Here is a 72,089-nt window from a genome sequence, read left to right on the forward strand (position 1 = left end):
CTGAGGTCACTCCTTGGGTAATTTCATCCCGTCTCGTGGCTTTAAGTGCTTGAGGTATTTGAATAAAATGCAGATTCTTTGCCATGACTCCAAGATTCAACCAGGTTGGGCACCCAGCTACCCCCAGGACTGTATCTATGTGCCTTCCTTTCCCCTGGTCCAGTGCGCTTACTGTTCCTTCAACATATCAGACATGCTCTCATATCAGGATCTTTATTTATTAAAGGATCTGCTCTTCCCTTTTCTTGGAATGTGTTTTTCCAGATCCTGTCATGGCCCACTCCCTAATTTTATTTGATTCTCAGCTCAAACACTTAAGACAAACCTTCGTCCACCCCTGAACTTCTCTCCCTAAAACAGCTCTTCCAGCCTGTGACACTGTCTGTCCCCTGACCCTACTTTTCCTATCACAGGCCTTCCTGTCCTGCATATTAAAGCCGGCCATGTGTCTCCATCATCTATCTCATGCACAGTGAAGCGACAGCAGGAAAGCAACGGTGCTGCTGTGTTTCCTTTTGACTCACTATGTACTCAAAAAACATTTGTTTGGTGAAGAAATAACAAATATTTTCTGACACTTTTGTATTAGGTTTTACAAATCATTTCTACTCGATGTATGGATTTTTTTCCCCCAGATATTTCTCTTGCAATTGTGTTACCTACACTTAGACGGCAGGGTTGTCTATTAATTTATTCACAAAGCTTAAACTTGCTTTTCTCAGGGATAGCAAACCCAAAAGAACAAGAATGTTATAAAATTTGGTTGCCTGTGTCTTGCACAAAATATTTATGCTTTCTAAATCTAATGAGATGAATTATTGATTAAATGCCATCTTTGCTTCTCAATTCTTAAAAATCCTTAATTTTTTTTTCAGTTTCTCTCTTTAGTTTGTGAGTGCATTAAAGTCATAGACTGTGAATTATTCATTCTTTTAGTCCCAGGGCCAGACTTAGAGCCTGGTGAATAGAGGGTTTATAATAGATGTTCGTTGAAAATGACAGAGGAATGATTCAGGGAAATACAAGAATTTAAGTACAGATTTATGTCTTTGTTCCGTAAAAATTGCCAAGGTTTTCATAAAAATTTTTGATTCCCTATCTTCTTAATTAGTTGTCTTTTGTGTCCCAAACTTGATCTTAATTTAATTTCTCAGGCAAACTCCCAACTTGCGTTTAAGTCTATTTCTAACCAACTCAGCGTCTCCATTACTCACCGCAGATGGAGCGATATCTTAGAATGAACGCACCTTCTGTAGGATCTGTAAGACAGAGGTGATAGAGGTCCAGGACAGGCCCACGGGGATGAGGCCCATTTCAATCCAAATGATCGAGGTCTGACCATCACGGTTCTTATTCCATCAAATATGGGCTCAATGAAATCACAATACAGAGAGAAAGTTACATCTCTGCCTAACTGATGTTATGCAACGTAGAAGATTCTGGCATGATGGTTTAGTAGGCAAGGCAGCCTTTATTCCTTAAAATTTAGGAAGTGCTTTTTGTTCTTCCTAGAGTGATAGTCACTGTAAAATGTTAAAACAATATTATCAGATACAGTACTAATCACTCTACTCCATGAAACAGAACCACCACTTTGGTTACATGCTGCTATATAACAAACCCCAAGTGTAAGAGGCTTAAAATAATAGTAGCCATTTGATTGTTGTGTCTCAGAATTCTAGGAGTTGACTGAAAGCAACCAGGCAATTTTCACTCAGAGCTGTGAAATGCAACGACATTTTTGCCATCAGAGCTGAGGCCGGGGTCAGCAGGAGTTTCACGCCCTCGCGTGGCGGGTGCCTGGCAGGGAGACTCAGAGCCGTGTTGGTTGGAACGCCTGGTCCACCCTGCGCATCTCACTCTGACTCTCCGGTCTCTCCAGCAGGGCGACCTCAGAGTAGAGGGGCTTCTCCCATGCTGATTCAGGCCCCAGAGTGCATTCTACAGGAGCGTGCACTGGGTTTTCTAAGAGCCTCGGGGATCACGCAGCACCACTCTGGGATCCTCTGTTGGTCAAAGCCACCCCCACAGTCCTGCAGCTTCAGGGGAGGGCCTCAGACTCCACCTCTTGATGAGGAAGTGGCCAGTCCTTCAAGAGCACATGGGACGGAAATGTTGTCGCGTCATTCTTGGAAAACATAGCCTGCCACGGCCCCTGTTAATGTCTTGCTGACTCTCCTCCCAGGTATCTCCTTCTGCATATTCTGTTTTACATAAGTGGATTTTAACAATACACACTTTATTTGTCCTTATTAGATCACTTGTCATTTTGCAGGTTAGTAACATGGCTTGTCACACAGTGAGCTAGCAGTGGACTTGGGTCAGATCCGAAGCCTCTCGAGGACAAATCTAGGTCTTAAGCTGGCCCACGTGGCATAAAGAAAGCAGAGGTCAAGTGACGGCTCCTGTTGGAGCTATGGGACAGGGTGGATTTTGAGGTACTCGAGGAAGGATGTTAAGAGGATGTTTGGTAACCCACAGAAAAGCAGGTGGACTTTACACCTGCTTTTTAGCAATGTAGTTTGAAGGAATTGGTAACAACTGTCCTCAAAGATGCAGTAGCTAAACTATAGGTCGTACATGCACTTCTTATTGTCTAAGTTATGAACAATTTTCACAGAACTCTCTAGTTGCATAGATGATAATCAATAATGTATGTTACTGTTGTGAGTCACCATGGGCATAAGGCACTTTGTTTCCAAGATCAGTGCTGTGTGGAAAAGCCCCAGTCCCACAGTGACTGGAATAGGAGACAGATTTCTGAAAGCTCATCAAAAGTTAAACCATCCTGTCTATGCTTCGGACTCTGAGCAGAATCATCCATTTTGCAGTGGGGACGAAAGGCATTCAGACGCTCAGGGCATCACAGGGAGAGCCCTTTTTCCCACAGAGGAGCCTCCTCAGGGCCCCGTTCATGTCCTTGTTCCTCAGGCTGTAGATGAAGGGGTTCATCATGGGGGTCACCACGGTGAACAGCAGCGCCCCGATCTTGTCTCTGTTGTCAGGGTCAGAGGGCGAGGGGAAGAAGTAGACCCCCACGATGGTCCCGTAGAAGAGGAACACGACTGTCAGGTGAGAGCCACAGGTGGAGAAGGCTTTCCACCGCCCCTCTGGGCGTGAGAGTCTCAGGACAGCCCGGGTGATGCAGGCGTAGGAGACGAGGATGAGGGCGAAGGGCAGGGTGATGACCGACGAGCCCACGACAAAGAGCACGAGCTCGTTGACCGTTGTGTCCGAGCAGGACAGCCTGAGCAGCGGGGCCAAGTCACAGAAGAAGTGCAGGAGAGCGTGGCCGTCACAGAAGACAGATCGGAGGAGCAGAAGGGTGTGTGTCAGGGCGACAGCGTTACTGAGGGCCCAGGGGATGGCGGCCAGCCAAAGGCAGAGCCTGGGTCCCATGATGGTCGTGTAGTTCAGAGGATGGCAGATAGCCACAAAGCGGTCACAGGCCATGACCCCCAAGAGGAAGTTGTCAGTGACAACAAAGACAATGGAGAAATACATCTGTGTGATGCAGCTCTCATAGGAGATGGATGGACTCTTGGTCTGAATATTCATCAGCATTTTGGGGACTGAGGTGGAAATGGAGGAAATATCAGCCAAGGATAGGTTGGCGAGGAAGAGGTACATGGGGGTGTGAAGGTAAGGGTCCAAGCTGATGGCCAGAACGATGAGCGTGTTCCCCACCACGGTGACCAGGTACATAGCCAGGAAAAGTGCAAAGAGGAGCTCCTGCTTCCCAGGTTGGCTGGAGAGTCCCAGGAGGAGAAATTCGGAGATGCTCGTTTGGTTTCCTTCATGCATATTTCTGCTGATCTGGAGAAAGGACCACAAAGTCTTCACCCCCACACGAAAACCCAGTGTGGTACCATTCAACTGGGGTCATGGCAGGGAGGTGGACACTCCCTCTAGGCTGAAGGGGAATAAAGGGTGGAGAAAGATTACTTAATAAGGAACTCCGTCAGCAGTGCAGAGACTCAAGAAATGCCTTAGAAAGAAAAGTTGGTGACATGACAGATATTTCTCGATGAATATGTTTTAAACTCTAACATGGTTCTGAAAGTGACTTTTACAGTTGGCTCCAGATTAGTGACAAGCCCTGAACTGAGGACAATATATAAGGTATGTTCCATTCTCTAAAGATGTTGGATAACTCTGAAGGAATTACTTAAAAATGAACTAACTGGTCCCAAGACCTTTCCCACTATTCACTTGCATCCTTTTGAAGAGTCATTAAAGTGACGAGTTTGGGGACTAGCCAACTGGGTGTTAGGTATGCTCGTGAGAATAATTCAGGGGCCAACCCCCAAAGAACTGTTTTTGGAGGAGGTGTACACGGAGGGGAGACCAGACTTTCACTTCGTTCGCGCTTAGGTGTCAGGTGGATGGAGAATCTCAGGGGACACCTAAGAACCTACAGTCTCGGCTTTCCTCTCTGTCGGAAGATGGGGGCTCCGTGCATCAGCTCACTGCTTATGTGGCAGGACCGTCCTGCATCTCTCCTCACACGGGACACAGCGTGAGTTGCCCGCAGGCCAAGTGGTAGCTGCGGGAAGTCGCTGAGCTCAAGCCTCCTTGCTAGGACTCCAACCAGGAAGGAGCCTTTTGGGGTAGAGGAGGTTATAGAATAAGGGGTCAGGGAGGGGCTGTCCTAGGAGACGGCAGTCATAGAGAGATCAGGGAGAAAACTCATCACCCTTGTCAAGGAAATGCTTCGTGGACCAGTCCTTGAAAGGCCCCTGAAGAATCCCAAGTGTTCTCATGATGGAGCCGGCCTGCCACCCACACCTCGCCACCCCCGAGTGCTCCACGGCAGCGGAGAGAAGACGCCCCCTTTCCACTGCCAGTCCTCCTTACGGCTCCCCGCGCCACACCCCACGCTGCAGCGCCGACTCGGCTCAGAAGGGAGGACGCAGGCTGCGAAGGACGTGAAACTGAAGTTTCTAATCGGGCTGGGCTTTTGGCCACCTGAAAGTGAGTCTTTAGTTCCAAGTTAAAACTTATTTTTACAAGCTAAAAGTGATCAGAAAATGACAAGAACCTCCCAAGGTGCTAACCGGGGCAGGGATGTGACTATTGGGAAGAAAATTGGCCTGAGAGCCGAGAGGCACGGGTCTCCCCTTTCTGCTCTCCGGTATTCTATCCCTCTCGGTTTTCTCTCTCTCCACTGTTATCTGCAAAATCTTTGTCCCTCAAAGATTAGAGAGAGCCAAGTCTCCATGTAGGTTTTCTTTCCACAAAGGATCCAGAAGAAAATCAATTCTTGACCCCAGGATTCTGGAAAACTGAAGGCAGTGAAGACTGGAGTAGGAGGTCTGGGGTCTCATTGCCCCCATGAAGCTTGACTTACAGACGAGAGAGAGACAGAGAGAGAAACTTAGAGTGGAGGTGCCGAGGCCACACTAAAGAGAGACAGAGGACCAGCAGGCATCTCTACCCAACCTCAGGGCCAGACACGGAGCAGCCTTCCAGGGTCCTGGGAGGGTGAAGCCCCGGGCTGGTTTGCGCTTGACTAGCATGAGCAAGTGTGTATTTTGAGCGACAGTCTCTAACCTCCCCTTCCTGCCCTACCTGTCCTGCCACCAGAAGTCCTGCAAAACCCGCCCCGAGTCCCCGGGGCCCCTGCCTAACTAGCTGAGAGCAGCAATGCTGCCGTCTAACCGGGCTCACCTCTGGAAGAGGCTCGGACCTCAGGATGCCACTGGGCTCTAGAGCCAGCAGCTTAGCTTGTTGGGGGCAGGGCTGCAGGAGAGACAGACAGCAGGTCCTGTGTTCTTCCCGCAACCAGGCTCTTTCCCCAAGCGCAGCGCTGATCAGTCACGGCGCCGGGCTCACGTGGGACAGTGAGCTCCTCCTAGGTCCCTGGGGACAGTGTCCCTGGAGGGTTTTCCTCAGGACAGAGGGCTGTTTTCAGCTCCCAGGCTCGGTGAGGTGCACGGGGAATAGGCCGGCCGCCCTGTTTTCTTGTTTGTCTTCAGGCGCCTCTTCCCACCTGTGATTACCTGTTTGTAACTTAGTCGCCTATTACCTTTGGTAGCAAGTGAATTATTTGCTGCATGTCTTATGTTCCTAGCGAGATAGATGGTAAGAATTTTGAGTGTTCCTTCTCTGCTTTCTTGCTAGTGACAAGTAGAGCGAAAACAGTAAATACTTCAAGAGCCAACTGTAATTCCTGCACTTGGGATTATGACTCCAAAGAGACACCATCTCTCATGGAAGGGGGTAGACTACAGTCTCCTTTCCACTTGAATGAATGTTAGTGTTGGAAGGGAATCGGGAGACCCAGTGATTTGGCTCTTGGAGCTCGTAGTTGTAAACTAAAGAAGTAAACTCTGGGTTTTTCATGTTGAAAGGAAACGTATTGCAGTGATATTCAGTTGTTCACAGATACACTGGGAAGGCTGGAAATATAGACCTTGAAATAGACAGGAAAAAGGAAGGCTGTGTATACAGTGAAAGTGAAAGTTGCTCAGTTGTGTCCGACTCTTTTGTAGCCCACCAGGCTCCTCCATCCATGGAATTCTCCAGGCAAGAATACTGGAGTGGGTTGCCATTCCCTTCTCCAGGGCATCTTCCTGACCCAGGGGTTGAACCTGGGTCTCCTGCATTCCAGGCAGGTTCTTCAGTGTCTGAGCCAGTGGGGAAGCTCATATAGCCAGAAAGAAACCAAGGTTAACAGATCCTACCTCTACTCGCTGCACATGCTTCAGAGCCTAGTACAGTCACTGCTCACCCAGCCCGAGAAGAGTCGCCGCCTCCTCAGCAGGAGTCGGTGTAACCTGTGGACTAACTGCATAGATCCTTGTGACTAATATTTAAAATAACTGGGTAATGGAGCAAAATGTTCTGTCTATCTATCTGTCTGCTCATGACTAGGAAAGAAATGTGTGTGGAGCCAGAATCCTTATTTCTATGACTTGTCCATGAGGCATAATTTTGAGTTCCTTCTCCTACTACTGCTATGGTCTGAATATTTGTGTCCCCTTAAAATTGGTATGCTGAAACATGACCCCAGGTGATGGTATTAGGAGGTATAGTCTTGGAAGTTGATTAGGTCATGCGGACAGGGCCCTCAGGAATGGGATTAGCATCCTTATAAATGAGGTCTGAAAAAGCTCCCTTTCCCCTTCCACTTTGGGATGATATAATCAAAAAATGGCAGTCCATGAACCAGGAGGCAGGCTCTCACCAGACATTGAATTGCTAGAGTCTTGGTCTTGGACTTCTAGCCTCCAGTGCTGTGAGCAATAAATTTCTGTTTTTATAAGCCACCCGATTTATGGTATTTTGTTATAGCAACCCAGAAGCACTATAATAACCACTACCTCATCGCAGGTCTTCTCAGTTCTAGAGCCTGAAGGAAGAATTTAAGTCTTGATATTTTATTGGGAAGATGAAATCCCAGGGATTTAAGGAGGAGGACAATAGAGGGTGCAGAGGCTAGGCTAGATGCAACACAGCGCAATGAAAGGCGCTGTTGCAAGGGTGATTGTTCACAAGAAGCATGGTCTCTTTAGATATATTCAGTCAACCTACTCTTCTGGAAGGAGAAATCCTAGCTAGGATCAGTTCAGGGAGAGAAGAAATGGATACTTACATGCCCTGTTCCTTTTCATCTCTTGCTTCCCATCAGCCAGCGTCCATCCCATGGGGACCTGACACTCTCAAACTTGCAAGTTGCATCATCTGTCCCCTTGGAGGCCACATAGGAAGTTAGGAAGCATATTCCACAAGAAGACTTTCTGAGTCCAGAAGCTGAGGGAAGCTCTGCATGGGCATGCTGGGCATATAGGTTTAATGCAGGTATCAGCCAGCTGAGAGAGCTTGCAAAGAGCTAGCAGAGTTCCAAAGGTGAACTATGTCATTAGAAAGAAGAAAGTAATATAAGACTTGTGTTCAGCACCACCCAACTCCTGTGCTACTCATATCTATTCACATCCTCTGATTATCTCCAGTTCTCTAGTATAATTTTTGCCAAACAATGAAAATACTCTGAGAAGGGAAGTTCAAGCCCAGTTAGCCTAGAGCAAGGCTTCTCACTGTTTTATCCATTATTGCCCAGGCACCCCCTTAAGGAGCCTTTACAGATCCTTTAGTCTCACTTCTCTCCATCTCCCATGAAATCAAACATGATGACATAAGGCTTTCTCAGACAGGGTTGAGTTTCAGAAAGGCACAAACCATTCGAAGTCTGATTTTGTTCACCCCTGACGGGCTAACTTTTACCCATTGAGGGTGAATATCATCCTTGTTGAGACCCTCCCAGAGTGCTGGCAAGTCTTGATCTCCTGCAAAACTAGGTCAAAAATGTCATCAGAAAGTACCACAGTCCTCCTGTCTGTAGCTGGTGCTCCCTCCCTCCACCAACGGTCTTCCCCTTCCGCCACCATCACTCCACAGATGCCCTCACTCGGGGCTCAGAGTGTGGCAGGTCTAGATGGTTTTCTGGGAAACCCAGAATTTTCCCCTAGCTCTGCCACAGTCTGAGCCATGAGTGAAGTAATTCACCAAAATAAAGGCTTTGTTCACACATACAAAAATTTAGCCAAACTTTAGGCCAGCTTTCTTTATAATCAATCACCACGCACTGGAAACAACACAAAGGTCCTCACATGAGGAAGGAAAAAACAACAACCAAAAAAACCACTGCCTAAAATTTACATTATGGAATGCTACTCTGCAATTTAAATATTCTACTATAGACATCAAGTAACAATACAGCTGGACCTCAAACTGAATTATTCTAAGTGGAAGAGGTCACAAAGACTGCATGTTCTATGATTCTAGTTAAGGACACACTCGCAAAGGCAAAATTATGTGGAAAAACTATGGGTTATAAGGGTCGGTGGGTTGGTGACTGAGTTAACTGCAAAGAAACTCAGGGAAGTTTATAGTGGTTGACTGTGGTAGTGGTTACCCGACTCTACATCTGACCAGATTCTTACAGTCATACAGTAAAAAGTATGCATCTCACTGTTTGAAAATTATGTGCTAATTAAAAATGAAAACAATATAAAGTAACAAAAAAAAAACCCCCATGTACACACTCAAAATATCCAACATGGTCCCCACAGATAGTCTAGTTACTTCTTCCTAGAAAAGTAGGAAGAAGCACCGCAGACGTTTTCATGCAGCCAGCCCCCGAGAGCACCGTGCCTCTGTAAGTCACTCCTGGTTCCCATGCATTAGCTTCTGAAATCCAACTTGACTCTTGATGACCTCCCTTTAGAGGAACCAGACGGTGGTGCTAGGCTCTGTGATCACCCTGTATTCATCTAAATGTTAACAGTTGTTTGTACATGCAGGTCTTCTTCTGGCTGTTAAGATTTCCTATGACCCTACAGCCATAGCCGAGGAAACACTCCAAGGTAAAAATGAAATTGAGCAAATATGCTAAGCTTTACTTATATTCTCTATAATTTAGTTATATTAAAACTACAAACCCTCCTCTCAAGTTATTTTATAGACATTTCTTTATTTGATATTTACAAACACAATTCTATGGGTTTGGGGGGAAAAGTAATTCTATTGCATTTATTTTGCAAATGAAGAGGTGAATGATTTCTCTAAGAGCATAGAAAGAATGCGTGGAGAATTCTGAACTTGAATCCATATTAACACAGTTGACACTTTACTCCCTGACTGAGAGACCTTGGAGTCTTTGACCACCACTGGAGAGAGCTCCCCTGGCAGTATTTACGCTTTATTCCGGGGCTGAGAGACCTTGGAGTCTTTGACCACCACTGGAGAGAGCTCCCCTGGCAGTGTTTACGCTTTATTCCGGGGCTGAATTCTTCATTCCAAACAGCTCTTCAGGATTGACTGCTGCTGGTTTTCCAGCAGCAAGGAAAGCGTCTACACTCAGCTGCTGTTGTTCAGTAACTAAGTTGTATCCAATCCTTTGCAACCTCAGGGACTGTAGCCCACCAGACTCCTCTGTCCATGGGATTTTTCCAGGCAAGAATACTGGAGCGGGTTGCCATTCCCTTCTCCAGGGGCCTTTCTGACCCAGGGATTGAACTGATGTCTCCTGCACTGTCAGGAAGATTCTTTACTGCATTATACACATTCAGTGAAAACTGTAATTCATGCAAGAGCAATGTGGCAGCTACACGCAATGATTTACTAAGCACAGATATACTAATAGATATTTTGAACAATTGTTTAAACATTCAGGAGTTTTCTTTTTAAAAGCTGCGTATTAAACATCAAAACTTCTATCAGTAAGAAGTTAGCTGATACTTAGAAACATTATCATGATGTTCCTCTAAAAAGATTATTGAAAAAAATAGTCTAGGTGATGCACTGATTAGGTACTAATTTTATCTTGTTCACTATATGTGAGCCTCTTATTAGAGGCAAAGGGAAAGAAAGGAGAGTTACATGACCCTTCTTTAAATTACAGAAGAGACCAAAGCAAATTAGTAAGATTCAAATTTCATCTTAATATTGTCTCAGAATTTTATTTTTAATATTTCTAGCATAGCTACCCATGTTGGCAGTGATGTGGATAAAAATATAGGCTTTTGATTAGGTTTTAAATGGGTTTAAATCTTGAATCATCCTCATATCAGCTGTGTAATTGTACAGCACCACATTCCTTCAGAAATTCTCCATTCTCTAACAGTAAAATAAGAATAAGAATGCTACCTACCTTGCACACATACACATTTTTATATATTAAGCTCTTAGCATTTGTTGCAGAACATAGTATATAATAACATGATTATGTATATTAAGTTTGGTGAGCATAAAGCCTTCATGGGCTAGGCTTGTAAAGTGAAGTTGCCAGAGGTTTAGGAGGAAAATGATAGAGAATAGGAGATAGCATTGAATGGCTGTCTTTCCAAAGGATTCTGATTCAAATAAAAGGAATTAAAATATTGTTCCTACACAAGAACAGATTCACATAAAATATTTAACAACTTGAGGTTTGCCGCTAAAACAGACCTGCAGGGTAAAGGCAAGCCACAAATAATTATTCACCTTCCATCTGTGATTCAAATATGGGATTAAAGTACTGAAAAAAAGAATGAGTTTAAGAAAAGGAGACTCTTTAAACACAAGTTAAAATATGTCTTTCAAGGAATAATTTTTTTTAAGAAACTGGCTACATGAAAGTACCAAACCAGGTAATTGTATGGTGGAGCAGGAACAGAGTGAGAAGTGCTGGAGGGTGTAGAGAGTCTCAGGGACTTTATGGTGTGACAAAAGGCAAATTGAGAAGCAGCTTCAAGATTTCACAACTCACACATAAAGCACCACATGCTGCACCCATCTTGCCAAATCAATGTAGAAACCATCATTCTATCCTAATAATGTTATAGCTGACACTAAGCAGGGATGATAAACAGGTTTACTCATTGGTTTTTAATGCAATGTCTCACTGATTTCTCAATAGCACCTTGAGTTAGATCTCACTGTGGGAAATAGATGGGGACATAGTGGAAACAGTGTCAGACTTTATTTTGGGGGGCTCCAAAATCACTGCAGATGGTGATTGCAGCCATGAAATTAAAAGATGATTACTCCTTGGAAGGAAAGTGATGACAAACCTAGATAGCATATTAAAAAGCAGACACATGACTTTACCAACAAAGGTCAGTCTGGTCAAGGCTATGGTTTTTCCAGTGGTCATGTATGGATGTGAGAGTTGGACTGTGAAGAAAGCTGAGCTCTGAAAAATTGATGCTTTTGAACTATGGTGTTGGAGAAGACTCTTGAGAGTCCCTTGGACTGCAAGGAGATCCAACCAGTCCATCCTAAAGGAAATCAGTCCTGGGTGTTCATTGGAAGGACTCATGCTGAAGCTGAAACTCCAGTACTTTGGCCACCTCATGCAAAGAGTTGACTCGTTGGAAAAGACCCTGATGCTGGGAGTGGTTGGGGGCAGGAGGAGAAGGGGACGACAGAGGATGAGATGGCTGGATGGCATCACCAACTCTATGGGCATGAGTTTGAGTAAACTCTGGGAGTTGGTGATGGACAGGGAGGCCTGGCGTGCTGAGGTTCATGGGGTCGCAAAGAGTTGGACATGACTGAGCAATTGAACTTGAACTTGAACTACTTTTATTTTGTAGATGGAAAATTTTAGGTTCAGGGGACTTACGTTAGGATTCATGATTTCTGGATAGCAAACAGTAAGGCTGACCTGCAAATCATCCCAGGGTCCAAGCTCTATATATGCTGCTATGCTTTCCCCACAGAATCACCTCTACTGGTTGTGTAAGTCCCTACTGGTCCAGTTATCCCACCACATACACTGTGTATATAAGTCTCAGTAACTAACACCATGAAAGTCCAAACACTGGATTTGAACCAATGGAACGAATGAGCAATTTTAAATTAGGTTAAATTTAATTTGATTTAAATTTAACTTAATTACAGTTAAATTTACTTATTTACAGTTAAATACTTTGGCCACCTGATGTGAAGAGCTGACTCCCTGGAAAGGACCTTGACGCTGGGAAAGATTGAAGGCAGGGGGAAAAGTGGATGACAGAAGATGAGATGGTTGGATGGTATCACTGACTCAATGGAATGAGTTTGAGCAGGCTCAGAGAGTTGGTGAAGGACAGGGAAACCTAGCACACTGCAGTCCATGGGGCCGCAAATAGTCGGACACGACCGAGGGACTGAACAACAATTTGATTTAAATTCAATTAAGATCATTTTGCTTAGAAATCACTCTATTTGGATCAGATACTTGGCTTGCCATCAATATTTATGTAATATGAATCAAACCAGTCAGTCCTAAAGGAAATCAACCCTGAATATTCATTGGAAGGACTGATGCTGAAACTGAAGCTCCAATAATTTGACCACCTGGTATGAAGAGTTAACTTATTGAAAAAGACCCTGATGCTGGGAAAGATTGAAGGTAGGAGGAGAAGAGGGTGGGAAAGGATGAAAATGTTAGATAATATCACAGATTCAAAGGAAATGAATCTGAGCAAATTCTGGGAGATAGTGGAGGACAGGGGAGCCTGGCATGCTGCAGTCCATGGGTTCACAAGGACTTGGATACAACTTAGCAAAACTGAACAACAACAACAAAATATAAATAAATTCTCACCATCTTGTTCCTCACTATTTAAATAAAAATAAAAACTAACCAACCTCTAGCAATTGCGAGATGAATCAATGGATATATATGCAAAGTGTCTAGAGCTGTTATGGTAGTTGAGTGATGTAACAGTGTAAGCTTTTGGTGGTGGTTTAGTCGCTAAGTCGTGTCCAACTCTTGTGCCCCCATGGACTGTAGCCTGCCAGTTTCTTCTGTCCATGGGAGTCTCCAGGCAAGAATACTGGAGTGGGTCACCATTCCCTTCTCCAGAGGATCTTCCCAATCCAGGTTTTGAAACCAGGTCTCCTGCACTGCAGGCAGACTTTTTACTGTCTGAGGCATCAGGGAAGCCCTCTTTACCCTTACAAGCTCATCTCCTGTAATGCTTGAGCTGCTCAGACGTTCCTTTCTGCAGCCGTTGCCACTCCGGAGAATGACTTTTTGACATTAGTGGCCTGCGATCACTACACAGCAGTGTGTAAACCCCTAAATTACACCACCACCATGACACTGTGTGTGTGTGCACATCTGATTATAGCTGCTATGTTTGTGGCTTCCTGAAAGCCTCCATCCATGTTGGGAATACATTCTGTCTCTCTATATGTAGATCCAATATGGTCCATCACTTTTTCTGTGATATTCCAGCCATCATGGCTCTGTCTTGTTCTGACAGGCATGTACGTGAGATGGTTCCTATTTATGTAGCCAGCTTCAACATCTTTGTGGCTCTCTTGGTTATCTTCAGTTCAGTTCAGTCGCTCAGTCATGTCCGACTCTTTGCTACCCCATGAAATGCAGCACACCAGGCCTTGCTGTCCATCACCAACTCCCAAAGTTTACTCAAACTCATGCCCATCAAGTCGGTGATGCCATCCAGCCATCTCATTCTCTGTTGTCCCCTCCTCCTCCTGACCCCAATCCCTCCCAGCATCAGGGTCTTTTCCAATGAGTCAGCTCTTTGCATCAGGTGGCCAATGTATTGGAGTTTCAGCTTCAGCATCAGTCCTTCCAATGAACACCCAGGGCTGATCTCCTTTAGGATGGACTAGTTGGATCTCCTTGCAGTCCAAGGGACTCTCAAGAGTCTTCTCCAACACCACAGTTCACAAGCATCAATTCTTCGGCACTCAGCTTTCTTCACAGTCCAACTCTCACATCCATACATGACTACGGGAAAAACCATAGCCTTGACCAGATGGACCTTTGTTGGCAAAGTAATGTCTCTGCTTTTTAATATGCTATCTAGGTTGGTCATAACTTTCCTTCCAAGGAGTAAGCATCTTGTAATTTGATGGCTGCAATCACCATCTGCAGTGATTTTGGAGCCCAGAAAAATAAAGTCAGCCACTATTTCCACTGTTTCCCCATCTATTTGGCATGAAGTGATGGGACCAGATGCCATGATCTTAGTTTTCTTAATGTTGAGCTTTAAGCCAACTTTTTCACTCTTCTCTTTCACTTTCATCAAGAGGCTTTTTAGTTCCTCTTTACTTTCTGCCATAAAGGTGGTGTCACCTGCATATCTGAGGTTATTGATATTTCTCCTGGCAATCTTGATTCCAGTTTGTGCTTCTTCCAGCCCAGCGTTTCTCATGATGTACTCTACATGTAAGTTAAATAAGTGACAATACACGGTGACAATACACAGCCTTGACATACTCCTTTTCCTATTTGGAACCAGTCTGTTGGTCCATGTCCAGTTCTAACTGTTGCTTCCTAATCTGCATATAGGTTTCTCAAGAGGCAGGTCACGTGGCCTGGTATTCCCATCTCTTTAAGAATTTTCCATAGTTTATTGTGATCCACACAGTCAAAGACTTTGGCATAGTCAATAAAGCAGAAATAGATGTTTTTCTGGAACTTTCTTGCTTTTTTGATGATCCAGAAGATGCTGGCAATTTGATCTCTGGTTTGTCTGCCTTTGCTAAATCCATCTTGAACATCTGGGAGTTCTCGGATCATGTACTGTTGAAGTCTAGTTTATAGAATTTTGAGCATTGTTTTGCTAGCCGGTGAAATGAGTGCAATTGTGTGGTAGTTTGAACATTCTTTGGCATTGCCTTTCTTTGGGATTGGAATGAAAACTGACCTTTTCCAGTTCTGTGGCCACTGCTGAGTTTTCCAGATTTGCTGGCATATTGAGTGCAGCACTTTCACAGCATCATATTTCAGGATTTGAAATAGCTCAACTGTAATTCCATCACCTCCACTAGCTTTGTTTGTAGTGATGCTTTCTAAAGCCCACTTGACTTCACATCCCAGGATGTCTGGCTTTAGGTGAGTGATCACACCGTTGTGATTATCTGGGTGGTAAAGATCTTAATACCCTCCATATTCATATTTACCACCATCCTAAAGATGCACTCCTCTGCAGGGTACCAGAAGGCTTTATCCACCAGTGCCTCCCACCTCACTGCAGCCTCCATCTTCTACGGGGCACTCATTTTCATGCACTTATAGCCCAGCTCCAGCCATCTGATGGACACTGACAATATGGCATGTGTGTCCTACAGTAGCGTCGTCCCCAAGATCAATTCTGTGGTCTCTAACCCAGGAACAAGGATGTGAAGAGTGCATTAAAGAAGGTTCTTTAGTAGGCAAAATTGTCTCTAGGTTTGTGATTTTTGATGTCATAGGATTCATGGAAACCTTGTTTTATTTTTCTCAGGTCTTCTCTATGTATGCAATCACATTTAAAGGCTACACTGAATTAAATTCCTGAAGGCATATCCTTCTCAAGGAAAATTTATGTCCAGAATTATAATACCTGAATTTAAATGGCTAAGATGAAGCACAACATATCTTGTGTCCAACTTGTCAAAAACTTTGTCAAGGAGATTTTTGACTAAATATCTCATTCTATATGCATGTCCTCTACCACATGCCACTCTAAGGATACATGTGAAACAGAGGCATAAATGAACCCATGAACAGAGGTCTCTGTATGTGCCTCACATGGATGCATATTTATGGGAGTGTGAAATTTGCCATATATGATGGAATGTGTCTGGTTTTTTTAATTTAAATAATTCAAGTAATTAATTAGAGCATTAAAACATCAATTTAAGTTGAATGTTACTTATTTCTTTTGTTGAATTTCATAAGTGTTATAACACTTATAAATGTTATAAGTGGCCTAGATTGAAAATAAAATGATAAATTTTAAATAAAAGTATTTGCTTTTTCACATTTTATCTATAGATTCATAAGTATAGCACATTAAGTTAATTTTTATGGTTGACTGAGTCATTTTATACAATCAACATGTTCACATTAAATTTTACAAAAGAATAGAAGAGCCAGAGTCCAATAAAAATGGAGGAAAAAAACATTTTTAATTAGAAAATCACTGCATATAAGTTATAATTGACTGAAATTATTCTGAATGTTCATATAAATATAAACATGACATATCTGTCAGTATGTTTCTCATCTTGGAGCCATTTCTAATTATTATTTTAAATGATTCTTTAAGAGCTATTTTAGTTTACATAAAATATCAAAAATAGAACCAAATGTTTCTATGTAATTTTGTGGCAGGCTGAAAATAGCCTGCTTAAAGATCCAAGGCTTAATTACTGGAATCTGTGAATACTAATTTATGTGGCAAAAAAAAATGACTATTTAGAATGACTATTAAGAATTTTAATTTGAGAGGTTATCCTGAATTATCTCTGTGTATCCTAAACCCTAAGGAAATCCCATGTATTATTACAGGAAGGAGTTAGAGAGGATAGGGTTCTGGGAAAATGCAGGAAGAGAATGCAGAAAGACTGGGAATATGGGTGTTTATCTAGACAACAACTGCACAGGAAGAATCTGTCTGGTGTAAAAATTTGGGAACTCTGGACTCTAAAGGCTTGCAACCTTCAGGGGAAGATTTGGATGATAAATTTTGATTGATTTCAGCTCTTACAGACCCATTTCTCACCCCTCGTGGTGTTACAGGCAGCTATGTTTGTGCTCCTAGAGCAGCTCTCAGCAACCAGGCTAGCAAAAAGGACTCTTATTTTCCCAATACTGGGAACTTGTGCCCTGCTTTCTGATTGTTGCTTCTAATCACAAAGTTGCAAACAAAGAGATAGGCAGCCATTGTTGCTGCAATAGAGATCTCAAGAAAATTAGAGATACCAAGGGAACATTTCATGCAAAGATGGGCACTATAAAGGACAGAAATGGTATGGATCTAACAGAAACAAAATAGATTAAGAAGAGGTGGCAAGAAAACACAGAACTGAAATGAAATGACAATTGCTCAGTCGTGTCCAACTCTTTTCAACCCCATGACTATACCGTCCATGGAATTCTCCAGGCCAGAACACTGGAGTGGGTAGCAGTTCCCTTCTCCAGGGCATCTTCCCAACCTAGAGATTGAACCCACGTCTCCCTCATTGCAGGCAGATTCTTTACTGTTTAAGCCACAAGGGAAACCCAAGAATACTGGAGTGGGTAGCCTATCCTTTCTCCAGCAGATCTTCCCGACCCAGGAATTGAACCAGGGACTCCTGCATTGCAGGTGGATTCTTTACCAGTTGAGCTACCAGTGAAGCCCTGAATACACAGAACTATACAGAAAAGACTTCAATGACCCAGATAAGCACAATGGTGTGATCAGTAACCTAGAGCCACTCATCTTGGAGTGCAAAGCCAAGGTGCCTTAGGAAGCATCACTATGGACAAGGCTAACAGAGGTGATGGAATTCCAGCTGGGCTATTAAAAATCCTAAAAGATGATGGTATGAAAGTGCTGCACTCAACATGCCAGCAAATCTGGAAAACTCAGCAGTGGCCACAAAACTGGAAAAAGTCAGTTTTCATTTCAATCCCATCCCAAAGAAAGGCAATGCCAAAGAATGTTCAAACTACCACACAATTGCACTCATTTCACCGGCTAGCAAAACAATGCTCAAAATTCTACAAGCTAGACTTCAACAGTACATGATCCGAGAACTCCCAGATGTTTAAGATGGATTTAGAAAAGGCAGACAAACCAGAGATCAAATTGCCAACATCCATTGGGTCATAGAAAAAGCAAGAGGAAAGAGTCCGGAAAAACACCTACTTCTGCTTCACCTACTTCACTACTTCATACTTGGCTATGCTAAAGGTTTTGACTGTGTGGATCTGAACAAACTAAAGAAAACTTTTCAAGAGATGGGAATACCACACCATCTGACCTGCCTCCTGAGAAATCTGTATGCAGGTCAAGAAGCAACAGTTAAAACAATGGACTGATTCCAAACTGGGAAAGGAATATGTCAAGGCTATATATTGTCATCCTGCTTATTTAACTTCTGTGCAGAGTACATCATGAGAAATGCTTGGCTGGATTAAGCACAAGCTGGAATAAAGCCTGCCAGGAGAAATATCAATAACCTCACATATGCAGGTGACACCACCCTTATGGCAGAAAGTGAAGAGGAACTAAAGAGCCTCTTGATGAAAGTGAAAGAGAAGAGTGAAAAACTTGGCTTAAAACTCAGCATTCAAAAAACTAAGATCATGGCAAGCAGTCTCATCACTTCAAGGCAAATAGGTGGGGAAACAATGACAGACTTTATTTTCTTGGGCTCCAAAATCACCACAAATTGTGATTGCAGCCATGAAGTTAAGACACTTGCTCCTTGGAAGACAAGTTATGACCAACCTAGAAAGCATATTAAAAAGTGGAGACATCACTTTGCTAACACAAGTCTATCTAGTCAAAGCTATGGTTTTTTTCCAGTACTCATGTATGGATACGGGAGTTGAACTATAAAGAAGGCTGAGTGCTGAAGAATTGATGCTTTTGAACTGTGGTGTTGGAGAAGACTCTAGAGAGTCCCTTGGACTGCAAGGAGATCCAACCAGTCCATCCTAAAGGAGGTCAGCCCTGGGTGTTCATTGGAAGGACTAATGATGAAGCTGAAACTCCAATATTTTGGCCACCTGATGAGAACTGACTCATTGGAAAAGACCCCAGGGCTGGGAAAGATTGAAGGCAGGAGGAGAAGGGAAGGCAGAGGATGAGATGGTAGAATGACAACACTGACTGGATGGACATGAGTTTGAGTAAACTCCAGAAGATGGTGAAGGACAGAGAAGACTGGCGTGCTGCAGGCCATGGGACCACAAAGAGTTAGACACGACTGAGTGACTGAGCAACAACCCCCTCAGCTGAAGTGATTTCCAGGGAATTTTGAAAGATGTGTGTGTGTGAGTCACTCAGTCATGTTCGACTCTCTGCGACCCCATGGACTGTAGCCCACCAGGATCCTCTGTCCATGGGATTCTCCAGGCAAGGTACTGGAGTGGGTTGCCATTATCTTTCCTGGGGGATCTTCCCACCCCAGGGATTGAACTTGGGTCTCCTGCACTGCAGGCAGACTCTACCATCTGAGCCACCAAGGAGCTGCATTAAAAAATACAGTGCTCTTTTTATTTGCTCACATTATTTTTCTCTTTTCCCCCTCTTTGGGAGCCCTAAATTAAAATCCAGGACATTCAAAAATGACTACATATATGGGGACATTGTAAAGTGACCACAGTTACCCAGGAAAGGGTCAGAAAAGAACTGAGAAGACCTTAAGTTTACATTCCAGGCTGATTCTTGGCATAGCAACATCCTACAACAATAAAAAATCAAAAACAAGAAACAAAAGCAATAGTAGAAAGCATCAAACCCTGGGGAAAGAAGAAAATCTTATGTCCAGAATTGGCAGATTAAATTGTTTAGTTTTAAACAGTAACAGCAGCAAATCACTAGGCAAACAAACAAACAAGAAAGTCTGTCCAATTCAAAGGGAAAAACTAAACAGAAACTGTCTCTGAAAAAGACCTGATTTTAGATTACTAAACAAAAACATTTTAAAAAGTTTTCTTTAAAATGCTCAAAGAACTAAAGGAAGATGTGCAAAAAGTCAAGGAAACAATATGTGAACAAAATGGAAATCTCAATAAAGAGATAGAAAACCTAACAGTAGAAGTTATCCCTGAGGAAAACCAGATGTTACTCTAACAAGGAAAAATTTAAATTAGATAACACAAATCTGGTCAAAGAACTACAGAATACCAAGCCTGAAAATGCAAAGGAAAATATGAGAACAATGTCTCACCAAATAGAGAATATCAGTGTATATATACATATTATTTCAAAAACCAAATAGAAATTTTAAGTTGAAATAAATGAAATATACAATTTACCAAAGTTGATTAGTAGCAAATTTAAGCTGACAGAATAAAAAAATTAAAGAGTTTTAAGATAGACAGTCTGAGGAACAAAAATTCAAAAGTAATAAAGAAAATTAAACAGTTCAGAGACACACAGGATGCTATCAAGAGTACAAATATATGTATAATGGGGAATCTCAAAAGAAGACAGAAACTGCAAAAAGAATATTTGAAGAAGTGATTCCTGAGGAAAGAATGAAATATATATAGATTCAGATATTTTAGCAAAGTGAGACTTAAACTATTAATGACAAAATTGTTAACATATTTTTAACATTACATATAATTTGTTGATGCTTAAAGAATCCACCTGCAATGCAGGAGACCCTGGTTCATTTTCTAAGTCAGGAAGATCCCCTGAAGAAGGGATAGGCTACCCACTGCAGTATTCTTGGGCTTCCCTGGTGTCTCAGTTGGTAAAGAATCCATCTGCAATGCAGGAGACCTGGGTTTGATCCCTGGGTTGGTAAGATTCCCTGGAGGAGGGCATGGCAATGCATTCCAGTATTCTTGCCTGGAGAATCCCCACGGACAGAGGAACTTGGAGGGCTGCAGTCCACAGGGTCACAAAGAGTTGGACATGACTGAGCAACTAAGCATAGCACATCACATTGTAACTCCTGGTACTTAAAAGTTTTAAATCAAACATTATATATTTAAGTTCATTAAAGTATGCCTTTAACTCTCCCTATCATGTTAATCATTCTTTTTTTTTTCTTCTTACAAGATTACATTGCTTTACACAGGCATTTATTTTCTTAACTAAATTTCCATCTGAAATTATCTAAAAGTAATACATTTTACATGATCATTTTAATTGATAAAACATGTAAAGCATGGAAAGAAATGTAATTTTAGGCCTGCCCACCCAGCGCTGTGGGAGCAAGCACACACAGTCTGGCCACATGCAGCAGCCGGACCCTTGGCTGACCCAGGGAGCCCCACAGAGATGTGGACTAGACATTTGTCTATTAAAAATAAAACTGCTCTAAGAGGAACAAGATGGCAGAGGAGCACGTGGACATGGAATACATCTGTCTCCATGGATACATCAGGAACACACCTTCAGACACAGAAGTGCATGCAGAATGCCAGCTAGAGCAGACAGGAGTACCTGACCAGCAGAAAAGAATATATAGACCCATGCAAAACTTGAGATCATTCCCTGAGCCTTTGGAGTAGGAGCACTGACTCCAAGACCCTAGACTACCAGAGAACTAACGCTAGGGTGTGTCAAATAGTGAGAACTCACACAAAGGAAACCACTGGAATACAAGACCCACCATCACCCAACCACTGATAGCAGACTGTGCAGGACGCCCCATCTAAACAACAAACAAAACAAAAATACAAAGCCAGTCATCAGCAGACAGGGTTACCACTTCACTCAGCCTTGCCCATCAGAGGAAAAACAAACAAACAAGTGAACAAAAACTCAGCACAAATCTCATCCTATAAGAAACTTACACAAACCACTGGACCAACCTTCGAGGGTAGAAACCAAAAGGAAGAAAGAATTCAACCTTGAAGCCTGGGAAAAGGAGACCTCAAACACAATAAGTTAAAAAAAAAAGAAAAGAAAAGAAAAAGCAGAGAAATACTACACAAATGAAGGAACAAACTAGAAACACAGAAGTCCAAATAAAGAAGAGGAAATAGGAAAACTACCTGAAAAATAATTCAAAATAATGATAGTAAAGATGGTCAAAAACCTTGAAAGTAAAATGGAGAAAATGCAAGAATCAACTAACAAAGACCTAGAAGAATTAAAGAATAAACCTGCAGAGACTAACAAACAACACAAATTACTGAAGTTAAAAATACTCTGGAAGGAATCAATAGCAGAATAACTGAAGCAGAAGAACAAATCAGTGAGCTGGAAGATAAAATGATGGAAATAACTTCTGAAGAGCAGAATAAAAAAAGAAAGGATATGAGAAAAATTTTGAAGAGATTATAGTTGAAAATTTCCCCAACACGGAAAAGGAAATAGTCAATCAAGTCCAAGAGGCACAAAGAGTCCCATACAAGATTAACCCAGGGAGAAATGTGCTAAGACACATACTACTCAAACTAACAAAGACTAAACACAAAGAAAGAATATTAAAAGCAGCAAGGGGGAAGCAACAAGTAACATACAAGGGGAACCTCACACTCTTAACAGATGACCTTTCAGCAGAAACTCTGTAGGCCAGAAGGGAATGGCAGGATATACTTAAAGTACTGAAAAGGAAAAATCTACAACCAAGATTACTGTACCCAGCAAGGATCTCATTCAAAATTGATGGAAAAATCAAAAGTTTTTCAGACAAGCAAAACTTAAGAGAATCCAGTACCACCAAACCAGATTTACAACAAATGTTAAATGGACTTATATAGTCAAGAAATACAAGAGAAGAAAAAAGATGTACAAAATACACCCCAAACAATTAAGAAAATGGCATTAGGAACTTATATATCAATAATTACTTTAAATGTAAATAGATTAAATGCTCCAACCAAAAGACACAGACTGGCTGAATGGATACAAAAACAAGACCCATATATATATATATATATATACTGTCTACAAGAAACCTACTTCAGACCTCAAGACACATATGACTGAAAGTGAGAGGATGGAAAAATATACTCCTCGCAAATGGGACACAAAAGAAAGCTGGAGTAGCAATCCTCATATCAGACAAAATAGACCTTAAAATAAAGATTACGAGAGATAAGGAAGGACACTACATAAAGATCAAGGGATCAATCCAAGAGAAACACATAACAATTGTAAATATCTAGGCATCCAACATAGGAGCACCTCAATACATAAGACAAACACTAACAAATAAAAAAGGAGAAATTGACAGCAACACAGTAATAGTAGAAGACTTTACACCCCACTCACACCAATGGACAGATCATCAAAACAGAAACTTAGTAAGGAAACACACTTTTTAAATGATACATTAGATAAGATGGATCTCATTGATATCTTCAGGACATTCCATCCAAATAAAGAAGAATACACCTTCTTCTCAAGTGCACATGGAACATTCTCCAGGATAGACCACATCTTGGGTCACAAATCAAACCTCAGTAAAGGTAAGAAAATTGAAATCCTATCAAGCATCTTCTCTGACCACAACACTATGAGACTAGAAATTAATTACAAGAAAAAAAACTAAGAAACACAAACACATGGAGATTAAACAACATGTATCTAAATAACCAACAGGTTACTGAAGAAGTCAAAAAATTTCTAGAAACAAATGACAATGAAAATACAACAACTCAAAACCTATGAGATGCAGTGAAAGCAGTCCTAAGAGGGAAGTTTATAGCAATTCAAGACTACCTCAAGAAACAAGAAAAACATCAAATAGACAGCCTAACATTACACCTAAAACAACTGGAAAAAGTAGAAGAACAACAACAAAAAAAAAATATTAGTAGAAGGAAAGAAATCATGAAAATTCAAGCAGAAATAAATGAAAAAGAAATGAAAGAAACAATAGTAAAGATTAACAAAACCAAAAGCTGATTCTTTTAGAAGATAAACAAAATTGGCAAACCTTTAGTCAGACTCATCAAGAAAAAAAAAGAATAATCAAATCAACAAAGTTATAAATGAAAAAAGGAGAGGTTACAACAGACAATGCAGAAATACAAAGAATTATAAGAGACTATTATGAACAACTATATGGCAATAAAATCGATAACCTGGAAGAAATGGACAGATTCTTAGAAAAGTTCAATCTTCCAAGACTGAATCAGGAAGAAATAGAAATTATGAACACCTCAAATATGAGCACTGAAATTGAGGCTGTGATCAAAAATTTCCCAAAAAACAAAAGCCCAGGACCAGATGACTTCACAGGAGAATTTTATCAATCATTTAGAGAAAGCTAATGCCTATCCTTCTAAAACTCTTTCAAAAAATTGCAGAGGAAGGAACACTTCCAAATTCATTCTACAAGGCCACCATCACCCTGGTAACAAAAACCAGACAAAGAAAACACAGAAAAAGAAAACTATAGACCAATATCACTGATGAACATAGATGCAAAAATCCTCAACAAAATTTTAGCAAACAGAATGCAGCAACACATCAAAAAGCTCATACACCATGATCAAGTTGGGTTTATTCCAGGAAGGCAAGGATTCTTCAATATATGCAAATCAATCAGTGTGATACACCACATTAACAAATTGAAATATAAAAACTATATGATAATCTCAATAGATGCAGAAAAAGCCTTTGACAAAATTCAGCACCCATTTATGATTAAAACTCTACAAAATATGGGCATAGAAAGAACCTACCTCAACATAGTACAGGCCATATATAATAAGCCTATAGCAAACACTATTCTCAATGATGAAAAACTGAAAGCATTCCCCCTAAGATCAGGAACAAGACAAGGGTGTCCACTTTCACCTCTGTTATTCAACATAGTTCTGGAAGTCCTAGCTATAGCAATCAGAGAAGAAAAAGAAATGAAAGGAATCCAGATCAGAAAAGAAGTGAAGCTTTCACTGTTCACAGATGACATGATACTGTACATGGCAAACCCTGAAGATAGTATCAGAAAATTACTAGAGCTAATCAGTGAATTTAGCAAAGTTGCAGGATGAAAAATCAATGCACAGAAATCATTTGCATTTCTATATACTAACAATGAAAAATGAGAAAGAGAAATTACGGAATCAATCCATTTACCACTGCAACAAAAAGAATTAAATACCTAGGAATAAACTTACCTAAGGAGACAAAAGAACTGTATACAGAAAATTATAAGACACTGATGAAAGAAATCAAAGATAGCATAAACAGATGAGATATTCTATGTTTCTGGGTGGGAAAAATCAATATTGTGAAAATGACTATACTACCAAATGCAATCTACAGATTCAATGCAATCCCTATCAAATTACCAATGGCATTTTTCACAGAACTAGAACAAAAAATTTCACAATTCATATGAAAACACAAAAGACCCCAAATAGTCAAAGCAGTCTTGAGAAAGAATAATGGAGCTGGAGGAATCAATCTTCTTGGCTTCAGATTATACTACAAAGCTACAGGCATCAAGACAGTATGGTACTGGCACAAAAACAGAAACATAGGCCAATGGAACAAGATAGAGAGCCCAGAAATAAACCAATGCACCTACGGGTACCTTATTTTTGACAAAGGAGGCAAGAATATACAATGGGGCAAAGACAGCCTCTTCAATAAATGGTGCTGGGAAAACTGGACAGCTACATGTAAAAGAATGAAATTAGAACACTTCCTAACACCATACACAAAGATAAACTCAAAATGGATTAAAGACCTAAATGTAAGACCAGAAACTATAAAATTCTTAGAGGAAAACATAGGCAGAACACTCGATGACATAAATCAAAGCAAGATCCTCTATGACCCACCTCCTAGAGTAATGGAAATAAAAACAAAAGTAAACAAGTGGGACCTGATTAAACTTAAAAATTTTGCCCAGCCAGGGAAACTACAAGCAAGGTGAAAAGTCAACCCTCAGAATGGGAGAAAAGAACAGCAAATGAAACAACTGACAAAGGATTAATTTCCAAAATATATAAGCAGCTCATACAACTCAATAGCAGAAAAACAAACAACCCAATCAAAAAGTGGGGAAAAGACCTAAACAGACATTTCTCCAAAGAAGACATACAGATGGCTAACAAACACTTGAAAAGATGCTCAACATCACTCATTATTAGAGAAATGCAAATAAAAACCACAATGAGATATCACCTCGCACTAGTCAGAATGGCCGTCATCAAACAATAAATGCTAGAGAGGGTGTGAAGAAAAGGGAACACTCTTGCCTTGTTGGTAGGAAGGTAAACTGATACAGCCAATATGGAAGACAGTATGGAGATTCCTTTAAAAAGTAGGAATAACACCACCATATGACCCAGCAATCCCACTCCTAGGCATATACCTGAGGAAACCAGGGTTGAAAAAGACACATCTATCCCATTGTTCATTGCATCACTATTTACAATAGCTAGAACATGGAAGCAACCTAGATGTCCATTGACAGATGAATGGATAAAGACGTTATGGTACATATATGCCATGGAATATTACTCAGCCATAAAAAGGGACACATTTGAGTCAGTTCTGATGAGGTGGATGAACCTAGAACCTATTATACAGGGTGAAGCAAGTCAGAAAGAGAAAGATTAATATTGTATTTTAATGCACATATACGGAATCTAGAAAAATGGTTTTGAATAATTTATTACAGGGCAACAATGGAGAAGCAGACATAGAGAATAGATTTATGGACATGGAGAGAGGGGAGGAGAGAGTGAGATGTATGGAAAGAGTAACATGAAAACTTACATTACCATATGTAAAATAGATAGCCAATGGGAATTTGCTATATGGCTCAGAAAACTCAAACAGTGGCTCTGTATCAACCTAGTAGGATGGGATGGGGAGGGAAACAGAAGGGAGTTTCAAAAGGGAGTGGATATATGTATACCTATAGCTGATTGATGTTGAGGTTTGACAGAAAACAACAAAATTCTATAAAGCAATTCAGTTCAGTTCAGTTCAGTCGCTCAGTCGTGTCCAGCTCTTTGCAATTATCCTTCAATAAAAAATATATTTTAAAAAAAGAGATGCATTTTATTAAAAACAAGAATAAACAAAAAGACAATAAGAAATCAATACTCAGATCTTTGAAGCTATTTTCATAAAGGTGAACTTTTTAAAATATAAAACCTGTTTCATTTTCATATGTGAAAGGACAAGGTGATATAACTTTTAAAAATTTAATATATAATATTTATATACATTATATATACTAACATTCTATTTCCATAAGTCAAAATATTTATACTAAGAATATATTCTCAGACACCCAAATAATAGTTCTACATTCTATAACAGCAGATCTATCTCAGGTCTGCCTTGAGTTTCTCCATCTGCAGTTGTTTGGGTTTCATGAGTTTCTCATGAATGACATGCATGTGTGCATATGCTAATATATGCATGTAAATGTACATGTTCATGTGAGAATGTGGGTGAACATGCTTATTAAGAATTTTTGTAATATGAATTCCATGTTCATGAGTGATTTTTCTTAACCTATTATTCCTAGGTCTGATTTTTTTAAGATTTTGCTTTGTAGACTTAATAATCAGTTGGAGAAACTACTATAAGAAATTAGAAAATTGAAAATAGTTAAATATTTTTCTCTCAGATCTAAAGTGGTTGACACTGCTTTACTGTAAATTCAAGATTTTTAAAGTACGAATCCGATAGAAGACTTTGCCGTCCCCACAGCCGTTTTAAAGGCACTCTTGCCTTCTCTGTTCCTCAGGCTGTAGACCGGCGGATTCAGCATGGGGATGACGTGGCGTAGAACACGGACGCCATTTTGTCGGTGCCCATGGAATGGCTGAACTGGGCTGTGAGTACATGAAGGTGCCGGTCCCACAGAAGAGGGAGACAGCAGTGAGGTGGGAAGCACAGGTGGAAAAGGCCTTCTGGCGTCCTTCAGATGAGCGCATCCTCAGAATGGTGACAAATATAAACAGGTAGGAGATGAAGATGACCAGAATAGAAAAGAGCATTGAAACCCACCACGAAGAAGATAACCACCTCACTGACGTAGCTGTGTGACACGAGAGAGCCAGCACAGGAGGAGCGTCACAAAGCAGTGACTGACCGCGCTGGGCCCGCAGAAGGAGAGCCTGAGAACGCTCCCGGCGTGGACGCAGGAGAGCCTGAGAACGCTCCCGGCGTGGGCGCAGAAGGAGAGCCTGAGAACGCTCCCGGCGTGGGCGCAGAAGGAGAGCCTGAGAACGCTCCCGGCGTGGGCGCAGAAGGAGAGCCTGAGAACGCTCCCGGCGTGGACGCAGAAGGACAGCCTGAGAACGCTCCCGGCGTGGGCGCAGAAGGACAGCCTGAGAACGCTCCCGGCGTGGGCGCAGAAGGAGAGCCTGAGAACGCTCCCGGCGTGGGCGCAGAAGGAGAGCCTGAGAACGCTCCCGGCGTGGACGCAGAAGGACAGCCTGAGAACGCTCCCGGCGTGGGCGCAGAAGGAGAGCCTGAGAACGCTCCCGGCGTGGGCGCAGAAGGAGAGCCTGAGAACGCTCCCGGCGTGGGCGCAGAAGGAGAGCCTGAGAACGCTCCCGGCGTGGGCGCAGAAGGAGAGCCTGAGAACGCTCCCGGCGTGGGCGCAGAAGGAGAGCCTGAGAACGCTCCCGGCGTGGACGCAGAAGGACAGCCTGAGAACGCTCCCGGCGTGGGCGCAGAAGGACAGCCTGAGAACGCTCCCGGCGTGGGCGCAGAAGGAGAGCCTGAGAACGCTCCCGGCGTGGGCGCAGAAGCAGAGCCTGAGAACGCTCCCGGCGTGGGCGCAGAAGGACAGCCTGAGAACGCTCCCGGCGTGGGCGCAGAAGGAGAGCCTGAGAACGCTCCCGGCGTGGGCGCAGAAGGAGAGCCTGAGAACGCTCCCGGCGTGGACGCAGAAGGACAGCCTGAGAACGCTCCCGGCGTGGGCGCAGAAGGAGAGCCTGAGAACGCTCCCGGCGTGGGCGCAGGCATTCGGGAAGCCGCAGGCGCAGCAGCCTGTGAGCAGACGTGCGCGCGCCTCGGCCGTCATGGCGCTGGTGAAGTGCGGGGCTGTGCACACGGCTGCGTAGCGGTCATGAGCCACTGCGGCCAGAGGAAACTTTCTACGGTGATAAAGGCCACGAAGAAGAAGAACTGGGTGGCACAAGCCTCGAAGGCAATGGTTTTGTCTCCTGTGAGGAATCCTGCCATCACTTTGGGGGTGACCGCTGAGGAGTAACCAAAGTCCGCCAGAGAGAGCTGGCTGAGGAAGAGGTGCATGGGCGTGTGGGGACGAGAGTCCAGCAGGATCGGCGCGGTCACCCCCAGGTTCCCAGCCAGGGTGAGGCGGTAGATGAGGGAGAAGGTGAGGAAGAGCAGGATCTGCACTTCCGGGTCATCGGATAACCCCGCAAGGACGAACTCAGTCACCTCTGTAGTGTTTTCCATGGAGATCAACTGGGAATTGTGTGGCTGCTCTGTAGCAATAAAAAACAGAATGAAAGTAGTAAATGAAAGGGAGTCTCCATGGAAATCAATTATCATGATCACTCTGTGCTTTATTTCCATATTAAAATAACTTGTTTCTAGGAGTGTTTAGATTTAAAGCCTGACCACAATAGCTAAAATTATAAGTTATTTAAAGGTCATAGAGTATCCCAGTTGAAAGGATTTGGAGATAATGCGTCCCAACCTCCTAACTTCATTTGTCACTCAGTCTTGACGACTCTTTGTGACCTCATGAACAGTAGCCTGCCAGGCTCCTCTGTCCATCGTGGGATTCTTCAGGCAAGAATACTGGAGTGAGTTGCCATTTCCTTCTCCATCCTAACTACATAGAAGACTGAATTAAGGTAAAGACAAGAAAAGAAAGAATGTATGCTATTTCATCAGGCTGGTTGCTAACTAGAAGGGTTCTGGCTCCCAATTAAAAGTTTCCAAAACAAATACAAAAATTATTCTTTAAACTAGAGTAAACTTAGTAAAATAAATATGAAATTGGATTAATTTTACTTCAACTAACTATTTTTGGCTTTCCATTGTGTCAAGAATAGTGTTGTATATAACTTAAAATGTTCTCACTATATTGTACAGTAAATAGGGTATATAATTTACCCCATAGTGGAAAACAGTAGAAATTTGTGCCCAGGGAATAAAGACATCTATAAAATAACCGTTTTTAACTTTTACTAAATTCATGCAGCTTCTAACTTTCACATTCAGATGTCCCTGATCTGGATTCATGTTATAGCCATATTAAAAGATGCAACTTCCAGCATCACCTTGTACAGAACTGATGAACTTCTTTTCTGGTGGCATGCAGCATCACGTGTCTGTCAGTTATCCCATCAATTCTTCCCAGCAGCCAATGAGGTTGGTATCACAAACTCAAACTATGTAAGTTGTTAGATATTATAATTCAAACAGCGGGTTTGGTCTATCTATATTGGAGAGGTGGATTACCTAAGATATGACTTGCCAATAAGAGTGAAATCAAAGGATTGGTAACATCATTCATGTCATTTGTTTTCCCTGTAAACTCCTTCTACTATATGATTTTAAATATGGTGGTCTGGTAATAAAAATAAATGGAAAAAATAAATAAATAAATAAAACAGGGGAAAAAATATATGGTGGTCTGGGATAGACTCATTCACAAAAATTAGAGTTTTTACTAAATGCCTGAAGGAAGTAGGGGAGCAGGCCTGGAGTCTACCTGGGGGAAGGGCACAGCCCAGGTAATGAACATGAAAATGTTAGTCACTCTGTGCTGTCCCTCTCTGCAACCCCATGGCCTGCAGTCTGTCAGGCTCCTGGTCCATGGAATTCTCCAGGCAAGAGTCCTGGAGTGGGTGCCATCCCTTCTCCAGTGGATCTTCCCAACCCAGGGATCAAACCCAGGTCTCCTGCACTGCAGGCAGATTCTTTACCCTCTGAGCCCTCAAGGAAGCCCATAACCCAGGCAGAGGAAACAGCAAATACATGGCGCTGGGATTTAAAACATGCCAAGATTGTTCCAGGAACAGCGAGAAAACCAATAAGGCTACAGTTGGAAAGTGAGAGAAGTACAGCACTGTGAAGCTAAAATGACTTCACACACTACTTTAAGTTATTAAACTTTAATTCTGAAAGAGATTGGAAAGCATTGTAGGATTTGAACCAAAAGTGACATAATCCGAATTCTTTGAACAGAATCACTCTGGTCGGTCTGTAGGTACTTGAATTTAGCAAGATAAAAATGAAAGTTTCAAAAGAAATTATAGGCTATTATATTATTCCAGGTAAGAGAAGATGATTGCTTAGACCAAGGTGGTAGTGAGAGAGATAATAAAAAGTTGTTCAATTTTGGATATATTTTAAAAGTAGAGCTGACTGGATTTACTGATACATTGCATATTGATGGTAGAGAGTGGGATCAATGCTGACTCTGTTTTTGAATAGTGATACAAAGAATGATAGGAAAGGAGCAGATTCTTGGGACAAAGAGAAAAAGAAATCATCATTAAGTCTGAGATTCCTTTTGGCCATCCAAGTAAAGAATTGCATTAACAGCTCTGATACAGAAGCCTGGAGCTCAGAAGAGAGGGCCAGATACCTCAGTTCAGTCGCTCAGTTGTGTCTGACTCTTTGCGACCCCATGGACTGCAGTACGCCCGGCTTCCCTGCCCATCATCAACTCCTGGAGTTTGCTCAAGCTCATGACCATCGAGTTGGTGATGCCATCCAGCCATCTCGTCCTCTGTCGTCCCCTCCTCCTCCTAGAGAGAGGATGTCTCAGATCCCCTTCTCCTCCTAGAGAGAGGACGTCTCAGATTAGATTAATCTGAACTTTCTTAGGCTTCCCTAGCGGCTCAGTTGGTAAAGAATCTGCCTGCAACACAGGAGATCTCCTGCAATGCTAAAGACCTGGGTTTGATCCCTGGGTCAGGAAAATCCCCCGGAGAAGGAAATGGCAACCCACTCCAGCATTCTTGCCTGAGAAATCCCATGGAGAAAGGAACCTGGTGGGCTACAAACCATAGTGTCGCAGGAGTAAGACACGATTTAGCAGCTAAACCACCACCATTAAATCTCTTGGAAATTTCCGATGGCTCAACATACATGTGTAATATTAAATCCATCACATTAAAACACCAAAAGGAGCTTTCCTGGTGAGTCAGTGGTAAAAACAAAAAACAAAAACCTGCCTGTCAATGCAGGAGACGCGAGTTCAATCCCTGATCCAGAAAGATCCCCTATGTTGCTGAGCAACTAAGCCCATGTACCCCAACTGCTGACTCTGTGCTCTAGAACCTAGGAGCCACAGTACTGAGCCCGCGTGCCACAGTACTGAAGCCAGAGCCCACGAGAGCCCATGCTCTGCAACGAGACACCTCCTCATGAGAAGGCCTCGAAGTGCAGCTGGAGTAGCCCCTGCTAGCCACAACTGGAGAAAGTCCATGCACTAAGGAAGACCCAGCACAGCCAAAGATAAACAAATCAATGAAATTTCTTAAAAGTATCAAAGAAAGTGTTTAGACAGACTAATACTAGATTGCTATAAGGTCTAAAAAATAAAGAGATTTAGTAGCAAAGGGAATATGGGAGAGGAGGTTACTGTCTCCTGAGATAGCTAACCTGTCCCAGGACACAGAGAGATTTTGGCTAAACAAAGGAGGTAAAGAGAACTTTTGAAGGAAAGGTTAAGTGTGTATTGGGTTATGAGGATGGTTGACTGTCAACTTCAGAGTGGAATGATATCAGAAGTTGGGCAGGAGGGGAGCTGAGATCAGTAAAGGAGAGATACAGAGATGTGTGGGCTTGATTTTGCAGGAGTTGAGGGCTGATAGGACAACCCTGAGCTTCATGCTGAGTGACAGCAATGAATGCAACAAGAGGTGAGTCCTCTGGCCTCAAGGTGAAGATAGGGGGTGGAAGGTGATTATAGACAGGTGGGGGTCAGACGGAAGCATGGAGATTTCTGGGCAAAGGTCGCTCCTGCAGTTAGTGGTATGAGATTCATTTATACAGAGCAGGGTGACTAGGATATCCTGTTGATTCCTTAAATACTGCTCACTTGAGTAATATAGATACAAATCTCTCAAATCCTGGAAGCAAAATTTGTTCTAGGAATCAATATAAAACTCCCCACCCACTTTCTCCTCCACATGGGAAGTCTTAGGTTTTAGTACAACATTCTCCTGGAGGAAAAATAAAGCTAAAGCTTGTTAGTCAAGATAACTACTATGATCACAGTACCTAAGAGGGAAAATTGAGATTGGAATAGTTTAAATAACTTGTTCAAAGTCAAGCAAGTTTATACTTAGCCAAGCAGAGACTCAGGGTCTTCCTGTGCTTTTCTCAGTGTCCCATGATAAATATACTTTGTAAATATATAGATATAAATATATAAAATATACAACATAAATATATAGAAGTTTTAATAGGACCTCTATAGTGTTTAGGCGAAAACTTTCAATTGTATAAAACAGATAAAAGAAATATTCAAAGAACTTAAGCCCCAGCTCTGAATAAATCAAAGGGTAAATGGCTTCCTTAATGCATTTTCTTGACTATGTCTATTTATGCAAATTTATGCACGCAGTAGATTTCATCCAGTTGATTTGTAGGCTTACCTGACTGCCTGAACAATACAATATGCAAATCCAGCACCTTCATACGTGAGTTGACCTCAAATCAGAAACTCAGTTAATGAAAGCAAGTAAACATTCTATTGTGACGCTTTTCTTTAGTGTTTGACCAGAAGGTTTAAAGTTCCCTAGCTGCAGGAAGAAACTGGAGGAAAAAAAGTGGTTTCAGCCTTGGAAGCAGTGCACAAGTTCTGCTCCTGGGTCTGGTGCTCACTCTTCCTAAATAAGTCACCTAACTTCTTTGCGCTTCAGTGTCTTTATCTATAAAATAGAAATAATAAAAAGGCAGTCCCAAGCAACATCTTGTCTGAAGACTACCGCTATAAGAAAATCCCTATAATGCTTCATACTCAGTAAGGAGTGGTCATCACAATCATAGTCATTATCAGTGTTATTTAGGGCTGTTTTTCCCTGGACATTGTTACTGCTCTTGGCAATATCACAATTTGGGAGAAGGTCATTGTTGCTAGTGGACAGCTATTAACAAATCGAAAGAAAAATAAAAGGCCAAAGTAACTCTGATTCTTGGGCTGCACTTTCTAATACGAGGACAATTAGAGTGATGTGGGAACCAGGAGGGAGTTATGTAGACATAGAATTCTCAGGGAACAAATACCCTATGAGGGCTATAAATCTTCTTATCTCACCTAACTAGGGAACATGTGATTGACCTGTCTATAGGGATCCAGCTCTGCTTGTTGAGGGAGATTGTGAGTGTATGTTCACTATTTGCAGTAATTCTCTTTATTGTTGTTTATTAGTTGCAAAGCCATGTCTGACACTTTATGACCCCATGCACTGCAGCACGCCAGGCTTTCCTGTCCATCACCAGCTCCCGGAGTTTATTCAAACTCATGTCCATTGACTCAATGATGCCATCCAACCCTCTCATCCTCTGTCACACCCTTCTCCTCCTGCCCTCAATTCTTTCTGATGTTGCACTAATTCAACCACAGCATGACCTCCAGAGCTGCAATTTGACATAAATATTGGGGGACAGAGACACAGGCTCTGTCATTAAATAAGACATAGTGGACCCATGGAATTAACAGTTCACTTAATTCACCTTAAATGTTTGTACAATGAGAAGAAATATCAGCTCATTAAACTGTTTACTAATCCCAGATGGATATAAACTATAACCGTGAGACATGGGACTATATACTCATGCAAAATTAAATCATTCTTGCATACATGATGCTTAAGCTTAGTGAAGAAGATAGGCATCAAACAAGGAAATAACCTAAGCCTATGAATATATAGAGAAAAACATTTATATAGCATATATAATTTTGTGTATATGCATATATATGTAACATTATGTATAGGATAAGCAAGTAATTGTACATGGAAAAATAAGAGAGACAAGAAGAAATCTGACTGGACAGAATGCTTTCTAAGGGAAAGTTAACATGTCAGCCAGGCCTAAAAATGACAAAGAACCAGTCTGGAAAAATCATTCCATGGAAAACAAAAAGCACGGGATCACAGCTCCAAATTGCAAGGAAGTTGCCAGAATCTAAAAGAAGGCAATGTGTCTGCAGCATAGGTAGCAAAGCCTCTTCCTCAGCACTTTACATTTCAACACCCTCCCAGAATAAAACCCTGTTCTTTGAAACATCTATAAAAAATTAAGTTATTGGTACATTGCTATAAGGGCTTCCCTGTTGGTTCAGCGGTAAAGAATTCAACTGCAATGCAGGAGAAGTAGGTTCGATCCCTGGGTCAGGAAGATCCCTCGAGAAGGAAGTGGCAACCCACTCCAGTATTTTTTTTTTCCCAGTATTTTTTTGCCTGGGAAATTTATGGATAGAGGAGCCTAGCAGGCTACAGTCCATGGGGTTGCAAAAGAGTCAGACGCAGCTTAGTGACTTAATAACACATAGGTAAAAATCAAGCCACATCTTTACATCTAGGGCACATATTTGACATAACCATGGGAATATAGAGACACAGGCTCTAACATTAAACAAGCAAAATGAATCCCAAACTTACTGCAACCCCTCATTCCTTAAATCTTTACACCATTGTTAAGAATTATCCATTCGCTCCACTATTTATTGATCCCAAATGAGTATCAGCCACAGTTTGGAGCCTAGGAAGATATATTCATTCAAAACTCCCATATTAGTCTTACTAGTCTCATGTGCTTAAGTTTAGTGGAGACCACAAACATGAAACAAACACACAGATAAGCATATAGTTATAACCTGAAAAAGGTGTCCATGTGACAGTGAGTAGTAAAATCTACTGTGAACTGAACGGTCAGAGTATTTTCTCGGGAGAATCAATGTCTCAGCCAATGCCTGAAGGATAAAGCAAAGCAGCATGGCAAAGACCACCCAAGGAGACAGAGGCTATGGTAAGGCCCCGAGCTGTCCAAGAAGCCGGCAGAATCGCAGGAAGACAGAGGGACTGCTGTGCGGGTGACCTTTTCCCTGGCAGTTTCTTTCCATTGTTTTTTCCAGAACAAAATCTGTATACAACATTTTCTAATTTTGGTGTCAGGGTAATGCTGGAATGAGACAGAGATTAAGAATGAGATTGGAAGTATTTATTTTTCTTCAATTTTTTAAAATAGTTTGAGAAAGATAGATATTTAACTCTCTTTAAATATTTGGTAGAATTCATGTGTAACGCTATCTAGTCCTGGACTTTTGTCCGATGGGAATATTTTTTTATTATTCATTCAATTTCATTACTAGTGATCAGACTTTTCAGATTTTCTATTTCTTCCTGATTCAGTCTTAGAATATTGTATGTTTCTTGGAATTTTTCACTTCTTCCAGGTTGATGAATTTTTTGACATGTAATTGTTAGTAGTGATCTTTTGTGTATCCTTTGTATTTGTGTGTTGTCTGTTGCAACATTCTTTCATTTCTGATTTCATTTATTTGGGCCATTTATTTTTCTTAATGAGTCCTGCTAAAGGTTTATCAATTTTATCTTCTCGAAGAATTGGCTCTTATTTTCATTGATATTTTCTTTTATTATTTTAAAGTCTTTATTTACTTTTGCTCTGATCTTATTTCCTCCTTTCTACTAATTTGGGCTTTGTTCTTCTTTTTCTAGTTCCTTTAGGTGTAAACTTAGATTATTTTTTTGATACTTTTGTTTGTTTCCTGAGGTAGGCCTGTATTGCTGTAGACTTTCCTCTTAAAACTGCTTTTGCTGACTGTTGGGCAGCTCGGCTGGCGGGTAAAGCCGGGAGGTCCCGGCCGGGGGCGCCGGTTGGAGACGTGATTGGAATGCGGGCCTTAGGATTTGAGCCAAAGAAAGAAGAAATTAAAAAGATGATAGCTGAAACTGACAAAGAAGGAATTGGCACCATTAGTTTTGAAGAATTTTTTGCCATAATGAGTGTAGAAATGAGTGAAAAGGATGAAAAAGAAGAAATACTGAAGGCTTTCAAATTACTTGATGGTGATGAGACAGTAAGTATATCACTGAACAATATCGAGAGGGTTGCTAAGGACCTAGGGGAAGATTTAACAGATGATGAACTTCAGGAAATGCAGATGTGGCTGATTACGATGGGGATGGAGCAATAAACAAGGAAGAATTTTTGAAAATGATGCAAAAGACCACTCTTTATTAATGCTGTCTTTTGTGCCTTCTGGAAAGTTGTTAACAAGTTTGTATTTGTTGTGAGTTCCATAATAGCTGGATGTATTCATTTTCAGTATTTAAGTTTACATACATAAACTGGTCTCTTGATGTCTAATCCATGTGAAAAGTTACATGTTGCTACCAACACGTTGTTAAATCTATAACATCAAGAAATAAAATGTAGAGACTTCCTTAAACTATGAATCTGAAGAACAGTATTAATTACAAGTGCTATTTTTAGAGCCCCAGGTTCTAAAAGTTAAATTTTTTTTTTAACTTATGGAAATTGGCCCCACATCATAAGCCAGTCATTACTTTCCCTATTATTTTCCTTTTGTGCAACTCTAAAAATGAACATTTGCTTTTTAACTGATTATTCAGATATGTAAAGTCTTAAATAAAACTGTCTGGCAGCGTCAAAAAAAAAAAAAAAAACTGCTTTTGCTGCATCCTGTAGATTTTAGAACATTGTGTTTCCATCTCCACTTGTCTCAAGGTATTCTTTTATGTCCTGTCTAGTTTCTTTGCTGGATCATTGGTTATTTAGAAGCACGTTGCTTATCTACCATGTGTTAATGTTTTTTTCTGGTTTCTTTCACAGCCACAATGGCATGACACTAGAAGCCACTGACAAGAAGAGGCTGTGAGGGGAAATAGGTCAGAGATAGGGTTGACCACAGAGAAGATTAGGAAAACTTATGAGGAGTAATTGTGGACACGACTTAGCAAATCAACAGCAGCAGCAACAATTGTGGCAGTGGCTACATGACTCCACATGTGACCGAAGTCTTCAAACCATACACTAAAAAGTGTGCATATTACTGTTTGTAAGTTATACGGCAATTCTAAAGGGGGCTATAACAAGAAATATAACAAGTAATACCAGCGAATGTATTGACCCTCAAAATATCCAGCTTAGTCCCACAGGAAGTCAAATTGCTTCCTCCTTTGGAAAGTGGGGTGACGAGCTGTAGACGCCCTCACGCTCTCCCAGGAGGTCATCCCTGGGGAGAGAGATGTCTCTCTAATTCCCTGCTGATTCCCACGCATTAGTCTCTGAAATCCCACCCTGACTCCGGTCAACATCATTTCAGGAGAGCAGACTGCACGCTGAGCCCTGTTACCACCATTTATTAATCTGCATGTTAATAAATGCAGGCTGTTAGTCTGGCAGGTCCTCAGCTGACCTAAGGATTGGCTGTGAGCCTTCAGTCATCAGGGAAAATGCCCCAAGGTAAACATTATACTAAGCAACCTTAAAATAATAACCTCTTAGTGTTTTATAGACCTTCCTTTATTTGCCATTTACAGAGGCAATTTTGTGAATTATGTGGGAAAAGTAATTTAATTATATTTATTTCACAAATAGGACATAAGTGGCTCCTCCAAGGGCACAGAAAGAACGCCTAGTAGATTCAGAAGCTGACTGCATACTAGTGTTCTTTCCCTCATCTTCCCTGCCTTAGAGACCTGGGAGCATTTCTATCGCTGCCTGGGAGATGACTTCTCTGACAGCATTTATGCATCATGTCATGGCTAAATTTCTGACTTCAAACTTACTATTCAGGATTAACCATCCTATTTTGTCAAGGAGCAAGGTAAGTATCTATATTCAATATATACATTTAAATTTTAAAAGTTTAAAACAAAAACTTGCCACAGAAATAGATCTACAAGCTAAAGGTAACCCACAAAGCCTGAACTTTCAACCCTCTACATCTGTGATTCAACTATTGGATAAATAGTAATAAGAAAAAAGAAGAAAAGGAGACTATTTCAACCTAAGCTGATATATAAGTTTAAGAAAATGAAGCAAAAGAATGGCTCACTGACCAGAGTGGGCAATTATACAGGCAGAGCATGAACAGAGGGTGATATATTGGGAAGCACCAAAAATTGCATAGACCTAAGTGGTGTGTGAGCAAAAGCAAAATGAAGAGGAGATTACAAGGTCTCAAAACTCATCCTCACCTGGAGCTCTGCACACCATCATCCACCTTGCTCAAACCAGCATAGAAAACCATCTTTCCTTTTTAATAGTAATGTTTTATCTATCTTCTTCAGACTGTGCTGCACACTCAGCTTTTTGCTCATTGTTTTTCATGCATTATCTAACTTAATTCTCAAAATAACACCTTGACTTAGGTCTCCTTACTATCTTAATTTTCCAGCTGGGGAACAACTGGAATGTCAGTTGATGACCAAAGACTCAGGCTGTTAACTTAGGGCTCTTCTCAGAGTCCAGACTCTACAGCCAGTGCTCTGTCTTCCCTTGAGAACTGCCTCCGCTGACTGTACATGCCTCTACTCCTCCAGCTTACCCACTGCATACACTGCGTATCTAAGTCTCAGATACTTCACTGTGCAACCTCCAACACTGAGTTGGGACCACAGAAGACAATAAATAATTTAAACAGAGCTAAATGCAGCTTAATTTAAATTTAGTAAAGACACATCACACTTGAGAAATGCCTTGTCTGAGAAGAGAATCTGACTTGCCACTATTTGTGGAAATACAAATTACTCATCCTCTTGTGTCTAGAGCGGGTCTTGGCATATAAACAGCAAAGAAGTGTATGAATCTAATAGGCTAGGAAAAAGCTGAACTGCCAGAGTTATTAATTCCAAAATGATCATGTTTTGACATATTTAAAATAATTAAAAACTGGAGAGATGATTCATTACAATCCCTCATTCAATACTTTAGAATTCTAGATGAATAATACACTAAATTTCACTCTTAAGTCCATGCTTTAGGTGTGGAGAATCTTGAAGCACATATCATTTCTGTAATGGAAAATGTTCATGCGATATAAACATTTCAGTTTCACCGTTACTGCAATCTTAACTAAATTTGACATTCTATTCCTTTGTTTCTCTTTGCTCTAGGATATCTGATTCTTAAGTAACCTGGATGGAGAACACGACAGAAGTGACACAGTTCATTCTCCTAGGACTAACCAACACCAAAAAACTACAAGTTCCCCTCTTTCTAATATTCGTTCTCATTTACGTGATCAATGTGGTTGGAAACATGGGCATCATCCTCTTGGTTCTCTTGGAGTCTCATCTCCAGGCGCCCATGTACTTTCTCCTCAGTAACCTGTCTCTGGTGGACTTCGGTTACTCCACAGCTGTCATTCCCACAGGCCTGGCTGGATTCCTTACAGGCGGCGGGGTCATCTCCTATAATGCGTGTGCTGCTCAGATGTTCTTCTTTGCAGCCTTTGCCACTATGGAAAATTTCCTCTTGGCAGCAATGGCCTATGACCGCTACGCAGCGGTGTGCAGGCCCCTCCATTACACCTCAACTATGACGACAAGCATGTGTGTTAGTCTGTCCGCAGGCTCCTATGTCTGCGGTTTCCTGAATGCCTCCATCCACGTTGGAATCGCCTTCAGTCTCTCTTTCTGTGGGTCCAATGTGGTCCACCACTTTTTCTGTGATGTTCCAGCAGTCATGGTTCTCTCTTGTTCAGATAGGTATGTTGGTGAGATGGTTCTCGTTTACGTAGCCAGTTTCAACATCTTCTTTGCTCTCCTGGTTATCTTAATATCCTACATATTCATATGTATCACCATTCTGAAGATGCACTCCTCTGCAGGGTACCAGAAGGCTTTATCCACCTGTGCCTGCCATCTCACAGCAGTCTCCATCTTCTATGGTACGGTTATCACGATGTACTTACAGCCCAGCTCCAGTCATTCCATGGACACTGACAAAATTGTGTCTGTGTTCTATACCATGGTCATCCCCATGCTGAACCCTTTGGTCTATAGTCTAAGGAACAAGGAGGTCAAGAGTGCTTTCAAAAAGATGATTGCAAAGGCAAGATTGTCGTTTTAACATTTTAGAGTACGTAATGATCCAGTTTTACTCTTCTCAGATTTTTCCCATGCACTGAGTCACATGCAGAAATTAAATCCTGAATAATACCCTTATTTTTTTCTAAAGTATATTGTCTAGAATAAGGAAGTGTTGTGTTTGGAAATCTAACAACTAAATGAGGATGGCCAAAGAAAGCATAAAATATTTTTGTTCTGCTTGTCAAAAAAGCTAGTTAAGGACATTTACATGTTCAACATGCATTTTACTATAGCATACAGGTGAAGCAGGAAAGCAAGCAAGCCCATGAAGAGAACTGCATGCCTGTGCCCCATAGACACGCATACACGTGGGAAGAGAAACTTAGCAAGAGATAGATGGAGAGTGTTTGTTTTTATTAAAAATAATGTGAATAGTGACTTAGTGGATTAAAATATAAATTTATATCTAATATTACTTTCTTTAGTTGAATAACTGTTCTAAAAGTCCTAGTCTGAGAAAAAAAGCAATAAACTTTTGATGAAACTATGTGCTTATTTTGTTGGCATAGTTTACTGACAGATGTGTAAATATACCATCTTAAGTGAACTAATAATTGTCTTGATCAAGTCATTTTATTAAGCTGCATTTTCACATCACAGTCTTCAAAAGGATATAATAGCCACAGTACAAGAAAAATGGAGGAAAAATAATATAATACTTTTTCAATTTTTTCACCCATGACTACCAACATTCACATTATTTTTAAATGCACTGAGATAGCAATAACATTGTGTATTTTTCTGTTTGCAGTTGCTTTAAAATAAGTTAATGATGCTTATTAATTCCCTTTAAATAGTTTATAGCATTATATAAGTTTCACATCATTGTTGTTACTGTTTAGTCGCTAGGTCATGTCCAACTCTTGCAACCCCATGGACTATATGGCCCACCCGGCTCCTCTGTTCATGGGACTTCCAAGGCAAGAATACTAGAGTTGATTGTCATTTCCTTCTCCAGGAGCTCTTCCTGACCCAGGGATTGCACCCATATCTCCTGCATTGGCAGATGGATTCTTTACCACTTGAACCACCAGGGAAATCCCAAGTTTCGTGTGTACAATGTTATATTTCCACTTCTGTATACAGTGCAATGCATTCATCACTAAAAGTTTAGTTCCTACTCATCACCATGCAGTTTACTTCCTTTAATCATTTTGCCCTGCCCCAGCCCTCTTCACCTCTAATAACCACTATTCTATTGTCTCTGTTTGTGTATTTGTTTTTATTTGGCTTGGTTCGTTCAGCCATAAAGAGAATTAAAATTTACCATTTACTATAACATGGATGGACCTAGAGGGTACTATGCTAAGTAAAATAAGTCAGAGAAAGAAAGACAAATACTGCATATTTTCAATTACAAGTGGAATAAAATAATAAAACAGATAAATGAATGTAACAAAATTGAAATAGACTCACAGATGCAGAGAGCAAACTATTGGTTACTAGTGTGGAGGGGCCAAAGAAAAGGGACAAGATAGAGGAAGGAGATTAAGAATATAAACTAGGATATAATATAGAGCACATGGAACAGAGCCAATATTTTATAACTTTAAATTGAATATAATCTGGAAACCTATTGAATCACTGTTGTATACCCAGAACTAATATAATATTGCAAATCAACTGTACTTTGAGGCATAATAATAAAATGAATAAAATAAAGAGTATTAATAGCCAAGCCATGCCTTGGACCCAAGCCCTTAAATCTACATTGAGTGGTTCCTAAGACTATGATCTGCATTGTTGTTCAGCCACTCAGTCATGTCCAACTGCAACACATCAGGCTTCCCTGTCCTTCACCGTCTCCTGGAGCTTGCTCAAACTCGTGTCTATTGAGTCAGTGATGCCATCCAACCATCTCATCCTCTGCCGTCCCCTTCCCGCAGCACCCCCCCCCCCCGCCCGTAATCTTTCCCAGCATCAAGGTCTTTTCCAATGAGTCAGTTCTTCATATCAGGTGGCCAATGTATTGGAGCTTCAGCATCAGTCCTTCCAATAAATATTCAGGGTTGATTGGCTTTAAGTATATTTAGATCAAATTTAATTTAACAAAATTTTCAACTTCACCTTGTCAATGGTTCACATTGAAGTAAAAGATATGTGCATAGAGCATGTGTAGAAGAACTGGATCAACGGGGGCATGTCCATCAACAGAGGCGACTCTGAGAGGAAGGCGAAGCATTGTGCATGGAAGACAGGCTCTGGGGTGAGGTACACACCAGTCTTCCATTATCTCCCTTAAGGCATCGTGAAAGTGAAAGTGAAGTCGCTCAGTTGTGCCCAGCTCTTTGTGACCCCACGGACTGTAGCCCACCAGGCTCCTCCGTCCAGGCTCCTCCGTCCATCTCCAGGCAAGAATAGTGGACTGGGTTACCATGCCCTCCTCCAGAGGATATTCCCGATCCAGGGCTCGAACCCATGTCTCTTATATGTCCTGCACTGGCAGTCAGGTTCTTTAGAACTCGAGCCACCTGGAAAGCTCTCATTTTACTAGGCCTATGTCCACACCCACTAGAGAAGGAAATGGCAACCCACTCCAGTATTCCTGCCTGCAGAATCCCATGGACGGAGGAGAACTGGCGGGTTATAGTCCATGGGGTCGCAAAGAGTCAGACACAATCGAGCGAATAAATAGCAAACAGCATGTCCAATCCATAGCGTGTAGAACACAAAGATAGAACCACGCTATAGAGTTTGGATGATTATTTTATCTTTTTAAAAATTATAATGGCAACATGTTGATTTAACAAAAATGACTCAGTCAAGACAGAAATACTGATTCATTTAAGATATGATATTTATGTATCTCTCAACAAAATGTGCCAAAAGAGTAGATACTTTCATTTTAAAAAACTATAATTCTTCCTTCTATTCAGAATATTAAAACAGTTATTTCACAAAAGAAATAATTGCTATTAGACACAATTTTATACTGAATATCTCAACTAACAATTTAAGTTATTTTTATTAAAAACTAGCCATGCTCCATTTACCTCTGACAAATTTCCCATTCCAGTGTGTACGTGCCCGTAATAATGACAAATCAAATACATCAGTACATGATTAGTACTTTACCACATAATGAATCAAATATCAGAAGTAAGCTTTGACAAACAGGTCCAAAATTTTCTAATGCTTTTCCTTGGCTATCTTCATTCAGGTATTGAATTTCTGAATATGCTTTATTTTTACCAGAAATAAGACTTTTGAAAAGATAAGGGTGTCATCTCAGGAATTTAAACGCCGCTTGGGAAAATCTGAGAGGAATTAATAAAGGTTACTGTTCTTAACTGGGCTTCCCAGGTGGTGCTAGTGATAAAGAATCCAGCTGCCAATGCAAGAAACAGAGATGTGAGTTCAATCCCTGGTTCGGGAAGATCCCCTGTCTCAGGAAATGCAACCCACTCGAGTCTTCTTGCCTGGAAAATTCCGTGGGCAGAGGAGCCTGGTGGGCTGCAGTCCATGGGACAACAAAGAGTTGGGCATGCCTGAGCAGCTGAGCGCACACGCTGCACGTACTGCAGTGTCAGAATTCTGTTGGAAATGTTGCCTTCTCTGTGACTCTCGTGAATGCACCTCCGTGTTCCTCAGACCATAGACCACAGAGTTCAGCATGGGGATGAGCACAGGAGCAGAACACAGATGCCACTTTGTCTGTGTCCGTGGAGCGCCTGGAGCTGGGCTGTAAGTACATGAAGATGATGGTCCCACAGAGGATGGAGACAGTGGTGGGGTGGGAAGCGCAGGTGGACAAAGCCTTACAGTGCCCCTAAGCTGAGTGCATCTTCAAGATGTTTACAAATATTAACAGATAGGAAATCAATATAATCAGAAGAGCAAAAGAGACATTAAAGCTCATGGTGAAAACAAGAACCACTTCACTAATGTGTTTCTCAGAGCTAGAGAGCCAGGACAGCCGGAACATCACAAAGTCATGGACTATGTGGGACCTGCATAAAGAAGGACAGAATATGGAAAGAGGCATTCAGAAATCTACAAACATAGGATCCCATGGTCAGACATGCGCACACATGTGTCGTCCTGGCGGTGGTGGTATGCAGGGGCTTCCATACTGCTGTGTAGCGGTCATGAGCCACTGAGGCCAAAAGGCAAGCTTCCACACTTGCAAAGGCTACGAAAAAGAACATATGAGCGGCACTGCATTGTAGGAGACGACCTTGTCTCCAGTGAGTAATCCAGCCGTTACTATGGGAGCGACAGCTGAGGAGTAACCAGAGTTCGCCAGAGACAGGTCACTGAAGAAAAAGTGCATAGACGCGTGCAGACGAGAGCCCAAGAGAAGCAATGTGACCACTCCCAGGTTTCCAGTCACATTGGTGAGGTAAATGATAGCGAACGTGATAAAGAGGGGGATCTACAGTTCTGGGGAGCTGATCGGTCAAAAGAGGATGAACTGTGGCACTTCTATCTCGGTCTCCATCAATGCTATTTGGGAATTATGAGAGATACTGCAGTAGTGAGAAATAAAGGGGAAAAGTGACAAACAGAAAAGAAATTGCAGTGAAATTTAAATGCATTATCATGAACAATTTCTACTTCAAAAGTATCCTGATCTAATATTAAGAACTTTATGTGTAAATGTGTGTATGAGTGTGTGTGTGTATGTGTACAATGTGTAGTCCTATTATTTTCATTTTGCCATTAAAGGAGTAAAAGATTTGAGAGATTATATGATATTCTACAATTCTATTGCTAGTCTAAAAAATTCAAGACTGAAGCCTAATTTTCATCTACTCAAAATCCAGGGGCTTTTAATCACCTCACTGTCAACACATATAAAGGTACTAGTAAATATAAGGATGGTAAAAGGTTAAATTGCTGTTAGATCTTGCTGATTTATTTATTTCCTTTTGTTCTCTGTGTAATTTAAAGAATAGTCACTTCACACTTCTCCTTTTTTTACCTTTAATGAGAGACCAACTGTTAATGAACAAGAAAAAAAATTGCTACCTGCTCAATCAGAGCACCATCTGTCTTATTTTTCACTCATCTTCTTTAGGGAAGCAACAGGAGTGTTCATAAGTACCACTAAACTTCTCACCAATGGAAATTTTGATATTAAGACTCCAATCTCAAAAAAAAAAAAAAAAAAAAAACTCCAATCTCAAATCACTATTTTGGAAAAAAGGTTCAAAACATCATTTCTATGCTCATAAAATTCATAGTATGAATAGGCTTCCCATTGTTTTTGCATGAATTACACTTTTCACTGATAGTGTTTATGGAATAATTATCTCACTCGTTGAAGAGAAGGAACAGTCAGTCCTGAATAGTGAATGTGAAATCAGAAATTCAGCCATGAAATAATGCCTGAGTAATGATAAAGAAGCTGAATTGTAGGTAGGGGTCAAAAGACTCCAAGTACCTTAAGACAGTGAGAGATCAAGGACGAAACTCTAACAAGGACTCAGGAACCAGGACTAACAGGGACCCAGGAACCCAGGTTCAAGTCCCAGGTCCACCATTAATTCTTGCTGTGCCCTTGCAGGCATCACCTTCTCCTCGCTTGTAAAATAAACATTGTGAACTCCCGTGTGGCTTACAGAGTTGTGTCTGTAAATAGCAAATAAGGGAAGATCTACTGAAAAACTCAGTAGAGAGGGTTACCATTTTAAATTTATTCAACATAACTTTTATCTTGAGGTGATTTCCTTGGCCATGGTTGTAGGCTCGTAGCAATTCCTCAGGGAGGAGGGAGACCTGGCTGCAATGACGATGATTAACTTTCGGGTGAGTGTACGATGACCGAGGAGCTTGGCATGCAGTCAGGCCCCTCTAAAATGATGCTGCGTGGAGTGTTGTTGGTATTTCAGAGGCTGGTGCAGGGAACCAGGATTGAGTTACAGAGACATGGTTCTCTCTGGGGATGCCCCCATGGGACCATCTACAGCTCCTCAGCCCACCTTCCCAGGGAGGAAGTAACTGAACACCCCGTATGGGGACCTTATTGCACACGAGTATGCATGCATATTTTGGTATTACTTGCCATTCTTTTTTTTCTTTAAATGCATAATTGCAAAACTGCAAAATCCACAAATTTTTGTGTATTATTCTAATAATTTAAATATGTATAGCTATCCAACCATTTATAGAGCACTTCTACCATGTAAATGAAACCCACGGTTCTTCGTGGTCCACTCCTCCTAGCCACTGCCCCTGGAAACTACTTGTTTTGCGTATATAATTTTTTAGCAGTACTCCATTTTTTGGACATTAGATTGTTTGTTACTCAGTTGAGGAGAATTATGTTGGTTTAGGGTTTGGTGATTATGAATAAAGCTGATATAAACATATACCCTAAAGAGTTTTTCTGCAAATATAGGTTTTTATTTCACGTAAGTAAATATCTGTGAGAAAGATAGCTCGGCCATAAAGTAAATATGTGCTTAATTGAAAAAGAACGTCAAACTGTTTTCTGAATTTGTTCTACTAGCTGGTTCTCACCTGCAATGCATTTCACTTGTTTCCTATTTTTCCCAGGGCTTGATGTTTTATTGTGTTTTAAAATTTAATTCTTGTCTCATATCTTTTCTTGCTCTTTCACAAAGATGTCTCAAAAAGCTCTCAGAAAAACCTCTTTAAAAACCGCATGTGCCTTACCACCACAGCTCTGTCCTAGGAACTTTTTTGCGACAAAGGAATTAGATCCATGATTTCGTCTCTCCTTTTGCCTCTGATCTCACACTCCACCAAAAGGCATCACACTTTTTTTAGTGCAGTAAATCTAGTGGTCACCCATTTGTTCTATGCATGGAGATGGCGTCACCCTAAATTTAAGTAATTTATTTAACTCCTCCAAACTCTAGTTTCTCATCTGTAAAGAGGGAGATAATAGCACACAATTGTCAGAGGATTGTTAGGACGATCATCAGATGACATCTATACCAAGGGGAGTACAGTTTCCAGGGCATTTCTGGCGTCCCTTAAGGTTAAATATTACTTTTCTTATTCTCAAAAATTGGTATAGCAAGTTTCACAAATATACTGGTGTTCAAACAGTCCATTAGCTTTCCTTCACATGTGACTGCCCCATTGCAACTCAGCGGAGATATTTACTAATTGTAGACAATGGACTTGGAAAAATGTGTCATGTCAGGGCGGGTGAAAGCACATGTATAACACACTAGCTGACTCCTCCTGACAGACTGAGGAAACTCAATTTTCTAGCTCAATTTGCTGTTGTGGCTGATGACACTTTCATTAACCGACATCTTTTAGTGACCACATTAGGAAGCTCTCTTTTTCCCAACACAAACTGTAATGGACATAGTAGCATATCGAGAAGCAAATCTGTGAGAGGCTGAATAATGTCTCCAAATAAATGAGTCCCCAATATCTTGGACCTTTATATGGCTACTGTTATGGACTGAATCATGTCCGTCCTCCCCAGATTTAACATGGTGCAGACATAGCCCTTAATGTGACTGTTTCGGAGAGAGGGACGGCAAAGAGGTAATGAAATTATATAAGGTCATAACAATTGGGCTCTAATCCAATAGAACTTCTGCCTTATAAGCAGAGGGAAAAGTATCAGAGCTCTCTTTCTCTACCATGTGAGGCCACAGTGAAAAATTGGCATCTGCAAGCCACGGAGATTCCTCATCAGGAACTGAATTGTCCAGCACTTTGATCTTGCAATTTCCAGCCTCCAGTAACACAAGAAAAGTAGCGTCTGTTGTTAAGTCACCCAGTCTGTGGCATGCAGTTATGGAAGTCCAAGCTGACTAACAGTTATCTTCTGTGACAAACAATTTGCAGTTGTGGTTAAGTTAACAGTATTGACATGGGAAATTAACCCAGATTATTCAGTGGGTCCTAAATGCAATAGCCAGTGTTCTTAAAAGAGATAAGGCAGGAAAAATGGCTGATTAAGGAATTCCACAGAAACACCAGAAGAGCAAGCAGAAATTTTCAGAATCAAATTTTTGCCATAACTCTGAAAAATGTTAAAAGATTTATAGCAATTAACAAACACTAAATCATAAAAATCATGACAATCATGGAGTTTCAGTCAGTTCAGTCGCTCACTCATATCCAACTCTTTGCGACCCCAAGGACTGCAGCACGCCAGGCTTCCCTGTCCATCACCAACTCCCAGAGCTTGCCCAGACTCATGTCCATCTAGTCGGTGATGCCATCCAAGCATCCCATCCTCTGTCATCCCTTCTCCTCCCACCTTCACTCTTCCCCAGCATCAGGGTCTTTTCCAACGAGTCAGTTCTTCGCATCTGGGGGCCAAAGTAATGGAGTTTCAGCTTCAACATCAGTTCTTCATGAACATTCAGGACTGATTTCCTTTAGGATGCATTAGTTGGATCTCCTTGCAGTCCAAGGGACTCTCAAGAGTCTTCTCCAACACCACTGTTCAAAAACATCAATTCTTCAGTGCTCAGCTTTCTTTATGGTCCAACTCTCACATCCATACATGACCACTGGAAAAAACCATAGCTTTGACAAGATGGACTTTTGTCAGCAAAGTAATGTCTCTGCTTTTTAATATGCTGTCTAGGTTGGTCATAGCTTTTCTTCCAGGAAGCAAGCATCTTTTAATTTCATGGCTGCAGTCACCATCTGCAGTGATTTTGTATCCCAAAAAAATAAAATTTGTATATGTCAAACCCATAAGTGACCTCAAGCCAAAGCAACAGAGTCTTCTGAAACCTCACATAACAAAGCATACACTCTTAAAAAATAGTGTAGAAGACTCTCCGTGAAAGGATTACAACTCACAGCAAGCAACAACAGCAACAGCAGAACAACTCTGGGAGGAGAGAGATTCTGATCTCTAGAGTTACCACACTGTAATATTCTAAAAGTCCAGTTTTCAACCAAAAAAGTAAGAGACATTTAAAAAACATGAGAGTATATTTCATCCACATAGAAACAGAAATTAACAGAAGCACAGACATTGGACTTATTAGTGAAAGATTTTACATCAATTATTTTAAGTATCCTTAAAGAATTTAATTAAATATAGAATAAAGGTTTAAAGGAATATTGAGAATGCATTTTCAACAAATAGAGAATATCAACAAGACATTGTAAATAGAACCAATAGATTTGGAGTTGAAAAGTATAATAAATGACAATTAAATGTAGTCCTACAATGAATGTAGGATATGGATGTGTTAATAATCTTGACTGCTATAATCATTTCACTATATATAAATCTTTGTGTTTTATACCTTACATTTATATAATTTTTATTTTTAAATTAAATTAAAAATAAGTACAAAGATCAAACTTTTTAGATGCCAAAGAAAGTATCTAGTTTAGATACTTATACTGCTATAAGAAAATACCATAGATTATACAATAAACATTTATCTCTTGCACTTCAAAAAGCTGAGAAGTCCAAGGTCGAGTAGCTGGTCCATTTATATCTGATAAGAGCATCCTTTCAGTCTTGCAGATGGCCAACTTCTTGCTATATCCTCACATGGTGAAGAGAGACAGCTCTTAATGTCTCTTCCTTCCTTTTTAAAGGCATGTAGTCCCCACCTTATTATCTCCCCACCTTCATGATAAAATCTAACTCTAGATGCCTCTCAATGCCACACCTCCAGATGTCATGGCACTGTGTATTAGGACTTCAACATATGAACTGGGAGGAAGAGAGAAAAAAAAAATTCAACCTGTTGCAGAGAGAAACATAACAGAGTAATAATAATAATTGTCCTAAATCAGTTTTCTTATTTTAAAAAAATTGAAGTGATTATTCAGTGGCCTGATAGCTTTAAAAAAAATAGGACAAAATAAATATCAGGCTAGATTTCCATAGCCAGATAAACTATTTGAATATGATGGAAAAATCAAACATTATCAGAGGTACAAAAATCAAAAGTTAGTATACTATCCACAGGTGCAGAAGTTCAGTGAAAGTGCTTCAGCAGGAGGCAAGAGATTAATTCATCAGACTGCAGAAATTGGGAGAGGAGTAGAGTGTAATTTGTTCTTTTTCTTCATTCTTATCTGCAGCAAAGGTGTCTTTTGATTTTCTATCCTGCTTTAATTATGTAGAAAAAGTAATGGTAGGAACTGCCCATCAAAGGGGAGACCACTAATCCTAGGATAAATATTAGGTTAGATTTTCCATAAGCAGACCAGAGTCGAGGATTTCATTTCAGGGAATTCCCTCGGCTCCAGCGGTTGGGACTCTGCATTCTCACTGCTGAGGTCCCGGGTTCAATTCCTGGTTGGGGGGCTAAGATCCCGCAAGCTGAGTGATGTGGCTAAAAAAAGGAGAGGGGGATTTCATTTCAAATAGTTGTATGTTAGAGTTAACAGAAGAAAGCACTGATTGAGCCGCAAGCAAGTGAATCAGGAACAGAAGCGTGGCCAATACAGGCGACCTGAGTGAGTGTGCTGCCCATGTGGACGACTAGGCCTCAGTTACACCAGGGGTCACTTGAAGACCACATAGACATGCCTCAGAGCTTTACTGCCTGCAAGATGAAGAATCTGAGGGATTTATCACTCTGCCTCTATCTGCCAACTACTGATGGCTGCCACCAGAGAAATTATATGGTTCATACATAGACTGAACATATTCTAGCAGCAAAAATAAGCCCTCATTGTAAGAGCTGGTACTCTACACAGACAAAATGATTGCCATGGGTTTGTAGCTAGGGTACCACTAGCCTGCACAAGAGGGTAATTCAAGATCGAAAAAAACCCATCTTCCTAGAGACCTAAACCAAAATTTTAAGTTATCAATATTAAAGTTGATTTAATTCCCATCTTTCTTATCCCTGTGCCACATCTGTGTGTTCAATGCAAACCCATAAAAGAGATAAAGACATTATTTGTCAGTCTCCTAACACATGCAGTAGCCTAATCTTTGGCTAGAATATTTAAAAGATGGAAAGGTGAAAAAGGAAAATGTTTTGTCCATAAATACAAAATAAAATTTTAGTAGAGACTGATGCTGGGAAAGTTTGAAGGCAGGAGGTGAAGGAGATGACAGAGGATGAGATGGTTGGATGGCATCACTGACTCAATGGACATGAGTTTGAGAAAGCTCCAAGAGTCAGTGATGGACAGGGAAGCCTGGTGTGCTGCAGTCCATGGGGTCACAAACAGTTGGACACGACTGAGCGACTGAACTGAACTGAAATGATAGTTCAAGTCTCAACAGTCACAATAAATTAAATGGATTAAATCTGCTGTTCATGTACATAAATTACATCTTAATAAAATATGGGGGGAGGGTGACATGAGTTGCTGAAAAATACATCCATGTGCTCCTCAACATACCAAGCTATGTCCCTGTAGGCAGTTGAATTGTTTCTTCCCCAGATACGTGAGGAAAGAAAAATTAGTTACCCTCATAGGACACCTGCTCCCCCAAGAGCAATGTATCTTTATAGTTTTCTCCTGGTTCCCATTTATTAGTCTCTAAATCTTATGATGACACCACACGGCATTATTTTTTTTTTAATGGCATTAGTTTTGAAAGGCTAGACTCCAAGCAGAGGCCATTTGTTCACCATTTATTCAGGTGAATGCTAATACATTTTAGTCAACACATTGGCCTTTCCTTAAGCTATTTATAGAGAGTCTTTAGAGACAGCAGGGGAAATGCCCTATGGTAAAAATTGTATTCATTCTTGTTGAAAGGAAGAGGTCTAAGGTCTTTTATAGACCAACTCTCATTTGCTCTTTATAGGCAAAATACTGCAAAGTATGTGGGAGTGACAATTTTATTATTTCTTTTTTAAATGTCATAAATAAAAAGGCTGAACTTGGCAGAAGGTAAAGAACTCTTCCAAATACTCAGAACAACCCAGTAGATGTGAGACTTGAACTCAAGCTTCCTAGCTCTATATAATTATCTTTTCTTCATTTCTTTATGATTCAGGGACATTGGAACTTTGAAGCAGATCGTGAGAGACAAAATCCCCAAATAATTTTGAGGATGATTTCTGACTTCAGATTCATATTTCAAGATTGCCTTTTAATTTTCTCAAAGAACACAGTAAGCTCCTATATTCAATATTCATTTTTAGTGAAAAATGCAATTCATGCAGAAGCAGTCACATATTTTATGAGTTTCTGAGCTCATATCTGGCTCTTTGAATACTTTTCTGAAATCATCATATGGATCTAGTATTTAAATGTAAAAATATTTCAGTCAGGAGGTAGTACAGTAATATTTAGGATATGTCAAGCTGCTTTCCTTCAGAGACTGAGCAAAAACCTAGATTAAATGATGCTCTGATTCATAAACGCATGTTGTCATAAACGCATGGTCATAAATGCATGTTGTTTTTCTATGTCATGCGCTCCTCCAGGGGATCTTAGGAGCTTATATGGACATGGATATGAATATGTATGCACAAACTCTCCTTCTCCTGTCTAATCGCCTATCTCTCTATCCATCCATCCATCCATTCATCACCCAGTCATCCATCCATCCATCCTCTATATTTCTATCTATCTGCCTGCCCACTTGTCTGTCTTGTCTGATTTCTGTCTAGCTGAGAGATAAACTAGCACATAAGCATTATGTCAGAGCTGTCACTAATCCCCATAAATGTGATTTGGGAATGGATTCATTCTACATGTATGACTTTGGACAAGTTAGTACTTCTTTTTGCATTTCTTTTGATTAATAGACACAACTAGGAATTTGGCCACATGATCTATGAAGACACCTCAGATTCAATAATCTCTAATTCTATAGATAATTTATCTATTATATACTTTTTTCATTCCCATTGTAGCAGTCTAAATAATGGCTTCCAAATATGTCCACATTCTAATACTAGAATGTGTGTTTATGTTCTCTAATGTGGTGACAAGTATTGTGTGCATGTGACTAAATTAAGAATTTTTATTTTACTGGATTGTCCATTTGGGCCCAATAGGAATTTACCTATCCTCATAAAATATAGCAAATGCTAGACAAGAAATTATAGCTTATACTATGATTTGAGTGATATGTTTATATACAAATACAATCAATTCAGACACATGAAGGAATGTGTGGAAGGGCCAGGTAGAAAATGGTAACAAGTAGTAGTTAACAGAAAATGTATGCCCTCTCAAAGACTTAATGTACAAACTAATTGACTTAAAACATTTGTCTTGCTCTTGAACAATCTGCAGGGTTAAAGGCAATGCCACAGACATGAATTTTCAACCCTCAGTATCTGCAGTCCAGCTAAAAGTTGACAGTAATGACTCTAAGAATGAGTCTAAGATAGGAGTCATTCAACACAAGCTAAAATGCGTATCAAACTAAAAAAAGTACTTAAACAAAACAAGTCTTGCAGATCCCTGGCTTCTTGCATACAGTAGTTGGCAAAGCCAATAACATAAGACAAGAAGACAGAGTGGGAAACACTGTGGGAAAAAAAGAAAGAAAGAAAGAAAGAAAGGTCCAAGTGCACATAGTGCATGAAAAAAGTGGAAATCAAAAAATAAAACTACAATACTTAAAAACCCATCCACGCCTTAAAGCCCTGCATGTTGTCACCAACCTTTTCTAAATAGGCTCCATCATTCTATCTTAATTATAAGATTATAGATAGCACTCATCAAGATGGCACTGAACACCCACACTGTGTGAACTGCTTGTCATGATTATTTTATTTAACGCTCACAAGAATTCTGAAGTAGGTTCCAATATCACCTTCATTTTATTGATCGATAAAAGGAGCTTCAGGAAACTCGGTTTAGGACAGAGGTCTCCCAGGTAGTCAACGGCAGGGTTTATAGGGAGTGCATGCGCCTGTCTCCTCGGAACTCAGTATCTTACCCCAGTTCCATCCCCTCCCTTCAGACCTGATTTGGCTGGTGGTATTTGTCTCTAATGCTGCATGCATCTCACTGCATCTATACATATATCTGTGACTTACTCTACTGTGTCATCCCAAGCATAAAACTTGGTAGAATGGATACAATAATCAAATGTAAATTGAATAAAATTAAAACTAATTCAAATTCATTAATGTCATTTACTATGAAAACCATTCTGATGACTCTAAAGCATTGCTCTCTTAATAGCCATGTAAACTTGAATAAATTACTCAATCTCTCTGTTGCCATGTTACTAATATATATAGTCATAACAACTATCAATTTAATAAGAATAATGAGAGTATTAAATAAATACACACGAGCACTATAAAAGCATAAGCTCTTGGGCTGCTAATTCACTTCAGTCGTGTCCGACTCTTTGCGACCCCATGGACTGTATCCTGCCAGGCTCCCCATCCATGGACTTCTCCAGGTGAGGATACTGGACTGGGTTGCCATGCTCTTCTCCAGGGGATCTTCTGCCCCCAGAGATCCAAGTGGCATCTCTTACCTCTTCTGCATTGGCAGGCAGGTTCTTTACCACTAGCTCGACCTCTTGGAAGACTCAAAAATCTGATTTAGAGATCAATGCACTCCAGGCATATAACCCTCCAAGCTCATCACCCCTTCCTGTAACTCAGATTTTTCATATAGGAAATTTACATGTTGGAAAGGTGTCCATGAAGAATCTTCTCTGTGAATTCTATTATAATAATATGAAGTTTGTGCATTTCAATTTCTGTGCAGCTCTTCTTTCTGCATCACCCTCTCCCTTATTTTCCTTACGAGAGCATCTTGTGATTCTTAAATCCATGAAGAATAGCACCGAGGTAACCGATTTCATCCTGCTCGGACTCACAGCTGACCCACAGCTGCAGGTTCCTCTCTTTGTAATCTTCACCTTCGTTTACCTCCTCACTCTGATTGGGAACCTGGGGATGACCACGTTGATCCTGCTGGACTCTCGTCTCCACACACCCATGTACTTTTTCCTCTGTAACCTGTCTCTGGTGGACTTTTGTTACTCCTCCACCATCACTCCAAAGGTGATGGCTGGGCTCCTGAAAGCAGACAAAGTCATCTCCTACCATGCGTGTGCCACCCAGATGTTCTTTTTCGTAGTCTTTGCCACTGTGGAAAGTTACCTCTTGGCCTCGATGGCTTATGACCGCTACGCAGCAGTGTGCAAGCCCCTGCATTACACCACCGCCATGACCACAAACAGGTGTGCCTGTCTTGTCGTAGGCTCTTATGCCTGTGGTGTTCTGAATGCTTCTGTCAACACTGGAGACACGTTCAGTCTCTCTTTCTGTGGGTCCAATGTGATCCATCACTTTTTCTGTGATGTTCCAGCAGTCATGACTCTCTCTTGCTCTGAGAAACGCATCAGTGAAATGATTCTTGTTCTTGTCTCAAGCTTCAATGTCTTGCTTGCACTTTCTGTAATCCTGATTTCCTACCTGTTCATATGTATGACAGTTTTGAGGGTGCGCTCACAAGAGGGGTGCCAGAAGGCTTTGTCTACCTGCGCTTCTCACCTCACTACTGTTTCCATATTTTACGGGACTGTCATTGTCATGTACGTACAGCCCAGCTCCAGCCACTCCATGGACACAGACAAAATCGCATCTGTGTTCTATACGATGCTCATCCCCATGCTGAACCCGGTGGTCTACAGCCTACGGAACAGAGAAGTCAAGAGTGCGTTCAACAAAGCTGCTGAGAAGGTGAAAGTTTCTCTAGATGTTCTCTTGCTGTAGAATCTACAAAAGCTGTTTAACCCCTTTTGAATCTGCCCCATGCAATGATAACGGCCATGGGGAGGGAGTTGGGAGGGGGATTCAGGACAGGAAACACATGTGCACCCATGGCTGATTCATGTCGATGTACAGCAAAAACCACTACAATATTGTAAAGTAAGTAGCCTCCAATTACAATAAATTAATCAATTTTAAAAATTAAAAAAAAATGATAGTGGCCATCTGGGACAGAAAGATACAGATTTTGTCTCATATTTTTTCTCTCTTTAGTTGAGGAATAGTCCCAACCATTTAAAATGCAGGCAAAATGTAATAATGGTTTTTAATGAAATATGTGTTTTTGTTGGCACATTTTATCTAGAGCTAAATAATTATAGCAGTTTAATAAACCAATGCTTCAGTCATTACCGAGTGATTTGGAAAGAGAAAGCATATTCATGTGAAATTTACCAAAGGTAAATAGCCCTATTAGAATAAAAGGATGTATATGATTCACTTATTTTTACCTTAATCTTATGAGCACTAACTCTTCACATTTTGTTTTTAAAATTTCACTGAAAATAATAACAATGCTACCCATTTTTTGGCAATAAATGTTTTTAAATTGTTGATGCCACTCCAACATTTATATTCTACTCAGCTATCTCATGTCTTACCAATATTCAATTCATTCACTCTACTTCATTTACACTGATTTCTACCAAATCTGGACCACTCCGAACTCGCCCTTGTCTCACCTTCTTTGCACTGATGTTTCCACTGCATGGAATATTCTTCCACTCACTTCAGATTCATAGTTAAATTTTACCCACTTGGGAGATCATAGAGGCTTGCCATGAGCTACTTTATGAAATAGTCACTTCCCTCCCATGGAGTTTTTTTTCTAAGCCTGCTCTCTCATCTCCATAGTCATTATCAGCATGCAGCTCTTATATTTATTTACTCACCTGTTCATATCTTTTTCTCAACTTGAATGGAAAATCTCTTTGAGCAGTAGCTTAACCTGGTTATTGCACTGGAAATAAAGCTTTGAAACTTGATTTTTAAATTATTTTAATGAGCATTATGACAGCTCCAGAAATTCCAAATTATATAAAAAAAGCAAGCTGCAAAAACTTTAGGGGAGAATTCACCAACATCCAGTTGACAATGACCCCAATTTCTTGCATCTGCTAACATCTAATAATCCCTGTTCTTTTGAAATTCTTCAAACTGCTTGCTCACTTGCAGCCAACCAATCTCTGACAAATGTACCTGAAGACCTCTCCCACTTCTAAAAAATCGTATCCTAATAAACCGCTTGTAAATCATACACTGACTCAGTATTTATTCATTTTACTCCACAAGTTGTGTGGCACGGCCAAAAAAACCCATGGATTTATTTCTGACAGTTCTGGAGGCCAAATGTCAAGGGTCAGGTTCATTGGGGTGAAATGATGGTGTATCTGCAGAGGTTCCTGGAGAAGGCGATGGCACCCCACTCCAGTACCCCTGCCTGGAGAACCCCATGGACGGAGGAGCCTGGTGGGCTGCGGTCCATGAGGTCGCGAAGAGTCGGACACGACTGAGCGACCTCACTTTCCCTTTTCACTTTCATGCACTGGAGAAGGAAATGGCAGCCCACCCCAGTGTTCTTGCCTGGAGAATCCCAGGGACGGGGGAGCCTGGGGGGCTGCCGTCTCTGGGGTCGCAGAGTCGGACACGACTGAAGCGACTCAGCAGCAGCATCTTACCTACTCCCGGCCCAGCTCCAGTCATTCCGTCGACGCAGACAAAATGGCGCCCACGTTCTGTACGACGGTCATCCCCAGGCTGACTCCCGCGGTCTGCAGCCTAAGAAACAAAGTCAAGAGAGCTTTTAAGAAAGCTGTTGAGAAGGCAAAATTGTCTCTACGTTTCATGTCTTAAAGGTGTAGAATCGACAATAACCTGCATAATTTCTGTCAGATCATCGCATTAAATCATATTTTACTGCTCACACTACATGAAAATTACGGAGATAATACCTTTCTTCTCAAAACCTGTCACTTAGAAAAAAGAAAATAATGTGTCCAGATAAATAATATCTGAATGAGGATGGCAAAAGGAGACCTTGAGGTTTTTTAGATCTTGTTTGTCAAATTTTATTAATTATCCTTCATTTATTCATATGGTCGTATTTTCTCCACCATATTCTATGCAAGTGTATTTATAAGAGAGGGGTCAAACTCATCAAAAGAAGCACATGAAAGGATCTTGTGTGTACACATACACACAGGTGTGAGAAATTTGGTAAAGGAGTCAAATGGACGATAGCTAGGTTATAGTTAAAAATAATTAATTATGCTATCAGAATATAAATTTAGCATTTTTCACTTCTCTAGCTTAAAAGACTAGTGGAATTCTAAAATGAAGAAAAACATGATATAGTTTTTTTTTTTTTAATAAAGATATACATTTTGGCTCTTTTTTGTTGTGTTTTTTCTTAACTGAACTAGAGTTGATTTACAATATTAATTATTTGCCTTCAGGTGTATGGCACAGTGATTAGTATTTTTTCAGAGCTATGCTAGTACAGCATCATAAAGGAGTTCATATTTCTGCCTTCAGTAAGTCATTTGGTAGAAAAAGTATGGTCACATTACAATTTTCAAAAGCAAGAAAACCAGAGAGCACACACTAAATATAACTTTATACTGAAGTCTCTGATATAACCCACTTTATTTCAGCATTCTCTCTTATTTGTCTGACCAACTTTTTTTTATGTATTTGTTCAACTCTAGTATCAGGTAAAGTCATTCCAAGATTGTCAACTGGTACCCAACTCAGTCTTGTCATAGAGTTCCTTTTACTTTTAGACTATGGGGTTGACAATTTCCAGTTAATACATTTTTTTGACATTAGCTAAATCTTTTTTTCCCCTCCCCTTTCAGGGACTTAGATTCTTTTGTAATAGTCTTCCTTCTATCCTGGGGTTTTCCAACCTCCAAATTGATTCCATTTGTTTGTTTGTAACATTAACAGGTCACTCTTCATGACAAGCAGTTCTACGGGCCTTGATGAATGCACACATTCATGTATCTGCCATCTTGAAAACATACAGAATAATTTCATCACTCAAAAATTCCCATAGTGTCCCTTTTATAGACAATAGCTCCCTGTTCCCCTAGCCCCTGATTACCACTGAATTATTTTCCATCTCTACAGTTTTGCCTTTTTCAAAATGTCATACAAATAGAATCTGATAATGTGAAGTGTTTTGGTCTCTTTTTCTTATCAAAAGTGAAAGTGAAAGCTGCTCAGTCGTGTCCAACTCTTTGTGATCCCATGGATTATACACGGAATTCTCCAGGCCAGAATACTGGAATGGGTGGCCTTTCCCTTCTCCAGGGGGTCTTCCCAACCCAGGGATCGAACCCAGGTCTCCCACATTGCAGGCAGATTCTTTACCAGCTTAGCCACAAAGAAAAACACTTTAAAATCATCTATGTTTTGTAGAAATCAATAGCTCACCTCTTTTTTATTACTGGATAATATTCCAGTTATATCTATAAATACTAGAGTTTGTTTAGCCATTCACCTTTACGAGTATATCTGTTTGCTTCTAGTTTGGGTGAATCTCAGTAAAGCTGCAGTAAACACTGACAAACAGGATTTCGTGAAACATAAGTTTTCAGTTCACTATGGTAAATAGTTAAAGAGTGCAAGCACTGGATCATACGGTAAATCCATACATAATGTTATAAGAAATTGCCAAACTGTCCTGAAAAGTGATTGTACCTTTTTGCATTACCATAGCAAATCAATGAGTGAGGTTCAAATCTTTACTAGTATTTAACACTATCAGGATTTTTTGCCATTTTAACAAATTCAGAGCAGTATGTCTTTGTGGTTTCAGTATTTATTTTCTTAATGAAAAATTCTATTGAGCACAATTATGTGTACTTCTCGTCTGAATATATTCTCTTGTAAAGGTTCAGATCCTTCACGCATTTTTAATTGAGTTGGTTTTTTTTATTTTGCCTTTAAAGGACATTCTATATATTCTATAAAATAAATTCTTTATACAGTGACATCAACAAGATAAGAGAGTACATTTATCCTCCCAAGTAAAACAACAGTTACGTCGATAACTGCAGACAGGAATGGCTCTGGGAGGGCTCAGGAGTCCAGTTAGGAATCTGCAGTAACACAGTGAAGGATGAAAAAGGGAGAGTAAGTACAGAGAAAAGGTCACTGTGGGAGATCGGCAGAGATGAGGCGTCTGGCTGGGAACAAAGCGGAGTGTCGGTGTCAGGGTCGGTCACAGGCTGAGTGCCGCCGGCTGCAGGGCCCACCGTGAGGACCCCACGCAACCTCTGCCACTGAGGGTCTCAGCGGCGACACTACCACTCCCCACAGCTTTTGCGATGGGGACCCCCGTGAACCCCACAGTGTTCATTAATGTAGATTCCACAGAGGACTCCTACCACTTAAGCCACTGAGGTAACCAACGGCTGCAGACTCTGGAGAGGGAGACACTGACCCCACCCCCGGACCCTCCCCCAGGGCAAGAGCCACGGCTGGACTGCTCTGAGCCCTGGGCTCACGGCCTCCTCCAACCCTCCGCTTGCCGTGGACCTTGGAGCCAGCCCTTCTCGGAACACTGGTTCTGGGGCAATTCTCCTTGTGTCTGCACTCAAGATTCTGGCTCCATGGCTGCTCTGCACACACCACACTTCAGTCACCAGGACCACTGTGAGTGCAGGCTAGCCTGCACCCAGGACTGCAGGATGTGAGCTCTGCACACCCAGGCCCAAGTACACAGCCACTCGGAGCGCCCGCATCAAAGACGCTCAGAAGTGTCATTGCACCGGCAACGTCCCCGCTCATACAGAGCTCTGGGCACAGCCCTGAATGAGCAGACCTCAAGTGTTCTCAGGCTACGAAATCAATGGTAACTCTGGGAGGTGATAAATATGCTAATTATCTTATGGTAATAATTTCACAATTTTACACCTATATAAACATTACATAGTACACCTAAAATAGACTGAATTTTTATCATTCATCCTCAATAAAGCTGGAAAAAATGTAAATAATCATTTATATGTAAATTGAAAATATTATATGCAAAGAAATGTGATTTGCAAATATTTTCTCCCAGCCTATGCTTTCTTTTATAGAACAAAAATTCTGATTTTGATAAGTAAAATTGGTCACTTTGCTCTTTCATAGACCATCCTTTAGACGGTTAAGAATCCACCTGCCATGCAGGAGACTTGGGTTCAATCCCTTGGTTGGGAAGATCCCCTGGAGGAAGCCATGGCAACCCACTCCAGTATGCTTACCTGGAGAATCCCCGTGGACAGCGGAGCCTGGGGTCCACAGGGTCGCAAAGAGTCGGACACGACTGAGCAACTAAGCACACAGCACAGCTCTAACAAATTCAACGCCAAGCTCAAAACTTTCCCATGTTCTTCTGTATTTATTGGAAAAGTTCTATAATTTTATGTTCCACATTTAAGTGGTATCCATCTTGAATTAATTATTGTTTTAGATATCAGGTACACTCTGAAGTTCATTTGTTTTTGTATATAGACATCAACTATTGCTGCACTATTTGCTAAAAAGAATATCACTTTTCCATTTAATTGCTATGGCAAAGACTAGTTTGCTATATTGTATGTTTCTATTGACGAAATCTCTGTTCTGTTCAAACGATTTATGTGTCTATTGTTTCACCAAAATACACTTTCTTGATTAATGTAACTTTAGAGTAAGTCGTGAAATCAGTTAAGGAGCATATTTCAACTTCGCTCTTCTTTTTAAGAATTACTTTAAGTATTCTAGTAGCTCTACCTCTTCATATGAATCTTTCAGCTTGAATGTTTCCAAAATTCTTGCTTGAATTTTTATTGAGATCAGGTTGAATCTGTAAATAAATATGAAGAAACTGATATATTAAAGTCTTCCAATCCATGAAAAAATATACCTATACATATATACACACATACTTGTCTTCTTACTATACAGCTATAATATTTCTTATCAGATACATGATTTGCAAATATATTCTCCCATCCTTGGGTTATACACTCACTTTAGTGATGGTATAATTTGAAATACAAATGTTTTTACTGTCGATAAAGTCCAATTTACTTTTTCTTTTATTATTTAAGTTTCTGCTGTTTTATGTAAAAACCAACTGCCAAACTAAAGGCCACTGTGTCAGTTATCTAGGGCTGCTATACCAAGTACCACAAACTTGATAGTTTAAAACAACAGAAATTTCTTCTATCACACAGGTCTACATGTCTGAAATTAAGATGTCAGCAAGACCACATTCTTTCTGAAACCTGTAGGGAAATTTGTCCTTGTTATCCTTAGTCTGTAGTGGTTTTATGGCAAACTGTGGAGATCCTTGGCTTGAAGTTGCCTAACTACATGGCCTGAGCTTGGGCACTGACGGAGGGGGGCAGTGGCCAAGCCACAGCAGCTCCAGGGTGTGAGGCGTGGGCACTGGTGCTCTAGACATGGGTGTCTATACGACAGCCACAGAGCTAGTGTCTGGACAAAGACCAGGCAGCGAGCAAACACTGCTCTGGGGTCCAGTGCAGGGGCATTCCTTCTGCAACACTGGCTCCAGTGTCTTGGGTGTGGGCACTTACGGAGTGGCTGTATGATTGTGATAAATAGAAAATAAGTGGAAAGAAATTAGAGATGTAAATAAGTAGAAAGGCATCTGATGTTCATGGGAAGGAAAACAATATCATTAAGATGCTAATACTACCCAAAGTGATCTCAGTTCAGTTCAGTTCATCCACTTAGTCATATCTGACTATTTGCGACCCATGGACTGCAGCACACCAGGCCTCCCTGTTCATCACCAACTCCTATAGCCTGCTGAAACTCAAGTCCATCAAGTCAGTAATGCAATTCAAACATCTCATCCTCTGTCATTTCCTTCTCCTCTTGCCAGCATCTTTCGCAGTATCAGGGTCTATTCCAATCAGTCAACTCTTCACATCATGTGCCCAAAATATTGGAGTTTCAGCTTCAGCATCAGTCCTTTCCATGAATATTCGGGACTGATCTCCTTTATGATGGATTGGTTGGATCTCCTTGCAGTCCAAGGGACTCTCAAGAGTCTTCTCCAACACCACAGTTCAAAAGCATCAATTCTTTAGCACTCAGCTTTCTTTATGGTCCAACTCTCATATCCATACATGACTACTGGAAAAGCCATAGCTTTGACTAGAGGGACCTTTATTGGCAAAGTAATATCTCTGCTTTTTCATATGCTGTCTAGGTTGTTCATAGCTTTTCCTCCAAGGAGCAAGTGTCTTTGAATTTCATGGCTGCAGTCACCATCAACAGTGGTCTTGGAACCCAAGAAAATTAAGTCTGTCACTGTTTCCATTGTTTCCCCATCTATTTGCCAAGAAGTGATGGGACTGAATGCCATGATCTTTGTTTTCTGAATGCTGAGCTTTAAGCCAACTTTTTCACTCTCTTCTTTCATTTTCATCAAGAGGCTCTTTAGCTCCTCTTTGCTTTCTGCCATAACAGTGGTGTCATTTGCCTATCTGAGGTTATTGATATTTCTTTCAGCAGTCTTGATTCCAGTTTGTGCTTCATCCAGTCCAGCATTTTTCATGATGTACTCTGCATATAAATTACATAAGCAGGGTGACAATATACAGCCTTGATGTACTCCTTTCCCAGTTTGGAACCAGTCTGTTGTTCCATGTCTGGTTTTCACTGTTGCTTCTTGACCTGCATACAGATTTCTCAGGAGGCAGGTAAGGTGGTCTGGTATTCCCATCTCCTGAAGAATTTTCCATAGTTTGTTGTGATCCACACACTCAAAGGCTTTGGCGTAGTCAACAAAACAAAAGCAAATGTTTTTGTGGAACTCTCTTGCTTTTTCAATGATCCACTGGATGTTGGCAATTTGATCTCTGGTTCCTCCGCCTTTTCTAAATCCATCTTAAACATCTGGGAGTTCTCAGTTTACGTACAGTTGAAGCCTTCTTGGAGAATTTTGAGCATTACTTTGCTAGTGTGTGAGATGAGTGCAATTGTGCTGTAGTTTAAACATTTTTGGCATTGCTTTTCTTTGGGATTGGAATGAAAACTGACCTTTTCCAGTCCTGTGGCCACTACTGAGTTTTATAAATTTGCTGGCATTTTAACAGTGCACCACTTTAACAGTATCATCTTTTAGGACATGAAATAGCTCAACTGGAATTCCATCACATCCACTAACTTTGTTTGAGAGGACCAATATAATTTCTTTCAAAATCCCAGTAGCTTTTTTTTTTTTTTTTTTGCAAAAACTGAAATGCCAATCCTAAAATTCATATGGAATTGCAAAAAAAAAATCCAGAAATGTCAAAGCAATAGTTGTGGAAGAATAGCTCTAATACCTCACTGGTGGGAATGAAAAATGATGTAACTGCTGTTGAAAACCATTTGGTGGTTCTCAGAAAGTCAAACACAGAGTTACCATATAACCTGGCAATTTCACTTCTGAATATATACCCAAGAGAACTGAAGATGTATGTTCAGCAAAAATTTGTATATGAATATTCATAGAAATATTATTAACAATTGCCCAAAGGTTAAAAGACCCCAAATATTCATCAGATAATGAACCCACTGTGGTATATCTATACAATGGAATATTATTCAGCCATAAAATACAATGAAGATTAAAAAGTATTACCACATGGAAGATCTTCAAAAGTATTATGCTAAGTGAAAGAAAATGACATAAAATGACAAAAATTATATGTGCCCACTTAAATAAAATACCTAGACTGGGAATATAAAAAAAAACAAAGTTTTGATTACTCAGTGACAGGGGATTTAGGAATAGGAAGAATGGGACTTACCAACATATATGAGGTTTATTTTTGTGGCAATAGAAATATTCAGGAATAAGGTTCTTGTGATTATGGCATAACATTGTAAATACAAAAAAATTTGTACACTTTAAAATGGTGAATTCTATGCTATTCATAGGAGAGTGAAAATGCAAGTTTAAAACTCAGCATTCAAAAAACTAAGATCATGGCATCCAGTCTCATCACGTAATGGCAAATAGATGGGGTAAAAAATGGAAATAGTAATAGATTTCATTTTCTTGGACTCCAAAATCACTGCAGATGGTGACTGCAGCCATGAAATTAAAAAATGCTTGCCGCTTAGAAGAAAAGCTATGACAAACCAAGATAGCATCTTACAAAGCAGAGACATCACTTTGCTGACAAAGATTCACATGATCAAAACTATGGTTTCTCCAGTAGTCAGGTACAGAAGTGAACCTTGGACCATAAAGAAGGCTGAGCGCCGAGGAATTGATGTTTTTGAATTGTGGTGCTAGAGAAGACTCCTGAGAGTCCCTTGGACAGCAAGGAGATCAAACCAGTTGATCCTAAAGGAAATGAGTCCTGAATATTCACTGGAAGGACTGATGCTGAAGCTGAAACTCCAATACTTTGGCCACCTGATGCAAAGAACGCACTAACTGGAAAAGACCCTGACGCAGGAAAAGACTGACAACAGGAGAAGGGGACGACAGAGAATGAGCTGGTTGGATGGCCTCACCGACTCAATGGACAAGAGTTTGAGCAAAGTCTGGGAGATAGTGAAGGACAGGGAAGCCTGGTGTGCTGCAGTTATGGGGTCGCAAAGAGTCGGGCATGACCTAGCTACTGAACACCAACATCTAATGTAATCTTTAGCACTCTCATATGCGTATGTGCTAAATTACCTCAGTTGTGTCCAAGTCTTTGTGACCATATGGACTGTATCCCACCAGGCTCCTCTGTCCATGAGATTCTCCAGGCAGGAATACTAGAGTGGGTTGCCATGCCCTCCTCCGGGGATCTTCCCAACCCAGGGATCGAACCTGTGTCTCTTATATCTCCTGCATTGGTAGATGGGTTTTTTATCACTAGCGCCACCTGGGAAGCCCCTACTCTCATATGAGGGATATCCAATATTATTGCTCCTCTTTTTATAGGTGATATACTGATTTTTGGAGAGACTGAATAACTTGACCAAGGTCACCCTGCAACAGATGATAGAACTAGGATTGGAAGGGAGACCATGTTACTGCAGAGCCCAAATTGATTAAAAAAACAAAAACAAAAACAAAAAAAAAAAACTGTGCTTGACAGCACTGATAAAACAGAGGTAATCCTGCCTGGGTGTTTAGGACAGAGAAGACTATGCAGAGGAGAGAATGAAACCATCTTCTTAGTTCTAAAAAATAAGAATAGAGGTTTCCCCAAATCAGCCCAGTCCAGCTCTGTAGTGGCAAAACAAATGGGTATTTTGTTTAAAAGAATTGAGAAACAGACTGATTTCCAGGTTTTTATGAAAGAGATAGAGAAAGCTTGCACAAGGTTCTGACACCACATAGGCCGGAGACTTTAGGGAAGTTTTCATCTGCACTGCCTAACTTGTCTGTGAGGCTTCCCTGATGGTTCAGCAGTAAAGAATCTGCCTGCCATGCAGGAGCCACAGGAGACGCTGGTTCGATACCCGGGTGGAGAAGATCCCCTGGAGAATGCATGGCCAATGCACTCCAGTCTTCTTACCTGGAGAATCCCAAGGCCAGAGGAGCCTGGTGAACTACAGTCCACGGGCTCACAAAGAGTCAGACACGACTTAAGTGATTCAGCATGCACACACGCAACTTGCCTGGGGCACTGCTGACTTGCTGGCTAGCTGCTCCTCCTTCTAAGTTTCCATCCTCCCTTGCCTTCATAAATACGCTCAGCTAAAGTGCATGCAAACATTATCCTCTGGCATCTCCCAGTCAGGTTCAGGCTAGGAGGACCAGTCTGGGACCCAGAGCCTCATGAGATTTCCACTCACTCACTGCTAAATGTTTCCCCTGAGATTGGCTGTGTGACAAGGTCGTTTTCTCTGCCTTTATATTTGCAAGAGCACAAACCCACGTTGTGTTTCACCATACAGAGCTCCGAGGGTGGGGAAGGAGCTTCTCCAGCATGAAGGCTTTCTGGATGGTGACTTCTAGTCCATAGCCTGAACAAGCAGGCTCTCCTTACTGTCGCCTTGTACCTTCATCTGTCGCGCCTAGGACAAAAGTAAGTATCAAGAAATCACACCATCACAGCCAGTTAGAACGGGAAGGACCTCTAGAAGTTCCCACTGTTTTAATTCTTGCAAATGAGGATGGGAAAGGCTCAGAGAGTTTAGAGTTAGACCTGCGAGCTAGGCATCGTCTCAGCCCCAGTTCAGCCCCCTTTCCACTCCGCTGCGCCACCCTCCAGCACCTGCACTTCTCTGCTCATCGTAATCAGGTGTCTCACATAAACGGTGGAGTGACGGTTAGACCCACAAAGGGAGACTGCATCCCCTAATTTATTTTGTTGGTTTGTTTAGAATGTACTACAGGACTAGGTAGAAACATCATAGCTCCCTTTCTGAATTTCAGGGTTTGTAGGAAACTTTTAACATCTGTTTGTGATCTCAAATATAAAGCCATTTTCCTTAGAAACATCAAAGTTTGAGCATTCAATATTATTGACTGAATATCCTGCAGTAACCAAGAAAAGGTGTGATAGACTACAGAAAGCAATTTGTCTCAAATTGTCTGAATTTAAAATGTTAGTACCTTTGTGGTTTCTAAAGAATTTTTATATCTATTGTCACATCAGAGCAGGATAACAGCTTACAAGAGAGATAAAGAATGTTTTTCATCTTGTGAAATAAGATCTGGCCAGTAGCAGGCCTACATCCAGCTGGTTATTGATAGAACTAGGATTAGATTTGGTCTCATGTTTGTGGTACAATCCTATCCACACTCCCACACCTCTGAATTTCTGGATCAAATGGAAATATTTTGTTGGTCTGTACCTATAAGTAGTATTAATAATGTACTTAGTCAATACAAATGTATTTGGCTATTCTTATCACATTAGTGGAATACAAAAATTAACTTTTTTTTCAAAAATAGATTTAATCAGATTTACATGTTTATGCATTTGGGGCAAATCTGGCAACTCTAGCAAGCACAGACATAAGAACTGATGAATAAGCCTCAGGAGAAAGTAATTCATGGTGAGTAGGGTATTCTGGCATACTCTGGTTACTTTACTGATCATTTCACTAGATTTATACACACTTTTATTGTATCACTAATCACGATGGGGAGGTAATTTGTGGATCTGGTTGTCTCTACCTCCTTTAAGAGTCAGGAGTCATGTTCTTCGTTTTGTAGTGCTAGCTCCTGGTACAGAGCTGGTTTATGTGCAAAGCCAGCTAGGAAGAGAAGGGACAGAGAGAACTAATGCCAAACACAGTCCGTGTACTGGTGCGGGGTTAGCAGGGCTCCATGTGTCGTTTAGCCTCAACTTTTCACATTGGTGAAATAACTATTGTGGGTATTACATGAGTTGGGTGTTTCACAGACAATCAGATTGAGATTCACAGAGTGTCAGTAAAGTTCCCATAGCCACATCCTATCTAAGATACTAATTGCTGACACTTATTGGAAAAAGTAAATATTTTTTAAAGTTGTAGTTTTACTTGCTTTTTTATTGAAATACAGTTGATTTTCAGTGTTGTGCTAGTTTAAGATGTACAGCAAAGTGATTCTGTTTATATATATATATATATGTATATGTATATATATATATATACATGTGTATATTCTTTTGCAGATTCTTTTACATTATAGATTATAAGATATTGAATATATTTCCTGTGCTATACAGTAGGCCCTTGCTCTTTCTCTGTTTTATGTATAGAAGTATGTGTCTGTTAATCCCAAGCCCTTAATTTATCACCCCTTCCCCTTTTGACAACCGTAAATTCATCTTCTATGTCTGTGAGTCTGTTCCTGTTTTGTAAACAAGTTCACTTATGTCATTTTTTTTTAAGATTCCACGTATAAGTGATATCATATTTGTCTTTCTCTGTCTGACTTACTTCACTTAGTAATGATACTCTCTAATCCCATCCATGTTGCTGCACATGGTATTATTTAATTCGTATTTATGGTTGAGAAATACTCTAATGTATATATGTACTACATCCTCTTTAATCATTGATCAGTCCATGGACATTTGGGGCTATTTTAAGTAGTGCTGCTGTGAACACTGAGGTGCATGCATCCTTTCTTTTTTTTTTTGAATTTGAATCTTTTTTTTTTTTTCATTTATTTTTATTAGTTGGAGGCTAATTACTTTACATCATTGCAGTAGTTTTTGTCATACATTGAAATGAATTAGCCATGGATTTATATGTATTCCCCATCCCGGTCCCCCCTCCCACCTCCCTCTCCACCCAATCCCTCTGGGTCTTCCCAGAGCACCAGGCCCGAGCACTTGTCTCATGCACCCAACCTGGGCTGGTGATTTGTTTCACCCTAGATAATATACATGTTTCGATGCTGTTCTCTTGAAACATCCCACCCTCGCCTTCTCCCAGAGTCCACAAGTCTGTTCTATATATCTGAGTCTCTTTTTCTGTTTAGCATATATGGTTATCGTTACCATCTTTCTAAATTCCATATATATGTGTTAGTATACTGTAATGGTCTTTATCTTTCTGGCTGACTTCGATCTGTATAATGGTGCATCCTTTCAAATTAATGGATTTTCTTCCTGTGGCTATATACCCAGGAGTGGGATTGCTGGGTCACATGGTAACTCTATTTTTAGTTTTTAAGGAACCTCCATAGTGTCCCACCAACTTACAGCCCCATCAACAATGAAGGAGGGATTCCTGGGAAAAGTATATTCTTGTTATATTTGATCTAAATAGTCACTTTAGACTCTTCTAAATAGTTGTATTATATCTAAAATCTGATACACTTTTTTCTCTTTTAGGTTTCAATCCTAGTTTCATGTCTACCAATTACTTTTGTACATTACTCCTAATTGAGATTTGATTTAGTAATACTCATACACTTATAATTGTCTGTTTATACAGTAGTGTTTGCCAGTTCATACCTTCATCCGTGATGTTCCTTCTGCCTGGTATAGTTGTAGCAGTAATAGTAGTAGTGACATCTTAAACGTTTTGAGTACTTGCTATGCAATTAACATTGTTTTAAATGTTCTACATGATCTAAGCTATCCTACTCATCTACCTTCAAAGTTGAAAACTGAATTTCCCACTTGGAAGATGAAGAGACTGAAATATAGGAAGATTAATGAACTTGACCTACTGTTTTGAGAAGGATGCTTAATATTGCAGATTTTAGATCATGCTGCCTGGATTCCAATCCCAGTTCTACCATCAAATATGCTACTTGAGCAAGTAATTTACCTCTTTAAATTTTGGTTCCTTTTGGAGCAAAATGGAGGTAATAATAGTACCTGCCTAACAGAATTGCTAACTGAACTAAATGAGTTAATACATGTGACCAACTTAGAACAGTTTCCTGACCCAAAGTAAATGTTATGTGTTTGCTGTTATAATAACTAATATATTGTTATTATTACTTCTTTAGTTTCCAAGCCACAACTGAGGAGTTCTGATCTCCAGAAATCCTTCCTGAGTTCTTGTGTTGGGCAAACCAAACATCCTCTCATTTCAAAGGCCGTGGGTGTACCTCCACTTCAGAAATACACTATGACTAATGTATCTTTCAGATGTAGGTCTCTCCCACTAAGCAATCCTTAAAGACAAGAGCTGTATCCCATCCTCCCTTGAATATTTAATAACAGTTAATCCAGGACGAACGAACAGGACTTGGTATCCCAGAGTCAGAGTGTCTCTCGAGTCAAGCAGTCTCTCATATTGTAATTACAGCAGCTACAATAAGCTACCCACTGAGTTACCACTAGAGGTGGGAACAACCAGATATGCCACGTGATGTGGCAGGAGGTCCACGGTCTGGTTGATGGTTCAGAGTCTCTAGGTGAGGACAAAACTAATTTTTCCATCTCCCCTATTCTCTTTAGCCACAAATAAGGCAAAGGTGTAGATGACAGTGGAAGACAGAAAACTGAGGGCCACTCAACTGAGGGCCCCATGAATTAGAAGGAAAAAAAAGGCTGGGTGTCCCTAAAGCAGGGCTTTGAATCACTGTGTATCTCCAGTGAAGTGAATGAGGGTCCCTCAGAGATGGAAGAGGCAACTGAGGAGTGCTTGTCAGCGTTATGCGCCAATGACTGATAAGGCGTTTCCTATCTTACTTTCTGTTGATTTAAGCCTTCTGTGTATACCTTAGACAAGTAGGCTTGTAAGAGATGAAAATAGTGAAAAAAGAGTCCTACATAGTTTAATATAAGAGGATGTAACATACAGCAAGCAAGCAAGCTGAAATGTGACCCAGAGTCATAATATGGTCCGTTCATGGCAGCCACAATCAGTAAAGGCATTCTAGCATTTTCCATACCACTTCTAGATGAACAACCTCACGCAACCCACAATCTGGTTCAGCTTCTCACCCATGAGCTCCTTCCCTCCACAAGAAGCTGACACATGAACTAGAGACCCCATTTACAGTTCACTTCCCATGAAGATGATCAAATAGCATCATCTTATATTTGCCTATCTCGGCGTAGGTGCCGCTCACATTGACTCCCCAG

General features: G+C 40.7%; 4 protein-coding genes and 3 pseudogenes across 5 annotated transcripts in view; 4 read left to right on the forward strand and 3 right to left on the reverse strand.

Moving 5' to 3' along the window:
* Nucleotides 1-2,855: 2,855 nt before the first annotated feature.
* On the reverse strand, nt 2,856-3,804 carry LOC110137906 (olfactory receptor 1S1-like). The gene is given in 2 exon segments (XM_020894604.2): nt 2,856-2,888; nt 2,890-3,804. Coding segments are annotated over 2 exon segments (948 nt in total).
* Nucleotides 3,805-4,709: 905 nt separating this feature from the next.
* On the forward strand, nt 4,710-15,660 carry LOC110137905 (olfactory receptor 5B3-like; annotated as a pseudogene).
* An 11,763-nt stretch (nt 15,661-27,423) lies between these two features.
* On the reverse strand, nt 27,424-29,543 carry LOC110137909 (olfactory receptor 5B12-like; annotated as a pseudogene).
* LOC110124011 (olfactory receptor 5B3-like) lies at nt 29,156-42,222 on the forward strand. Of its 2 annotated transcripts, XM_070472910.1 has the most exons (4): nt 29,156-29,710; nt 30,081-30,230; nt 38,563-38,694; nt 39,986-42,222. In XM_070472910.1, exon 4 carries the CDS (start codon nt 40,011-40,013, stop codon nt 40,941-40,943), a length of 933 nt encoding a protein of 310 aa, XP_070329011.1. In that variant the 5' UTR covers nt 29,156-29,710; nt 30,081-30,230; nt 38,563-38,694; nt 39,986-40,010; the 3' UTR covers nt 40,944-42,222. The 2 variants fall into 2 exon arrangements, with proteins under 2 accessions (XP_070329011.1, XP_020727963.2); XM_020872304.2 differs by lacking the exons at nt 29,156-29,710; nt 30,081-30,230 and having other exon boundaries at nt 36,025-38,694.
* A 1,977-nt stretch (nt 42,223-44,199) lies between these two features.
* On the reverse strand, nt 44,200-48,195 carry LOC110124007 (olfactory receptor 5B2-like; annotated as a pseudogene).
* A 7,401-nt stretch (nt 48,196-55,596) lies between these two features.
* LOC110124006 (olfactory receptor 5B2-like) lies at nt 55,597-56,547 on the forward strand. Its single transcript, XM_020872300.2, has one exon. It carries the CDS (start codon nt 55,600-55,602, stop codon nt 56,545-56,547), a length of 948 nt encoding a protein of 315 aa, XP_020727959.2. The 5' UTR covers nt 55,597-55,599.
* Nucleotides 56,548-72,083: 15,536 nt separating this feature from the next.
* LOC110124005 (olfactory receptor 5B12-like) overlaps nt 72,084-72,089 on the forward strand; it is a 978-nt gene continuing 972 nt past the window's right edge. The window contains exon 1 of the mRNA XM_070473712.1: nt 72,084-72,089. This exon is cut by the window's right edge and continues 972 nt beyond it. The gene's annotated coding sequence lies outside the window, so the exon portion shown is untranslated.

The sequence above is a fragment of the Odocoileus virginianus genome, chromosome 10, assembly GCF_023699985.2.
Source record: "Odocoileus virginianus isolate 20LAN1187 ecotype Illinois chromosome 10, Ovbor_1.2, whole genome shotgun sequence".
Classification (NCBI taxonomy): domain Eukaryota; kingdom Metazoa; phylum Chordata; class Mammalia; order Artiodactyla; family Cervidae; genus Odocoileus; species Odocoileus virginianus.

Bases quoted from the DNA above. Each gene is read 5' to 3' on its own strand.
- LOC110124011 (XM_070472910.1), top strand. From the start codon at position 40,011: ATGGAGAACACGACAGAAGTGACACAGTTCATTCTCCTAGGACTAACC.
- LOC110124006 (XM_020872300.2), top strand. From the start codon at position 55,600: ATGAAGAATAGCACCGAGGTAACCGATTTCATCCTGCTCGGACTCACA.